Raw genomic sequence first — 72089 nt, 5'->3', positions numbered from 1 at the left:
ACATTGTAGACATCGCACCCTTCATAAGTACATATCGTTGTAACATTTGGGATTCAACAGTAAACGTCGTTCCACATCCCGCTCATTGTAAAAAATCGATATGCCGTGTGAGACATGGATTTCAGTTGACAATTTATGTGATTTACGCAATGACGTATATGTCGGCCATAATGATTTGCCTTTGTATAAAAAATATTGGAATAGTATAACACAAATCGCGATTTGTAAGCTATTATGTTGAATTTTCGTATTGATTTATAATATATTATGCAACATGTATATCGATTTATAACATATTATGTGTTTGCTAGTGTCGATTTATAAGGTATTTGTATTATGATATTGAAATGTGTGTGTGCAGCATTTATATTATTGCGCGATTGCGGTGGCGATTTGCGTATTCAAATTGCTGTTTATTTAGCAATTAAAATTGAAATCGCTTTACAGCGTCGTAGCTGTTATTAAATCGTTGTCACGTGAGTCGCTATCGTCAACATACATATAGGATAAGTCATTTCTTTAATTGGCACGATAAATAACAACTTGATGCATAGTATAGTGAGTTGCAACTGACGATCATGATAGATAACATGAAGAATGATGTTCATGTAGATTTAATCTTGCATGGTCGGCAGGAAGAAATCCTTTGGCATCATAAGTGCACGTAGTTTTCATTCTCCTCTTCCTTCCTTTTCTTTTCTTTCTCTTTGTCATCCTTCTTCTTCATCCTTAGTTCTTTCTTATCTTTCTTCGTTTGCTTTTCATCTTCAATATCTGATAGATCAGGCTCCGCATAATAAATATCCAACAATTTGTTTTTGTCTTTTTCATGGTAAATGTTCATTATATTTTGGTACTTTACATAACCCTCATATATATCAGATTGGCGGATGATTTCTCCAAGAGTCATCCCCTTCAACGGCGAAGGCTTTCTTGTCTTACGAATTATAGTCATTGCTAATCTGCACAACACATAAATTTAACAGCAAATCGTTGTAGAAATCAAACCCTTCATAAGTACATATCGTTGTAAATCATAAATCACTATTGCATTAAATATATAAATCATGGTTGCTTTAAATGTATAAATCATGAATCATAAATCGGCTAAATCGCTATTGCTTGAAACATATAAATCGTTGTTGCATCGAACAAATCGCTATTGCATTAAATGTATAAATCATTGTTAAATTCAAACTTACAAATCATTGTAGAAATTTAGCCTTCATAAGTACATATCGTTGTAATGTTTGGCCTTCATAAGAACAAATTGTGCTAACTGTTTTCAATGCCCAGAAGGTGGATAGGTATAAATCGATTTGTTTCAGTATGAAAATAGGTGTTATTTAGCATGAATAGTATAACTAGTTGTAAGATTTAGCATTCAGATTTACATAACAAAAATCAATTTGTTTATATAACGAAACATTTCACAAGACTCACCGAAAGGACACAAGTTTTGCTAATCCGACAATGGAGGAGAAACACCTAGAAAGTAGATGCAGCCGATAATGGCAACAGTGTTCTGACTAAGCTCTGACGGCAGTAGACGACGAAAAGGGGTGCTCCGACGGCAGTAGATGACGAAAAGAGGTGCTCCAACGATAGCAGACGACGACAAAGGGTGATCCCGTGGCAACAAACGACGTCAAAGGTTGTGTCGTCAAAGGGAGCTTCTGTTACAGCAGATGGTGCATCGTCAAAGAGTGAGACAGAACGTTTAGGGTGACATATTGCGAGAAGCTCCTATTAAAGCATAATTGTTTACTCCTTAGGGCGAAAACAATGATGATTTTAACCCTTTCTCTCTTCTGGGGGGAGGATATTTTTGTCCTTTACTTGAAACGTTGTTTCATGGCACTAAATGGCGGAAAAGGGTACTTAAGTCTTTGCAAACAAACCGGACTTTGATGCTAAGTGATGCCGACACACGGAGAAATGAGTCCCACGTGCTTACATACATGGCGCTCATTCAAATCCGAGAATACGCACCTGCGTGTTCCGGGGGGGAACATATAACCTGCTTCGGGTGCATAGGCATGACTTTGGTGTGTCCTGCTTTCTGCAATGGCTCGTGCATTTATGATTGTGACAAAATGTGTAGGGCCCTTTGCATCTCCCATCACGGTACTAAACCTTTTCTTTTATCAGCCACAGGCTCAGCCTCCTTTTTATTTACTTCTCTTATATATCCTAATAGATTATATGTACAATCCAATTGCAATCTCATGATGCAAAGGGTTTTGACTCAATCTAACTCGGTAGATGTGTTCAACATACTCGATTTAGTGGAAAACGACCATTTGGATAGTGTTCTTTCGATAAAAAAGCCATGTTTTTCTAGGTCAGCAAATTTCAGTGCTTATACAACCTTTCATTTTTGCGTCACATGTAAAACCTGTGCACATGCTGGATTCTGGTGATCCAAAAGCCACGTGGTTTCCACTAAAAGCAGCATGTAGATGACATCCATGGGTTCATTTGGACAAAAAGAAAGTGAAGTTTGCTAAGTTGTTTGCATAGCAAATTATATATATATATATATATATATATATATATATATATATATATATATATATATATATATATATATATATATATATATATATATAAAGTCAAGGATTGAACTTTTGTTTTGTCCTCATAATCTTACGATTTTGGGAACGACATAGTATTATCAGTGAATATAATGAAAATGCTTAACATGATGATTTCTTGTTGAAACTTGCAGGGATGATGAACTAGCAGAAGACAGCTGAAGCAAGAATGCATCTATATACCCCAACAACGATCATGTTGTTGACCTAAACCATCTTAAATTTTTGGCCCAGTTTGAATTTTCAAGAAGGCTTTTGTGAAGGGTAGGTGTTGTTGAGCATGTTAGTGGTGTTTGGAGTGTTAATGTCAAGATTCATTTAGGGGACCAACCCTTGTTTTCACTTTCATTGTAGTGATTTGAGTAAAAAGATTCGTATGTCTCCTGGTTATGTCCAATTTAAAAAAAGAAGAGGCTCCTGTACTGTTGGACTGAAGCGATGATGGTACGCTTTTGTGACAACCTCTTAAGATTTTTAATTAAATAAAAGCGCAATGGCTTTCATTTTCCCAGGCCTTTGTTCTGGTCTAGACCTCTGATATTGGGCATCGTTTATTTACAAGGCCATTCAAGGAGGTACAATGGGCTACGTACTGGCTAACTAGCTAGTCAACCAATTAGAAAGCCCAAATAAGAAAGGGTAACCTGCTGCCCAAGGGGGGTTGGCATTAGTGGGTGGGGCCTTGGTTGCTAGACGGGCAGTCAAGGTTTGATTCTCATGGGCATGGCCTAGCATAGGACATCAGGAGCAGTCTTGTGAGAGCCGTACACCTCAGTACTTGAAGCGTATGCCTCACAGGCGAGGCGCACGCTCAAGGTACTAAGGGCCACAATCAGTACCTGAAGCGCTGCCTCCTCAACGGTGATTTTGAGATTTTCTTTTTTTAACAGTCCTGGTCAGGTAAAAAATGATGTAGATATCGAGCAATTTACAACATTATGCCTAACTTATCATCTATTTACAAAAGGTCGTTTGATTTCAGGGCTATTACATTAAACAACGTGTTTATTTATTTTTGTTAAGGTACTTTATCTGAATGCATTTTAATGGCAGCTTGAGGTATAAAATGGTGTTTTTTTTTTCCAGTTTTTGTAGGACTTCCAGGCTTACATGTATAAGTTTTAATTAAAAAAAAAAACTTCTGAGGGGCAGGGCGGGTCTGTCGGCGACCTCATGGATCTGCCGGTGGCCTTTTCTTATATATACATGGAAAAACCGCTCTCAAGATCAGATGTAGCCAGTGAGGGTCTATCGGCGGCCTCATGGTACAAACTACAGATCATCGTCCTCCAATGTATAATTTGGTACACTCTCCTCCTCTTCCTCTTTGAGTACCGCGGTGCGCGGTTTCTCATCGGCGAGCAGTTCTTGGAAAACGCTGCAAGCATCGTCTCATTCAAGGTCGATTCTGACGTCGCCTCCCTGTTCGACCCCGATCAGTTAATGACGGACGCAGAGATCAATGATGAATCTTTATTTTATTTTCTTATGATTTTGTACTAAAATAACTAAAAGCAAATTAGTAATTCTTATTTAAAATTTGTATTATTTTATTAATATTATATATTTTATTATTCTGATCATGAAGCTTACGCTTCAATGCCTCGAGGCTTACGTCTCGTTTCATAACATGCTCAACGCCTCGCTTCGCCTCATCGCATTTAACAACCTTATCAGGAGTGGATGTTCTAGCCTCAAAGTTTTATGTTGTCGGCATTATGATTGTAGGTATGGAAGGCTTGACCAGATTTTCATGCCGGCTGCGGTTTTTTCAGGTTATAAATAAAACAAGAAGGTAGCCTGAGGACCATGCTGATTCATGTGAAAATTAAAATGCATCTAAATCAGACCCTCACTAACAAAAAGTCTCCTCTCCCTTCCCACGTGTAGAACATTCAACATTATGAATTTGTTCAATTGAATTTCCCACTTAAACTAGGTTCTAGAATAGAGCTAAATCAAGGGCTTTCTCATTTTATTTGTGTTTTTACATTTTTTTTATCAACGCCTACTTCAAGACGAGCAATGATATGATGGCTTGGAGCAGAGAAAATCTTAAGGTGTGTTTTGATTGCCTCAGATCTCAAATCCAATATCTGAGATAGTAGGATCTCATACTCCTAGATCTCTGATCCCCACTTGCTCCCATCAGATCAGGAAACTTAAATTTGTGTGGTTTTAGGAATCTCAGATGCTCGTATCCAAGATCCCTCGTTTGCTGGAGGGTCCAGTCTACAGTTTTCCCTATGCAAAATCTAACTTGAAGCCACAAGATCCTCATGTCTGTGGGGGCAATCAAATGCACCCTTAGGAACTCTTCATGTTGCAATGGAAAGCTGCTGATGCTTATATGTCAAAAATGTTGTAATGTTTTTTCCATTTGTCACACCATATCCTTACTTACATAGGATACAAAGGATCTTATGTGAATCCTATCCGTCCAGCAGATGCATCTGGATGGCTAGGATCACCATAGGATTCAGCTGATGCGCCATCCTATCTAAAATGATGGGATCCGTACTCCATTCTTTTTCTCTAATTGATTACTTCAAACTCTGGTTCATTATGTTTAGGTTGCTACTAATGCACTTGTATTCAGTTAACACCACCGCCATGGTTACCAATGTGGTCAGCTGGCTCTTGTGTCAAGTAAAGGCCCAAAATTGAATTCCCCATGAGCACAGGAAGGCTGCCATTGCTTTATCACAGTTGGGGCACATTAGGCTGGGCGGTCATGTCCTTAACCTGGAGTTTTACCTCTCAGAGAGGCAAACCCATTAAGTGACCCAGTTCTCGGTGAGGGTTTTCCTTCGTCATTAAAAAAATTACTCTTTCATCCCATCAGCGCACTAATTAAAGCATGGAATTTAACCAATGTAATATGAGACTATATATATAGAGAATCACTGGCATGGGGTCGGATGAACCTTTACGTCAAATAACAACATGAGCAGTGTGATCATGTATATGGTGGATAAGCTCTACACGTGGGCCATTTTCTTTTTTTTGAGAGAGAGAGAGAAAGTGTTCGTTCAGTTTTCAGGAAAAACAGTGCGGAAGAGGTGACGAGCAGTCACCAAAGTTCCGAGTACAGTCATAAAAACAGTAGAAAACAACCACAAATTACAGTAAAAAACAGTAAAAGTTACAGCAGAAAAAGGAAAAAGTTACATCAAGAAGCCTCTTAATAGACTACTGCATCCCAAGAGATGCTCGAACCACCAAAAATGTAGCTGTTACGCTCTATCCACACCGTCCTCCATAGCAAAAGAACCCAACAACGCCAAACAAAGAGCCATTTGGAACCCATCCACCCAATCCCACCTGCCACGGTCAAGGATCTATGTGGGGTGCTGGGTGCCCATGGGATCCCCTTATCCTCCCAGGTACTATAACTTACAAGAACTGGACCCACTGACACCCCAAAAAAGGGGAGCGGTTTCTTCCTCACTAGCATGACATAGGGAGCAAGGGCTGGGGAAATGAAAACCCTGCTTCTTCAAATTGGCCTCGGTGAGAATCTTGTCCAGCAACACAAACCAAGCCATGAAAAAGGCTCTTGGAGGAAGTCCCTTTCCCCACAGCGCATTAGCCATTGAACCATGAACCATATAGGCTCTGCACATATTCATTTGTATGCTTCTTATACGTGTGGGCCATTGAAACTTGAAATATTTGGTGGATCGATTGAAAGTAACTCTAGACGAGAGCACTTATAGAAAGCAATGAGTTGATGGCCGAGGGAGAAGGTGCTGACACCTTTGTCCCATGTTGGACTCCCACCGAGTGTGCGTTGGGCCCTGTATGGTTTGGGTGTCGATGACCCCACCCGGAAATTACTTTCATCATTAAAAAAAGAAAGCAATGAGTTGGTGATTACACTATTTTTTTCATTTTAATGTCACAGTAAGCGATCGGTTGGACTGTCTCGTGTTGGACTCCAACCGGCTACTCAAGGGTCTTTGATTTCACTTGCTTCTCTTAAAAGCCAGATCGGTTGAGTTGTCTCTTCTTTTGCATTTCTGACGGCTTAAAGATGAAATTCGTTGGAAGTAAAGGTTGAGGGTGTTTTAGCTTAAAGCGGGTGACGAAAATACTCATTTTTTTCATTCTTTCATCTCGCATCATTATAGGAGGCATGCCATCCCATCCATCTCCATTGACGGGGTCACCTACTCATATAACCATGCCATTCCTAATGTTACTCGCTATTTCAAAGACCTTTACACTTTCAACTCATCCACTGGTAGCTCTATCGGTCGGTCCTTGGTTCGCTCAATGAGTACCGTTCTTTCCAACTCCATGCGGGCCACATTCGCAGATGCTGAAATCTTTTCTGCCGTTCGATATTTGTCTGGGTGGAAAGCTCCTGACTTTGACAATTTTTTCGGTCGACTTCTTTTGTATCTTTTGGTCCTGCGTTAAGAATGACATTCTTCAGGTCTTCGCTGAATTTCATCGCAATTGTCGGTTGCTGATATACACTCATCTGGTAATTATCTTTCTCATCCCTAAGAACGCGACAACTTTGGACATCTCGAGATTCTGCCCTATATCGGTATTGGGAAGGATTTACCGTATTATCGCTAAGGTTTTGGCTAATCGGCTTTGTACCGTCACCCCTCATATTTTCTCGGACTCCCAGTTTGCGTTCATCCCTTAAAGGCGGATTAATTATTCTTTCATTTTAACATCTGAAGTTCTGCATTCTCTGAATATCAGCGGCCAGCTATTTTTTTATCTTAAGCTAGACTTTCATAAAGTTTCGACTCAGTTCATTGGCATTTTCTTTTCCACATACTTGACAATCTTGGTTTTGGTCGTCACTTCTCTAGTTGGGTGTGCGAACTGGTTACTAATGCTCATTCTCAAATTAAGATCAATGGGGTCAGAGGCCAGCAGTTCGAGCTCGAGCACGGTATCCAGCAAGGTTGCCCTCTTTCTCCTCTGCTTTTTAACACCATCGTTGAAGGTCTTGTGGTCTTGTTGATGAGGGTCGTGGAGCATTGGCTTATTGATTTCCTCATAATGGAAGATTTCTCTTACCATATTCTTACTTACGCTGACGACATGATCCTTTTCGGTCGCGCTACCATTCAACAAATATTGTGATTCAAGCTAATCCTCCATTTTTTCCTTTCGTTGTTCGGGTTATCACTGAACAACGGTAAATGCTGCATGTCCATGTTTAATGTCCCTCCTTCTTTGCTTGCTATTAGGCAACATATTTTCGGTTGCGCCTCCTTGGAGCTTCCTATTTCCTACATGGGTCTCCCTCTTCAGCTATCAAGTATCTCTTCTGTCGCTTGGAATGCTACTCTCCAAAAAAGTCTAATCTAAAATCTACTCCTGACAGGCTTCCTACCTTTTCATCGCTGGACGCTTAACTCTCATTAGGCATGTTCTAACGTCTATCCCGAAATTCCTTATGTCCATGTTCGTTATGCCCATTGGAGCGCACAAAAAGCTCTCTCATTTACTGGCAAATTTTCTTTGGTTTGGGCGCAATCTCCAGAATAAGCGTCATCTGGTGGGTTGGAACTCTTTGTCGCTTCCTAGGAGTTGGGTGGGCTTGGGGATATTTGACTCCCGAATGGGAAGTATCATCCTTGTCGTGAAACAAAGCTGGCTCATGCACCAATCTGGCTCTCCGTGCGCCAACTTCCTCTTCGCTAAGTACGACTCCTTTGAGTCGCTCTACTTGGATCGTCACTCCCACAGCAGACGCTACGCTTCTCCGCTATGTCGGTCTTGGATCAAAGTATAGTCGGTTGTCATTTTCAAGGAGGGTGACCCTGATCCTCTAGCCCAGTTTCTTCGTCGGGCTATTGCGTCCAGCGGAGCTTTCCACACCAAATCTTGTTACCTTTCTCTCCTTTTTCCTGGTGCCGATTGGATCCCTGTGAGCCTTATCTGGGCCTGGGACCTTACTCCTCGTTTGCGGTTCCTCGCATGGCTAATTATGCATGATCGGGTTCAGACAGATTGTCTCCTAAAACGTATTGACTTTCATCTACCAAGTAGGTGTATTATGTGCAAGATGGCTGAAGAATCCGCTTATCATCTGTTCTGGGCCTGCCCCATCTTTGGGGATCTTTTCAAGCATACCTGAAACGAACTTGCTGTCAACGTGCGTCAGGAGTCTTTCGCTATTGATCTTTTGTTGGGCCCGCAACCTGTTCGCAAGTGCAATCGATGGCGGCTTATCTGGAGAACGTGACTTCTCTCTTCCTGCTGGGTTGTCTGGATGACCCGCAATAATGCTATCTTCAGGGAATGCCCAGTTGTTTTCAATAAACTGGCACATTGCATTTTAGCAGATGTGCGTACTATTTTGCGGTTCTTGTTTCCTAACCTTCAACATTTTCTGCCGCCTTGGACACCTCCTGACCCAAGCTGAATCTTTCATGCTTTTCGTTTACTTCTCCTGTATTTCTGGTTTTGTTTTTGCTCTTGGCCTTCAAACCTGTTTTCTCTTTTGGTCTTTGGGTTCAATGTTTGTTGACTATTCGTTCTCTCTTTAATGTTAATGCTTCATTTTGGCTCTCTCTCTCTCTCTCTCTCTCTCTCTCTCTCTCTCTCTCTCTCTATATATATATATATATATATATATATATATATATATATATATATATATATATATATATATATATATATATAACAAGCTTACGTTGACGTTCTCAGCAAACATGGGCCCCATAAAAGGAAAAAAGAAAAAAAGAGTAAGGAAATAGGGCAACAAAAGAAAAAAAGAGTAAGGAAATAGGGCAACATTCTAGAATGGCTGAGGCCACTAAGGCTATGTTGTCATCATGAGTTTGAAGGGCTACCCTATGTGCAGGTCTTAAGTCTAATTTCTGACTTGCTGCAGTTATTAGCTTTAACCTATGTCATGGGCGTGTCCTCAGTGACACAACCAGACATTGACACGTACTGATAATATTTTAGTGACTTTTTAATAATTAAAATATACTTTTATGTATTCAAATATAAAAAAAATGTATTGCTTAAAAATTAAAAAAAAATCCACGTCCTCATGTCCTTTATTCAAACAAATGTTGAAGTGTGAATCGTTCTCGCGTCACCTGTCAAGTCGTACCCGTATCTCTGTGACATAGGCTTTAACTATAACTGTTCACATTCTGAATTTCACAAATGTGTTGAAATCTACTAGCAAATATATAGTGAATTTCCTAATCAGGAGGGTCCAAGTTGTAGCTGGGTACAGGCCTGGTTTTTTGTGTAAATTTTACAGAATAAAGAAGGGAACTTTTACCTCAAAAAACCCAGGCATGGCCTCCAGGCCCTCCACCCATCAAGAACTGGACCTAAACCAGGCTCCAAAACGAATTTCCTTGGTTCTCAAGGCTTGGAAGGTTTTACCCTGGTCCTATATCTGAATTTTTGGTCCACTGTAGATTTGAATGTATATGTCCCATGCTTTTGACTTCATTAGACCACATTTCACATGTTGACAGACTTAAATAGAGTTTTAATGGATTCATACGCAAACATTTGAGTAATTTACAGGATACCATCCAAATTATCAGTTATTATAAAAAACTATCCCATTTTTTAACTATTGCATTCAGCTGCTGCTTTATTTGTATTCATTTCAAATTCCCGCCTGAAGTGTAAAACGACTTTTTGCTCCTTTTCTGTTAAAATAACTGAACTTTTGCTCTTTCATTAAAGAAATCAATGATGAGGTCACTAATCCGACCATTGGATGGCTTAAGATTTTGGACCAAACATTTCTTTGAAACATAAAAAAGCAGGCAGCTAACTGCAATGATCAGATTATTGGATGGCTTTCTGTAAATAGCTGATAAGTTAGCTGCTTTTGTACATAACTCCAAATATTTTATATGGAAGATCTTTTTTGGGGGGTAGATTTTCAAGCAAATATTTTACAAGGAGCTGCTTTATAGCCTTTGAAAAAGATCAGCTCAACTCAATAAACTATTCTTCCTCTAATTTGCAGGATATAGAATTGCAAACAACAAACATTTCTCAATTATATTCACAAGAACATGCTAGCTTACAAAAAAAAAACTCTAAGTTTACATATCAAGATTGAGTAGTACAGAGACCTGTAATTCATTCCCTACCATTCTAGTAACAAGGTATTCACTTCTACGGCTCTAGTAAGGAGATACTGCTAACACCAAATTATACATGTTACTTCACAACCTCAACCAGTCTATTGTTAAAAAGGTAACGTGATCACGTTACCCGATCGCCCCGTGGTCTCTCCATGTCGCGATAAGGGCTATCCTCATCAACTGAACGCAGGTCGTGATATGGGCTATCCTCAGCAACCGAACACGGTATATTCGGTTGCTGATATGTCGCCAACCTCACCAGCTCCTATACATCAGCTGGATATTGGGTTGTGGTTTACCGCCAACTACTCTACACGCCCTCCACCAGTCCGCCATCCTCTCCTTCAGTTTTGGTGTTTCCCATCGAATCCGCTACATTTGGGTTCACGCATCTACTAACTGCATTATCTTCATACAAGATGCTACAGCTGCCGCTTATTGCTCTTTATAATATCTGATGTAACCTGATAGAATGCGTTACACATGAATAAAAATAACGCAGTGCACTTCACCCCGTGGACGTAGGCTTAATGCCGAATAACGTTAATACTTGTCTCCACTTCTCCCTCTCTATCTTTGCTCATTTTATCATAGTATCAAAGCCGGCTTGAACGAGTTTGTAACCACTCCCGCACGCACCTCTATCTTTGATCGATGGCGGAAAGAGAGGATGACTCGAGTTGCATTGGTTCTCCAGCGCACGTCGCATCAAAGATGGTAATGCAAGAGCAAAACCCAACACTCAAGATCACCACCATGCCGTTGAACGGATCAAATTACCTAACATGGTCAAAAGCTGTCACGCTCTTCCTCAACGGAAAATCCAAGCTGGGCTTCGTCAATGGTAAGATCACACCTCCGAACCCTGAGGACCCGACCTATGATGAGTGAGAATTAGGGAATCACCTCGTTATGTCATGGTTGTTGAACTATATGGACCCTAACATGGTCGAAGGATTCCTATGTCTTGATACCGCTAAAGACATATAGGACTCCTTGAGAGATATCTACGATGAACAAAATAACCTCACCAGAGTCTACCAACTTCAGCAGGATATTGTCCATGTGACCAAGAGTGATAACACGTTTCATTCGTACCTCAGCTCTCTGCATGTCATGTGGGATGAAATGAACCTATATCGCCCAATCACTAATGATATAGACATCATTAAGAGGTGCATCGAGGAGGACAAAGTATTCAAGACCCTCATCGGACTCGGATAAGACTATGACAACTTGAGGAGTCAAATCATCATGTCCAGAGAATTGCCCCACTTTAATGAAGTTTGTTCCATCATCCAGAGTGAGGAGACACGTCGAAAAGTCATGAGATCAAAATCCAAGTCCAATGCCAAGATACACAAAAATGTCATTTTTTCAAGTAGCTCTAGGGAGAACTCAGTCAAACCTCCACCTGAACACGGAGGAAATGAGCAGCCACGGGACCGAGTGAGGCCTCGTTGCAACCATTGCAAAAAACTCTATCACATAAAAGACAAATGTTGGAACCTTCATGGACATCCTGGCCAATAGAAGCCACATGTGATCAGTAAGGACTCAAAAGCAGAAACCGCCATGGATGATCTTGTGCAACTCCTATAACAAATCAATAAATTCAACCTGGCGGCAATACTTGGAGAACAACAAAAGAAAGCTACAGGTAACATGTTTGTGCTTAGCTTCAAACTCATCAATTCCAGGTGGATCATCAACACTAGTGCCACTAACCACATAACGGGCAAGCTCGATCGATTGACAAACCTCTGATCGATCGATAAAGGCCCCGTTAGCAACACTAACAGATCTCATATTCTCGTCTAGAACATTGGTGATGTCTCTCTACATAACGGCTTAGGCCACTCAGAAGCCTTATACATTCCGTCTTTTTCCTTTAGTCTCATGTCCATTAGCAAAATAACTGAAAGTCATAACTGTGTTGCAATTTTTTTCTCTAAGCCCGTGGTTTTTCAGGACCTAAACACGAAGAAGGTGATTGACAGAGGACAAGTAAATGGGCTCTATCTTCTTGATGCGAAAAGTCATGCTCACATTGCTCACAAGAAGATCGACATGGACAGAAAGTGACACTTCAGACTCGAACATCCCTCTCATCAAGTTTTTAAAAGGATATTTCCTGACATTCCACTATGTCAAATATCGTGTGATGCATGTCAATATTCAAAACAAACTAGAAACTCTTTTTCTTTGTCTGAAACAAAAAGCGATAAAAAAAATTACCTTATTCACTCTGATGTATGGGAATCGGCCTCTATCGAATCATACTCTCGTTTTAGATATTTTATAACCTTCACTGATGATCACTCACACGCAACGTGAGAACTTTAGTTCAAATGGTCACTTCAATGGCCTTGTTCAGTGTTTTTAGTCCATGGGTGAGAACTTTAGTTCGAATGGTCGGTTTTAGACCTCAAGCAAACTTTATTGCCCCATCTTCTTCGATGGTGAATATTTGGGGACTACATTTTTAGGTTCTTGAACTTGGTGATATATTCAGCCAAGGGTTATCCTCCCTACTACAGCTCGAGGAATTCATGCATCTTATGACTCCTCTCATGCTTAGAGAAATATGTGGCATAGAATATCGTGACGAACTGATTCCATAACATAAGTCCATTATTAAACTTAATTTCTAACGTGGTTGCCCACCAACATTATGCATCATCACGCAAACGATATACGTCAAAATCTACTTTTCTATCTTCAGGGATGTTCAGTATGAAAAAAGCCTTCTCAATTTCTAGGATCCATGCTTCGGTGATCTCAGGATCTATCTTCCTCACAAAAGTTGGAAGACACAACTTTAAAAACTTTTCGTAACTATCTCGGGTTTTCGGCTTGCCACTGCAGGTGTAACTGGAGCTTGCCTGGCCTGTGTCTAGTCCCAATTACAGTGGCCAGATAATTGAGGGTCTCTCTGATTAGCCCTCCCTGATCATCTCTCTCGTTAAGTGGATCTAGATTTCTTCTTCTGTGATGAGTTATCCTTCACATTAGAATGACCTGGTCATAATAAGCAACAAATATTTACAAAATTACAACAAAATAGCATTCATAATATCCATAATAGATACAAAAACACCTGGTTAATTAAATAGAACCTCTATTTATTTAGAGTTCAACATGTTGACTCCAAAATAACCATTTTTATTTTTCCTCCTACTTGTGTATAGAGAGTCTCATATATTCTTTCTTATTTTTTGTGTGCCTTGAGATAAGAAATTAAAGGTATCTAGGTATTGCTAGAGTCTATTTTGAGAGGAAGGTTTTATGAAACTGAATTGTATTTAGGAGATGCTAATATGTATTTCTCATAGTTTTTGGTATTTTTTCCCACATCTAAAACCATAGATGTGATCTATAGGTTTTGTTTAGTAATAACTAACTTTTGGATCACCCAAATCTTATACAAGTTTTTTCAATGATCTAAAATCAATGGCTATGAAGGCACCCATTTTTTTGGGCTCATAAAATACATTTTTTCATCTAAAAACATGATCCAAGAGATGATTTTCATTAAATATAGCATGTTAAACACATCCAACAGTTCAAATATATTATAAAATACTTACCTAACTGGGCAGAACCAGAAAAGAGGGCCTAATATGTTCATTTCTCATACGCAGGTTATATGTTCCTCCTCAGAATAGGTAGGTGTGTGTTCTTGGGTCTGAATGAGCGACACATATGTAAGCACGTGGGGCTATTTTCCCTGTGTGTGTCGACATCACTTAGCCTCAGATTTTGGTGTGGTTGCAAAGACTTAATTACCCTTTCTCGTCATTAGCGCCATGAAACGATGTTTCGAGTAATGTACCAAAATGTCCTCTAGCTAGAAAATGGAGGATAACCTTTTGTTTTCGCCCTAAGCAGTAAACACCTTTGCTTGAAGAGTCTCAACCTCGAAATATGTCACTCTCTTCGTTCTGAATCACCCTTACACCACCTTAGGAGCACCCTTTGCCGTCGTCTACTACCGCTGGAGCACCCTTTGTCATCGTCTATTGTCGGAGCACCTTTTACCATCATCTACTGCTAAAGCACCTTTTATCATCATCTACTGCCGGACCACCCTTTGTCATGCAGTTGAGAATCCATCATAAATTAAATCAACAAGAGCAGATTCAAAAGTATACTCTGCAGGTGGTAGCTCCATGTTCTTCTACAGAAGTTCTAACAACAACTCTGTATCAAGGGTCAGATCCCACATATACTTTGCAAGCAAATGAGCTCAGTCGTAATGGCAGCCCACTGCATCATTCAAATGGATACAGTTTCTTATATGTTTGTTATGTTCAATATTGTTTCATTTGGTGGTTGTACAAACTCATCGAAGAGAAATAATTGAAGATCTTGTAATGTTGGTGATCGTGTAACGAATGTGATAATTTGTAATAATATATACTTGGGGATGCGATTGTAACATATAATGATGCAGTTAAATTTATGTGTTGTGTTGGAGGGGATGACTTTTTGAGAAATCATCCACCAATTCAATATATATGAGAGTTATGTAAAGTACCAAAATATAATGAACATTGAGAATGGAAAAGATAGGAATAAATTGTCGGATATTTATTATGCGGAGCCTGATCCATCAGATATTGAAGATGAAAAGCAAACAAAGAAGGATAAGGAAGAACTAAAGATGAAGAAGAAGAAGGATGATGAAGAGAAGGAAAATCAAAGGAAGAAGGAGGAGGAGAATAAAAACTATACACACTTATGAGGCAAAAGGATTTCTTCCTGCCGACCATGCAAAATTAAATATTTCTGCATCGAGATGTTATTTACCATGTCAATAAAAGAAACAACTTATCGTCTATGTGTGTTGATGATAGCGATTCACGTGACAGTGATTTAATGACAGCTACGATGCTGTGAAGCGATTTCAATTTTAATCACTAAATGAACATCGATTTGAATACGCAAATCGCCACCGCAAGCGTGCAACAATATAAATGTCGCACGCACACATTTCAATATCATAATACAAATATCTTAAAAACTGAAACTAACTAACACATAATATGTTACAAATCAATATACATATCGCATAATATATTACAAATCGATACAGAAATTCAGCATAATAGCTTACAAATCGATATTAACAAACAAAACAATATCTCTTAAATCCACTACAAGAAAAACTCTGATTAGCGACGGACATTTGCGACGAATTTTTTTCATCGCAAATTAGCGACGGAATTGGCGAGAAAATTATCCGTCATCAATCTTTGAAATATTTCTGAAATTAGCGACGGAGCAAATTCTGTCACAAATCCATCGCTAATTAGAGACAAAAAAAATTGTCGCAAAAACTGTAGCAGCTTAGCAACGGAATTAGCGAGGGAAATATTCCATCGCAAATCTGTCGCTAATTAGCGACAGATTTGCGACAGAATATTTTCCTCGCTAATTTCGTCACTAATTTTCAATTAATGCTAGCAAATTAGGGTGATAAATTCTCCCTCCCTCTCTCTCTCTCTCTCATTACGCTTAGGGTGCTTCGCCTCCCTCCTCCCCCAGGTTGACTCCGTCATCATCCGCATCATCTTCGACGACGGTGATGGCTACGACAACGACCCCTCCTCGCTCACGGAGGAGGAAGGCAAAGCCCTAATCAAGAAAAAAATCACTTGGCATAGTTCAGTTACTTGTTGGGCGCGTGCTATCATAATTCAGTTACTTGCTTCGGTAAATTAGAAGAAAAAGTTGTATTGTGCATGTTTTTGTTTGTAGATGATTGCATAGTTCAGTTCTGTTGGAATTTTCTTCTGGTATACATGTCATTATCGTTGTAGCCTATTTCTTATTCCCAACCTCTTTGAGAACCACTGCGAAAGCAAAAGAATTAAAGGAAAAGGACTAATTAAACATAATAAAAATGAAGGTCTTTTTGTTTGGTCCCGTCGTTGTGGTTCCCAGTCACGATCTTGCTTGCAAGTTCTTGCATTTGACTTTTTTTGTGTGTGTTTTTCGCTCTTTAGGTAGGCTGGTGGTGTTTTGCATGTTTATTTTGTTGTTTGTTGTTTGAGAATTTTTGCTTATGATTTGTTTTCCATATGCAGTATCTTCATGGATTGGCTGTTCGGGGAGTTCACTATTTGGATCGTCCCGGTTAAATACTTCAAGATGTTGGGTTTATGGTTCTTCCGGTATGTGCAATGTCCCTTCTTGTTAGATTGATCTTTAGTTAGTATATTTGGATGATGATTGAATTAATTTGGCATGTAATCAGGAGCTTGGGCCAGATAAGGGTTACATCAGCAAGGCTGTTTTTACCTTCATTTTCTTCTCCTTCCTCTTGGTAAGCTTCTACATGGCATCCTTGTTCAATACATGATTCTTGTTCTGATGGCCCATGTCAGTGTCAAAGTATAGATATTTCCTTTTGTCATGGGTAAGGCAGAAAATATTTCAGTTTCACAGCTCTGTTTTAGCTTTTTGTCTGATTAGAATTTTTCGTGTTGTTCATTGCGTCGTGTTTCAACTTTTTAAGGCCATCAAACCTGATCAGCCTGCTGATCACTGTATTGGGGTTATGAATGTTAATTTTTTCATGTAACGTGTTTGAAGTGTTGTGTGTATGACCTACTTAGTGGAGACAACTTTTTCGGGTTCTAAAATGAAATGCTTCCTTGAAAATAATTTGCTCATTGAAGATAACATTGCTCCTCCGGGTTCTCTTTGCACACTTTTCTGTTTGTAAAGGTATACCTGTGTATGCATAAGTTTTTTTTAATCTGTTTTTCTTTTTTCTCTTTGGTTAATGGTTATTCATGTATTGATTGTTGGGTAGGAAGAAATGCCTTTTTACCCTTCCTTTCTTTCGCAATCTGTTTTTTTTTAATCTGTTCTATTTTGTTGTGGTTGTCCACAATCGTATCTTTTTATTTTTATAGTTTATAACAAAATGATCTCCAACAATGAACTTACATTGTCTATTTTTGCCAACGCAAGAATGTGAATACTTAACAATTTTATTAGCTCCAACAATGAACTTAGACTTGTTTTGGATTTCCTTCTCACAGTTTTAAGTGGTGGCATCCTTTAACATGTTATGAGAAGTAGCTTATAGATTTGAGTAAGAACAAAGGCAAATCACATTGCCTTTTGTTGCTTCACCTGGGTCTTCTGGACGTAGGTGGCAATTGGAAAGGGCACTCCAAGGGATTGTCTATCTTGCCCGTTGCCATTGTTGCCAAAATTGATTTTTTCTTATTCCTTTTGTGTTCGTCTTTTTTGTCTTGTTTTGTATCATGTGCTGCCTACTTGACGTTCAGGCAACCCCCTCATAGTCAAATGCCATTTTAATGCTAATGGTTGTTATTCATTTGTAACAGGATTTACCTATATAACGTGCTTCAACCTGATAAGGGACCCTTAAAAAGTTTTTCAGGCCATCTGATAGAGTCCTTTTATGTAAAGGTAAGTTTTACCCAGCTGAATTCCATGACTAGGATTAACGGTTTCCTAAATTCTTCACTCTAAACCTTCTATCATACAACTGCAGTCTGCCATTAGCACTGATGGAGCTCACCTATTTTGCGGCTCAACAGATGGATCTGTCTACATATGGCAGGTTAGACTTTCGTTGCTTGTGGTGATATTCTGAAAATAGTGACCTCGACCAGAAGGTGTTTCCATTGAGTTGAACAGTTAGGTTTGACTAGGTACTTGAAGTGGTCACTAGTTCGTTAGAATTCTGTATGAATGACATTTTCACACGGGCGCGAAGATCTTAGGATATTTTACTTTTCACTCCAGCATGAAGATCTTAGGATATTTTTAGAATTTCTCTTTATGCAGGAGTAGATTTTGCTAATCTGTCATGAAGGAACTGGGATATCATCTTACATTTCTTTAAAATTTATTAAAAACTTTTGCATCATTTTCATATGAGGACTGAAGTGTTTCCATGATTAGTTTTACATACCTGCAATAGATTGCTTGACATTGTTCTGCGCAGGCTTTTCTGAAGGAAGCTACTGCTATTATTCGACTTGTTATATTTGATGATCCAATTGGTGCCTCGTTTATCTACTGTTCACCAATTTGAAAATTCATTTGTTTGGATCAGGAATCTGTTAGAGAGGTATGCCTTAAAAGCATTAGCTTGTATTTAGAGTAATGATACAAAAGAGGTTAATTTTCATGACAGGCAAAGGTTGTAATTTTCATGAACCGTTGGTGTTTGTCACATTAATTTTGTTTCACCTGTATATGTATTTTGTTTTTTATAAGCAGGTTATATGAATTGTATTACGAGACATTTTTCTCGAGTTTCATAATTCAAATAATTTTTCTTTTAATTTTTTTAAAATTAGCAACGGATTATTTTCATCGCCAAGCCGTCACCAATTTCATTCAGACGATGGTTTGCGATGGACTTTAATCCATCGCTAACGTGCCAACGAAAAGTTAGCAACAGAGTTTATCTGGATATAATTTGTCGACAGTCCATCACTATTTAGCGACAGATTAGCAACGGATTATTCTTGTCACTAATCCATCGCTAAATAGTGATGAACTGTCGACAGATAAATTCCATCGCAATTTAGCGACTAGGATTATGCGACGGATGCTATCCATTGCTAATTCATTGCTAAACACGTTAGCGACGGAATTTATGATGGATTAGCGATGGATAGCGTCCGTCGCTAATTGGCATTTTTCTTGTAGTGATCGATTGTATATTACTACAACCGCGATTTGCGTTATACTATTCTAATATTTTCTATACAAAGGCAAATCGTTGTGGCCGACATAGACGTCATTGCGTAAATCTCATAAATCATCAACCGGAATATAGGTCTCACAAGGCAAATCAATTTTTGACAACGAGTGGGATGTGAAACGATGTTTCTTTTATAAATGAATGACATATATTTTTGTAACAAAGCCAAATCGACATGATTTATGATTTATACATTTAAAGCAACAATGATTTATACATTTAATGTATAGTGATTTATGATATATAAAGTTATCAAGATTTGTACTCAAGTTTGCTAAATCGTACAACGATGTTTACTGTAAAAGCCCAAATGTTTCAACGATATGTACTTATAAAGGGTGTGATTTCTATATCCATTTATATGTTTGAAGCAACGATTTGTACGTTTAAAGCAGGAACGATTTATATGTTTTATGTAATAGTGATTTATAATTATTGATTATAGTGATTCACGTGACATCCATTTAATTACAGGTACGATGCTTTGAAGCAATTTTCATAGAAATCGCTAAATAAGCAATGATTTGAATACGCAAATGGCCACCTCAAGTCGCTACAATTGTTATTTCTCACGCACAGGTTTCAATTACATACTACAAATATCTAACCCTAAACCCTAACCCTAAATATCTTAGTAAACCCTAACGATAAACACTAAACCTTTAATATATTACTAAACCATAAACCTTAAACCCTAAACCCTAACCCTAAACCATAACTCGTAAATCCGAAACCATAAACCATAAACTCTAAACCCTAAATCCTAACCATAAACCCTAACCCTAAACCATAACCCCTAAACCCTAAATCATAAACCCTAAACCCCAATCCCTATAACATAAACCCTAAACACTAAACCCTAAACCATAAAGCTGAAACCCGAAACCCGAAACTTGAAACCTGAAACCCTAAATCATAAATCATAAACCCTAAACCCCAATCCCTGCAACCTAAACCCTAAAACCCTAAACCCTAAACACTAAACCCTAAACCCCTAAACCCTATAACCCTATAACCCTTAACCCTAAACCCTAAATCATAAAAACCTTAATCCCCAATCCCTATAACATAAAACCCAAAAACCTAAATCCCAAACCCTATACCATAAACCCCTAATAAACCCTAAACCCTAAACCCTACACCCCTAAACCCTAAACCCTAAATCCTAAAACCTAAAACCTAAACCCTAAACCTAAACCCTAAACCCTAAACCCTAAAACCTAAACCATAAACCCTGAACCCTAAACCCTAAATCCTAAACATCATGTAGATTTGTTCTTTAGTAAGTCTAAACATCATGTCGATGTGTTTATTGTTTTTCTTTTCTGTCTTTTATGAATCAGTCATTAAGTAAATCATTATACGACATATCGTTCATGTAGAAAATGCTCGTAAAAGCAAATCATAATAGTTATCAAGTTGTAAATCAATTTGTACTTTACTAAGTCTAAACGTTGTGTCGATTTGTTACTATACCTTAACCTAAACCCTAAACCCTTAATATCTTACTAAACCCTAACGCTAAACCTTAAACCCTTAATATATTACTAAACCCTTAACCTTAAACCCTAAAACCTAAACCATAACTCTAAACCCCGAAACCCTGAATCCTAAACCCTAAACATCGTGTCAATTTGTTCTTTAGTAAGTCTAAACATTGTGTCCATTTGTTTACAACTATTTAATTTTTGCCTTTTATGAATCAGTCATTGGGTAAATTGTGATATGATATATCATTCACGTAGAAAACGCTCGTAAAAGCAAATTGTGATAGGATATCGTTCACATAGACAAAGCTCATAAATGCAAATCGTGATAGGACAAATCGTTTCCGATTTAGGTCCGTTGTTGTACATATCTTGATAGAACACTTCTTCCATAAAATAGTGATAACGATTTACAACTTTAACTTAATGTTCGTTGTTGTACAGATCGTAATAGAATACTTCTTCTATATAACAGTGATAGTGATTTGTAGCTTTTTAATAGTTATCAAGTTGTAAATTGATTTGTACTAAATATCGTGTCGATTTGTGTACACGTGCGTAAAACCCTATTCTATGTAAAACCCTATCTGACCTGACCTGACCCGTTGTCCATGCTTAAAACCCTAATCTATTTAACCTCTCTTCTTCTTTTCTGCGGCACCACAGCTTCTTCTTTTTCTTCTTTCTCCTCTGACTTCTTCTTCTCCTTCTTCTCCTTCTTCTCCTTCTTCTTCTTCTTCTTCTCCTTCTTCTTCTTCTTCATTGTATTTTTTTTTCTTTTTTGTTCTTCTGTGCTCCTTCTACCTGTGCTTGATAGATGGGTTTTGATGTTGATAATGTAGTTGTTTCACGCCGTAAGGAAAGATCTGTATAATCTTCGATGATGATTATGGTTGTTATCTTCTGTGTATACATCGATATATTCATGACACATACGACTATGGTGTATTTATCGTGAAGTATATCGAAGCTTACGTAAAATATAACGACCATAATCATCTTCAATCGTTGCCTCCATACCGGAGCAAACATAAATATTCTGCATGATAGATAGGGGATGATGTTGATGTTCATCTATTTGATCTATTCCTAATGGCGGACCCTCCATTGTTCGCAAATCATACTTCGCAGCTGAAAAAATATTTACCTACCTTCGATATACTTCATGACAAATATGCACATAGAATTGGTTCCTTCTAGCAGTGAGTGCTTGAGTTGAAGTTTGTGAGGCATATTCTCAAGAGTGCGCTCATTTTTTGCTGCAAAGTGATTTTATGTGTTGATCGCATATATATATATATATATATATATATATATAGCTCTTTCTAACTGGAATATGAACTCTGTGTCAGGAGTGATAACATTAGAGGATCTCTGAAAACAAAGAATGTGCAGCACTCTGAAAGCAAAGAATGTTCAGCTGATGATATTTGCATGAGAAGCAAAGAATGTGCAACACTTATATATTTTGTAAATAAATGTGGTTGTAATGTATCGTTAAAGTTAACTCAATTTATAGTTTACTATGTCTAAACATCATGTCGATTTGTTTATTGTATTTTTCTTTTTGCCTTTCATGAATCAGGTATTGTATAAATCGCGGCAGGACATGTTGTTCACACATACAAAGCTCATAAAATTAATTCTTGAAAGGACAATCGGTATCAAGCAAATCGCTATATCAATTATTGTATAGTGATATCGATTTGCTACTAAGTTAGGATTTGTAGTTTACTAAGTATAAACATTGTGTCAATTTGTTTATTGTTTTTTTTTTCTTCTTTTACGAATTAGTCAGTGTGTAAATCATGATAGGACATATCATTACATAGACATTGCTCGTAAAAGCAAATCGGTATAGAAAAAATATTTTTATATTATTAAACTTAAAGAATTGTGGTTCTAAGTCGATTTGTATTTATTCACCTTTTATCAGTCAGTGTAAATCATTATACCAGATATTGTCTCAAAGCAATTTACACAAGGACGTATGTATCTTTGAAGTTAACTTGATTTGTTTTTTACTAAGTCTAAACATCGTATCAATTTGTTTAGTTTTCTTTCCGCCATTTATGAAACAATCATTTTGTAAATCATGATGGAACGTATCATTCGCTTAGACAAAGCTCGTAAAGGCAAATCACAATATGATATTCAAAGAGATTTAGTTTGATTATTTGATGAGTTTTGTGGCAAGACTATACAGATCGTGATGTAGCAAATCGCTATAGTTCATAGTCTTTATACGTACAGATCATTTATACATTTAAAGCAACAACGATTTATATATTTAATACTAAATCGTATAATTTATGATATATAAAGTTACCAATATTTGTACTCAAGTTTGCTAAATCATATAACGATACTTACTGTTGAAACCCAAACGTTAAAACGATATATACTTATGAAGGGTGTGATTTCTATATCGATTTGTACGTTTGAAACAGCGATTTGCATGTTGAAAGCAGGAATGATTTATATGTTTGATGCAATAACGATTTATACTTGTTGACGATAGCGATTCACGTGACAACTATTTAATTACAGGTATGATGCTTTGAAGCAATTTCCATAGAAAGCGTTAAATGGGCAACAATTTGAACATGCAAAACCTTTGGCGGGTCCCATAAGCATATGTTATTTTATTATAAAATTTTTGGCGGGTCCCATAAGCATTAAACTCTTCTGCTATAAAAGGAGCTCCTCACAATATTTCCCCCAAAATGTTCCATAAAAAATATTTGATGTCATCTGCTTTCCCTGGAGCACCATTTGCCATCTCGATGAGTTTCGTGTAACCATGTGTTTTTATGATCTATGAAGTTACCATGATTTATACTTAGGTTTGCTAAATCATACAATGTTGTTTAGGTTACCAATAAGTAAGAGAAGAAACACTTTGTTGTTAGAGGGGATGACTCTTGACGAAATCATCAAACAATATGCTTTGTTTGAGCAATTAGCAGTGCACTTCAAAATAATGAGGATTGAGAATGATAAAGAAAAGGAGCAAGCGCTGGTAAAGTATAGAGCGGAGCCTAATCCATTAGATGACGAAGAGAAGCAAAAGCAAAAGAAGGAAGAGGATAATAAAAAAAAATCAAAGGAAATCAAGGCAAAAGAAGGAGGAAGAGAAGAGAGACAAGAAAAAGAAGAATAAGGAGAAGGAAGGAGAGAAGCGAAGGCAATTGAAGAAGAAGAAGGAGGAGGAAGCGCAGTAAAGTCAGATGAAAAAGGAGAAGGAAGAGCAAGAGAAATTGAAGAAAAAGGAGGAGGAGGAAGAGAAACAAAGGCAAATGATGAAGCATGAACATTTCCAAAAGTGAAGAAAGATAAGGCAAATGAAGAAGGAGGAGAAGGAAAGACAAAAAAATAATAAGGAGGAGGAGGAGGAGATGAAAAGGTAAATGAAGGAGGAGGACGAGGAAGAAAATGAAAGACAAAGGAAGGAGAAGGAGGACGAGGAAGAGAAGGAAAGGCAAAGGAAGGAGAAGGAGGACGAGGAAGAGAAGGAGGACCTTAAAGAGAAGGAAAGACAAAGGAAGGAGAAGGAGGATGAGGAAGAGAAGAAAAGGCAAAGGACAGAGAAGGAGGACCTTGAAGAGAAGGAAAGACAAAGGAAGGAGGAGGAGGATGAGTGATTTCAAAAAACAATAATTGTACCTTCTATCATGTATAAGACAACTTGAGAAGAAATAAAAAGAAATGATTTCAACTATGTAAGAAAAAGACAAAACATAGAAATCGGCTAGACAAAGAAAGGAAAGACAAAGAAAGGAGAAGGAGGACGAGGAAGAGAATGAAAGACAATGGAAGCAGAAGGAGGACGAGAAGAAGGAAAGAGAAAAGAAGAAGTAGAAGGAGGAAGAGAAGGAAAGGGAAAGGAAAATGCAGACGATTGACGTGAATGAGCTAAGAAAGGAAAAAGTACACAAGCAGAGAAAGGGAGGGGATGGAGAGGAGAAAATTATGACCAAGGTACATACATCACTACCGTTTGTCATGATGTATTATTGCAGGTATTATTGTGTATAGTGATTACTATGAATAGCGATTACTCTATATAGTGATTACTGTGATAGTGATTACTATATATAGCGATTACTTTGTATAGCGATTATTGTAATAGTGATTACTATGTATAGTGATTACTATGTACAATGATTACTCTGTATACCGATTACTGCGATAGCGATTACTCTGTATAGTGATTACTGCGATAGCGATTACTTTGTATAGTTATTACTCTGTGTAACGATTACTGTGATAGCGATTACTATGATAGCAATTACTATAACAATAATTACTATGATAGCAATTACTATGTATGGTGATTATAATGAGACTAATTGTGATTTGATATTTTGTGTTATAGGTAGGTCAGAAGAGAAGCAGAGATATTGGTGAAAAGCTGAAAGGGCGGTGTCAGTGGCCTGTAGTTCTGTCTTGGTACAGAAAGCTGAGTGAATATCAGAAGAACCGATTACGAAAGATGTACTTTGGCGGCCTTCTGAACCAATATTATTTTGAAAATTGCTAGAACACCATGACCCACCTGGTCAATAAGTGAAACCATAATACGAATACATTCTAGTTTAGGAGTTTTGAGATCACTATGACCCTAGAAGATGTGGCACGGATTACAAGTCTTAAGTGTCATAAAAGTATTGTCCTAACACGGGATTCAAACTATAACCCAAGGGGCAAGTGCACGGCCTTTCTAGGAATGTCGATGGAGGAATGGCGTGAGTGTATTTCTGGTGGAGGCAATTCCACGTTGATGAAAGTTAGTTTTTTTCGTAATAAATGGGAAGGTCAGTCCGCTGCATGTGCATCTGAAGCAGCTGACCAAGAGTTATGAGGCTTCCTTCTTTATTTTTTTGGACTTACTTTATTTTCTGATTGTTCTGGTTCGAGAATAAGTTACTTGTTGTTGTAGTTCCTGAAAGACTTAGATGAAGTCGACAACTTGGCATGGGGTGTTGCTATGCTCACACACTTGTACAGTCAACTTTACCGTGCGAGTAATGGTACAAAAATCGTCTGGGGGTTTTGGCCATTTATTCAGGTATTTGTTTATTACATATTTATTACTTGTAGACTAAGCTCGTTGAAGGTTGTAGTCTTACTAAGAATAATATATTATTTATGTAGGCCTGGACATGGGAGCATATTGCCGCCTTGCATCTTCAGTGTGGCACTATGGTTTGTGGTTTTCCCAAGATCGGCAAGTGGGCTACAATAAATGTCAAGTTAGATAATGCTCAGTTCATTTTAGATGGTCTGCAATTGAATGAGGTAAATAGTTTAAAATCGTTGAAATATTTAGCATTCTTAAGTAATCATCGCTTTAGGATTTTGTCTTCCTTTGTACAAATCGTTATCTCCTTAGCATCTAACTTTCAGTAGCATAAATCATTGTAATGTTTAGCATTCTTAAGTAATCATCGCTTTATGATTTTGTCTTCCTTAGTATAAATCATTATCTCCTTAGCATCTAACTTTCATTAGCGTAAATCATTATAATATTTAGCATTATTAAGTGATCATCGCATTCAGCATTTTATCTTAGTACAAATTGTTATCGTATTAAGCATTTTGCATGAATAATTATGTCTATGTCTAAACCACAATTTTGATTGTACAGGTTGTGTGGAGACCATATGAAGATGGGGAGGACGAGGACAAAGAGGTTGTTATTGAGGCTGTGAGACGGTTTGTCTGCGATATTTGGCTCTTTGGCAAATGTGAAGTCGAATTGCAGCATGGTAGTCGAGTACTCCTACAAGCTGGATTGGGATAGTCGATACCAAAATTGTCTGTAGTATTGAGAAGGAAGATGAATAGCAGTGGGGCGAGGAAAGTGAATTGGCACCACCATTTCAGGAAATAATTGGATAGCTGGAACAAAGGAGGTGTTTGTGTCATACCATATGATTATAAATAAGGATAATATGACCCCAACTATTTCAAATAATATTGGCAACTCATGCATGGAAATTGACAGATTGAGGAGAAGCAACCTGAAAGTATGGTCACTCTTGTCATCGAGCATGGCGCATTCCAGCATAGACGTAACGTCCATCGTGTCCCTTTGGCGGATACTACGATGGACGCTATTGCAGTACACGATAAGGAGCAAACACATCTCACAAAGGAAAAGGTAGTGTCCGCCAAAAGGATCGCGATGCTAGAGAGTGAGAATAAGGAGTTACGGAAGCAAATGCAAAATTTGGTGAGACACATGCAGTCACAATATGATACACTGGTAGAGATGATTACCAGTGGGTTTAATGAGATGAAGGGAACGAAGAGGCCACCGAATAAAGAGACTCCACCAAGGCAAAGAAAGAAACGATTTGTATGTCCCTCTGAGTCGTCAAGTGTTACTGAATAAACATATTATGATTTTATTGTATCATTCTTTGTTGAAATTAAATAATTCTTTGTTGTAATTCTATCATTCTTTATTGTAATGATACACTGGTAGATATAACTTATGTGATTTTTGTATCCCGATAATTCTATGTTGTAATTCTATCATTCTTTGGTGTAATTATATAATTCTTTCATTAATAAGTATAACACAGAAGTGTCATTGGAAAATCGACAAGACTACAAAAACTTAAGTTTGAAAAATCGTATAAGTTTCCTTATGTATTCCAAACGTTACAACGATATGTACTATATAGGGTGCATCTTCAACGATTTTCGCAACAACAATTTATGAAGTTACCATGATTTGTACTTACGTATGCTAAATTATATAGCGATTACTGGCTTAGAGTTTATTATGTATCGTGATTACTGTGATAGTGATTACGCTTTATAGCGATTAATATGTATAGCAATTATGAAGTTACCATGATTTATACTTACGTTTGCTAAATCGTATAGTGATTCCTGTAATAGCGATTACTAGGTATAACAATTATGAAGTTATCACAGTTTATACTTACATTTGCTAAATCGTATACTGATTACTAGTTTAGGGTTTATTATGTATAGCGATTACTAGGTATAGCGATTAGAAAGTTACAACGATTTATACATAGGTTTGCTCAATTGTTAAGTGATTATTGGTTTAGGGTTTATTATTTATAGTGTTTCATGTAATAGCGATTACTCAGTATAGCGATTACTGGGTATAGCGATTAAGAAGTTACCACGATTAGGAAGTTACCATGATTTGTGGGTTTATTATTTAAAGTGTTTCCTTTAAGAGCAAGTAACGCCGCATAACATTAGTTTAGGGTTTAGGGAAACATCATCTGACACACTATTGTTGTTATGCGACATGTCATTCATTTACGCGTACTAACGTCATCTAACATTTTCCTAAACTCTAGGCCCTAAACCCTAAACTAATGTTATGAGACGTTACTTGCCCTAAAAAAGAAACACTTTAAATAATAAAACCACAAACAAGTAATCGCTTAACGATTGAGCAAAACTAAGTACAAATCGTGGTAACTTCCTAATCGTCATACCTAGTAATCGCTATACTGAGTAATCGCTATTACAGAAAATGCTATCAATAATAAACCCAAAACTAGTAATCGCTATACGATTGAACAAACCTAAGTACAAATCATGCTAACTTCCTAATCGCCATACCTAGTAATCGCTATACTGAGTAATCGCTATTATAGGAAACACTATCAATAATAAACCCAAAACTAGTAATCGCTATACGATTGAGCAAACCTAAGTACAAATCATGGTAACTTCCTAATTGCTATACTGAGTAATCGTTATTACAGGAAACACTATAAATAATAAACCCTAAACCAGTAATCGCTTAACAATTGAGCAAACCTAAGTACAAATTGTGGTAACTTCCTAATCGTTATACCTAGTAATCGCTATACTTAGTAATCACTATTACAGGAATTGCTATACATAATGAACCTTAAACTAGTAATCGTTATACGACTTAGCAAACATAAGTACAAATCATGGTAACTTAATAATCGCTATACATAGTAATTGCTATACAGAGTAATCGCTATCACATGAATCACAATACATAATAAACCATAAGCCAGTAATCGTTATACGATTTAGCAAACGTAAGTACAAATTATGGTAACTTCATAAATCATTGTTGCGAAAATCGTTGAAGATACACCCTACATAGTACATATCGTTGTAACATTTGGAATACATAAGGAAACTTGTACGGTTTTTCAAACTTAAGTTTATGTAGTCTTGTCAATTTTCAAGTGGCACTTCTGTGTTATACTTATTAATGAAAGAATTATATAATTACAACAAAAATGATAGAATTACAACATAGAATTATCAGGATACAAAAATCACAAAAATCATATCTGCCAGTGTATCATTACAATAAAGAATGATAGAATTACAATAAAGAATTATAGAATTACAACAAAGAATTATTTAATTTCAACAAAGAATTATAGAATGATAAACATTATAATGATTTACACTAATGAAAGGTACATGCTACAACTATTTTGTGGCACTTCTCATTAACACCAGATGGACTGGCATTATTTGTATCCAGCAGTTCAATCTTTGCTTGTCTCGTTCATCTTTGCATTAAATATGACTCAGGTATTTCTTGTATATTCTCTTGATTAAGTGCCTTTAATGCATGATGACATAAAATACCTTTGAATTCAAATATTTTGCACGTATATTCAACTATTCTGTTGTCAACATTGTACGTAACATGTGCTTCTTGCTTTTTTGGATGCTCTTCGCCCTCCTATACAACATGGTATTTGTGCATGTTCTCAGTTTGCATACGTCCTACTATGTTGTAATTCATGACCTATATAACCTTCTTCTTAGTCCATTTAAATACAGTTAGTGTATACAAATTTGCAAGTCGCGTCAATATTTTCATATTAACAAACAAAACAATATCTCATAAATTGACACTAAAAAACATGTAATATCACACAAATCGATATACGACATTTCAGCATAATATATTACAAATTGATATTAACAACCAAAACAATATCTCACAAATCGACACTATAAAACACAATATCTTACAAATCGATATACGACAATTCCGCCTAATATATTACAAATCGATATTAACAAACAAAAGAATATCTCACAAATCGACACTAGAAATTACATAATATCTTACAAATCGATATACATGTTACTACAACCGCGATTTGCATTACATTGCATGTATTAAGTGAATGTATGATACCGGATGGGGTAGAGGCCCTTGATCGCATCTGTAACCAAGCATTCTTATCAACAAGTCCCTCCGCCTTACAAATATCATAAAGTTTTCAATTGTCGAAACGATAAGGTGTACCTGAAATAACAAAACAACGCCTTAATGACAATCACGACGACATACGTTCTTTAATAATAGCATGATGACATAGAAAGGTACTCACGACGCTTTAATGACACTTGTTGGAATGTTTGTGCGTCATTGCTTTTTTTCTTACTGCCTAACGAATCGTCTACTGGAATATTCAAGTCAAGAGTGTATCTAATGCTTGCATCATGCTTATCGTGTGCATCATTAGTGCACATATTCGCGTCTTCAGGTGCGTTGATAGTATGAAAGTTTGTTGTTCCATGACATTCCAATGATTGATGTACATCATCTTCACTACAACTAGTTGATAAGCTCACCACTGTCATGAGCAAAATATCAATTTGTGTTAGCCAACGCATATGTTTACTACGATTTATTCAAGATGCATATAACAATGGCTACCGATTAATTAAGCAAGTCAAAGAAATGATTGAATGAATTACAGTATCAAAGCAACAACATAATAGCCTACAAATCGATAATAACAAATGAAACAATATCTTACAAATCGATATATATATATATATATATATATATATATATATATTATAACCGTGATTTGCGTTATATTGCATATACTGAGTGAATGAACGATACTGAATGGGGTAAAGGCTTTTGCTCGCATCTGTAACCAAGCATTCTTATCAACAGGTCCCACCGCCTTACAAATATCTTCAAGTTTCCAATCGTCGAAACGATAAGGTGTACCTGCAATAACAAAACGCCTTAATGCCACTCGCGATGATGTACGTTCTTCAATAATAACATGATGACATAGAAAGGTACTCACGATGCTTTAATGATATTTGTTGAAATGTTTGTGCGTCATTGCTTTTTTTCATACTGCTAATGAAAACGAAGAAAAAAAGAAGACTGTCAAAAAAGATATCCGATAAATCCTCCTATGACGCTCACGAAGAATCGAATCAGTCGATTGATTCATAGTTATCTCCATGAGGTAGGATAAAAACAAAGGCAAAACATGCAAATCTATTTATGAGGAGCTAGAGGACATTTTTGTCTAATTTATATTTATCTTTCGAAAGAACATTTTTGTCAAAAAATATATCCATCTTTTTTATATGTTGTTTTATTAGAGTTACCGTGAACAACATTGACATATCACACGAGTCCCAAGATATTCCTTCGTACACGCCGAGTGCCTGTTCGGGGGGAAACATGCAACACCCTCTCTAGTTTACATGTTTTGTAATCCTATTTTCTTACGGATACCAGCGTCTAAACCGTTTCCGTCCCGCTAGTTACAAGCTTTCCATCCCACTCCAGAATTGGAAACTCAAAGATAGAATCATAGAACCCTAAACCAGTTTCTTGTGTGAGAGAGAGAGATATGGGCAAACTGAGCGGCCTGATACCAAAGCAGAACCGCCGACCTCTCTCCCTCATGCGAAGTGCTTCAAAACCATCGTCCTCTTCTTCCACCAAGAAGCCAAAACCAGACGCCTCCTCCTCCCTCATCCCCCACAACCAAGATGACGATGGCGACGACCATCATCATCCCTCTGCAACCCCACCTGCAGAGGACAAGAAGAAGCAGAAGCACACCCGCATCTTCACATCCCACAAGCTCTCCCACGCCCAGAGGATCTACGACTCCATGCTCCCCAGGTGCCGAAACCCCCGCGATCCGTCCTTCCACAACTCCCTCCTCGCCGACTTCACCCGCCTCTCCACCTTCCCCACATCCCTCCAGCTCCTCGACCACATGAAGCTCAAGTCCGGCTTTATCCCCGACCGCACTACCTTCCACATCCTCCTCGCCCAATCTGCTCGAACAGGCGAATTGCCGCGAGTCCGGGAGGCACTGGATTTGATGACCACCCATGGAGTTCCCCCGGATAACGCCTCCTGCGACGTCGCCGTTCGCGGGCTCTGCTCCGTCGATAACGCCGAAGACGCCATTGAGCTTTTCAAGCAGCAGTTCTTTGCCTGCAAATCTCCCTCCTCTTCCTCCTCCCCTGATGCCTTTACCTATAATTTCTTAGTTAGGCATTTGTGTAAAGCAAGGGCCGTCTCTAGCGCTTATAGATTCATCGACGAGATGCGCGAATTGAATTGCAAGCCCGACCTCGTTACATATACCATACTGATCGATACCGTCTGCGAGAGCAAAAATCTCCGGGAGACCACGAGATTACTTGATGTTCTTGGGGAGTCTGGATTCAAGCCGGATTGTTATCTTTACAATACCATCATGAAGGCATACTGCATTGTCGATAGAGGGAATGAAGCACTTGGTGTTTACAAGAAAATGATGGAGCAGGGTATCGAACCCGACCTTGTCACGTACAATACTCTCATTTTCGGGTTGTCAAAGTCCGGGAGGGTTGATCAGGCCAGGAAGTATCTGGAGATCATGATGGATGAAGGGCATTCACCGGATACGGTTACTTATACCACGTTGATGAATGGTATGTGTAGAAAGGGGGATCCCATGGGCGCACTCGGGCTCTTGGAGGAGATGAAGAAGGAAGGTTGCAGCCCGAATTCATGCACGTATAACACTCTGCTGCACGGTCTGTCCAAGGGGAGACATTTGGATACCGGGTTCAAGCTGTTTGAGTTCATGAAGTCGGATTCGGTGAAGCTCGAAGGTGCCGCTTACGCTACATTGGTCAGGTCGCTTTGTCGGGCTGAGAGAGTTGCGGAGGCGTATGATGTGTTTGATTACGCATTGAGCAGCAAAAGCTTGACAGAGGTTGCTGCATATACGACATTGGAGAGTTCACTTAAAGTGCTGAAGAAGACGAAGCGTTAAGGTGAGTTTTTCTAAGAGTTACCAGAAGCTTCATAGATAGGTGTGAAGCACGCATCCCCGAAACTCGTTTTCCCCGAAACTCGTTTTGGAAGAGCGAAACTTGCTTCTGACAGGAATCTAGATTCTCCTGCTCATCTCCTGTGCTTTCCACATGTTTTTTTCCTGCTTTCCTATATGATTCTTGTTCGTTTCTCTCACTCTTTTATGTTTTCCATGTGCTTCCTTTCACACTTTCCGCTCACTTCTCATGTACTTTCTTTCAATTGGCAACCATCATATTTAGATTTTGAGAAGAATTTAATTCGTACACTACTAAATCATAAAATTTAAAAATAAATTTTATGTTAGTTTTTATTTATTTTTCCTTTGATTTGTATTTTGCTTCCCATTTGATCCCATGTCACTTCATCTTTTATTTCTATTTTGCTTTTAAATTGATTCCTTGCTCCACGCTTCTTATAAATTTTAAAATATCTCGCTTCTGGCTTCTACTTCTCTTTTTGTTTTCCGCTTCAGCTTTCTAGTCTGGTAACCTTGGTTTTTCTTTTCTCTTTCTTCTGTTTCTACTTGGTGCTTCTTTCTAGTTCCTGTTTTTCTTTATGATGGGTTTTGCTTGGTGAATATGGTTTTCTTGTGCTTAATTTTGTAACGTGTTATGGGTAACTTATGCTGATTCATCCGATCATTTCATTAAAACAGGACAACTTTATGAACATTATTACGTAAAACTTTTAAAAAGGACAGCAAACAAAAGTTTGACTTTTATTTATTTGAAGCACAACTCAGAGTAATGAGATTAAGATTCCTTTATGAAGTCTTGCTGCACCATCATCAGCAATCACACTTCCCATGAATGAGAAGCTAAATTTTCTGCGTTAATGTAGTGTATTTGGTGATTAGTTGAGACTCCGGATACTGGAGAAGTGGCAGGAACCTTATATTTTATTAGGTAAAAGGTAGTTTCCTATATTCTCCCATAATTGAGAATGAAGTTTCCCACAAGTGTGAAGCTAACTTTCCTGCGTTAATGTAGTGTATTGGGTGATTATGGTTGAGACTCTGGATATTGAAGAAGTGGCAAGAACATTCTATTTTATTATGTAAAAGGTAGTTTCCTACATTCTCCCAGAATTGAGAATGAGGTTCTATTATTATATTTTCCACTTTTGTTGATTTTTCCTTTGGATAGGAAAGTGAGCAATGCCATCCATGTATAACTCAGTCTCCTAATGAAAATTGACGACCCCATGTAGATTATGTGTTTCTCTGGTTAAAGAAATATAGACGTTGCACTTCTAGCTTGTAAAATCGCAATCAAGCCAACCAGTTTGAAACCATTGCGCAAAGATACTTCTTCCCCCCTATATACTACAATTGATGGAAACTTACATAAAAACCGCATGGCCTGTATATTTTTAGCCATGTTGAGAACATTGTAAAAACTTCAGTTTGGGCCATATTCAGTCAAATCTAAATAGATCCTTGTCTAAGTTGTTATGTCAGACATGAAGCAATCAAAGTGCCTTTAGCCAACCTTGTACATAAAGCCTCATCAGTATTGCAGCGGTAGGGGGCATTCTTCCTTAGAGTGAAGCAGCATTAGCCATTTCTCAGAAGTGTGACCTAGCATGTGCAAGAGCTAATAATAATAATTTAGACAACTTTAGCCAGTGTTTGACTGTATGGAGAACATGATCATGATGGCTTGTATATTTAACACTTCAACAACTTTTAGGCACATATCTACGTTAAAAGTCCATGCTCATTACATTTTATGGATATAAAATTCATTGGTTTTTAACAGAATTTGAATCCAAGATATAGTTTGAAAGTCATGCACACATTGTTATGTGTTAATCAAAATACTTAAGCAGCTTAAAAGCCAGTCATTTTCAATTAGATCTTAACATTAAGATGATGTTAGAGAGCTGGAGATGGCAAATTATTCTTCTCAATCTTAATTTGGACCTCTATAGTAATAGCTGTATCAAAAAAAATAAAGGTGTGTGGGAAAGCAGGTTCCTTAAGATGAATTGTTTTTTATTCATCTCTGCTGGTTACGTAAAGTAATAGCTATATAAAAATAAATAAAGGTGTGTGGGAAAGCAGGTTCCTTAACATGAACTGTTTTTTATTCATCTTAGCTGGTTACTTAAAGCCTTAGATACAGCATAATGTGAACACTTTGCTGGTTCTCGTTAACAAGGTCATGTTGTGGACCTTTTCATGATTTAGACTATAGGGTTGAATTTCTGAACCATTACCCACATGACCGTCGTTCAACTGTCCAACAATCATTATATGTTCTCTTTTCTCTAGTTCCTTCATCAATTAGAATCTCTCTCTCTCTTAGGTTTTTCTGCTCTCATTTCAGCAGCTTGCCTGCTAAGATTAACGAGCAAGGCTTGTTGATTCTTAGGTGTAGTGCTTCTTCTCCTATGCCACCTATTGGTATTAGTACGTATTGCTCAATACTAGAATCAACAACTAAAGCATCTGAGGTTGCATCGATCAAGGAAACACATGAGAAGGGATTGCTCTCTCCAAACTTCACCTTCACCAAGTGTAGGTTTTTACCTGTCACATAGACATGACTATTGAGCAACTGTACCTGTGTTGACACGGCCCGACATGTTTACCGGTACCAGACACAGCACGAGTACGTTCTGGTTCGGATCGGGTCGGGTCCAACTCTGACCCAAACCAATTTTTTTTTACGGAAGAAGAAAATGAAAGAGGAAGAAGAGGAGAAGGAATAAGAAGACGAAAGAGGAGTAGAAGGAAGAAGACGAGAGAGAGAGAGAGAGAGAGAGAGAGAGAGAGAGAGAGAGAGAGAGAGAGAGAGAGAGAGAGAGAGAGAGAGAGAGAGAGAGAGTACCCTCTTCAACCTCCTTCTTCCAATCTGCCCGAGAAAGAGAGAGGGAGGGAGGTAGCGTACCTCCTCCTCTTCTTCTTATTCTTCCTGCAACAATGAGAGAGAAAGAGAGAGAGCAAAAAGGGCATATATATATATATATATATATATATATATATATATATATATATATATATATATATATATATATATATATATATATATATATAGTTGTGTCCTAGTACCCGCATTTTTTGAAATTTCTGTGTTGTGCCCTTCGTACCCGTACCCGTACCCGTACCCGTACCCATGTTACCACGTACCCATGTTACATAGGTTTTTACCAATCCTTTTCTTTTCATACCGAATCGTGTTTGTTTTTTGTAAAAATAAATGGTGTTAAGTAAGAAAAAAGGAATCAAATCACACCATCTCTCTAATAAGTAAATGCCTCTTTTTCTCCCAAAGTTGTCGGAATTATTTGTAATAAGATATTGGCCACAATTAAAGAGGTTTTATCAATAAAATTCCCATTTATCCAAGATCTAGGCATAGTTTGCAATCCATTTTCTAATTCTTCTCATTACCCCTTATGGGTAAATGATCCCACAACAAAGGAATCGTACAATACGAAATGACATAAAAAAGACTAATAACTAATTATCAAATAAAAAAATGTGGATATTTTACTCAATCCTTTTGGGAATGGATCAATAAGGAACTACTTGAATATGGTTGGATTTTCAGTTCCAATTTAATAGTTAACCAATGAACGAGATTGTTAGCTATTTAATCCAAATGCAAGAATCAAGGAATTTTTTCTACGGATTCTAATACTAATATCAATAAACAATAACCCATCCCATAATAACCCAAAACTTTTTATTTCATTATGATAATAAAAAAAAGATCAAATAATCGTTCCACCATGATAAAAATGGGGGTAAGGATAACTATCCAATTAATGAAAAAACAATTGGAAAGCAATAGTCATGGTTGTAATCCTTCAAGCTACCGAGAGATGAATGAACTATACCATTTGATCTTTCTCTCGAATGAAATTGTAAGGCATAAGAAAATACATCATTGAGGGATTTGGCCGTGAATCTCTCCAACCCAACCTGTGGTGGATCCCGGGGGACAAAGTCAAAGCGCTTGATCCTTTGCCCCAACCTTTGATGAATGATCCTTAGGGCTCATTACTTATTTGGATCGTACATGAGGTTGAGGGTCCAATTTTATTTACTTCAGAAATGATGAGCATGATGGATCATGCACTATCTATATATACATAACAAATACCGATATAGATATATAGATCCAAATATAGAATATGTACATATTGCATCTGAGACCTTTCGATAGGGAGTTGTGGTATCAACTTGTATGGCCATGTCCTATTCGGGGGAATAAAATTGGGATTGTCTCTAGCAGAAATGGCTGAGTGGTTGATAGCTCCGATCTTGAAAACTAGTATAGTTACGAACAAATAACTATTGAAGGTTTAGATCCCTCTTTCTTCTTTTGCTTGTTGAATATATTTGTTTAGTTATTGTTTGTTTTGGTTTTCCCTAGCTAGCTCAGTCTTTGTCATAAGGGAATGACTTGACTTATTTATCGTCTCAGACCAAAAGAGAGTTGAAGCGAGACACTCTTGATGTCGAGTAGAAGCGATCTAGAGTTAGTTGAGAGAGCGATAGCGACCGATAGAGTGAGGGAGCCGATACAAATTAAATTCCTTAATTGAGGGAGCAATAGCGACCGATAGAGTGATAGAGCAAAGGGATCAAGCGTTACAGATTAAACTTGTATGAAAGCAAGGATTCCCCTTCTACAAAGAATAGATTGCATGGAGTTGGCCGAAGGCACATTCCATGGTTTTATTATGGAGTTGCGGAGTTAACTAATAAGGAAAGCATTCCTCGAGCTTGTTAGGGCGAGAGATTCAGGATAGAGGTACGGTAGAGGTGTTACAATAGGGGTTTGAAAGAAGTTGATTTATTTATTAGTAAAGCCGAAGTCAATGGAGGTGTTATCATCAAAAGGTTACAACTGCGAACTTGAGAACATAGTTACCCAATAAAAAGACTCACTTGTCATATAACTATTGTATTGAGCGTAAGACCTAACTTCACTTTGAAGAATATTTTATTTTCAAAACATTACTTTTAGTTTAGAAAGATAATATTGGTAGGTAGATATGGGACAAAAAAATCCACTTGGTTTCAGACTTGGTTCAACCCAAAATCATCGTTCCTTTTGGTTCGCACAACCAAAAAATTATTCCAATGGTCTCTAGGAAGATGAAAAAATACGGGATTGTATCAAGAATTATGTACAAAAACATGAGAATTGTGGAAACTCTAAACATTCATTAGGGTTAGAGTTTCTCAAATGGAGCACAAAGGAGAAGAGGAAAGGAAGCTCGACTTTCTTCTCATCTTTAAAAGAACAAGAGTACCTTTTCTTTTAAGGCTCTACTCTCACTATGTTACAAGGCAAAAACAAAACAATAAAATATACACAACTAAACTATGGCTAACAATGAAATAATATACAAAGGAATACATAAGAAGGGGGGTAGCACAAGGCTAGTAATACACTGTTTTACATAAGTCTCAACAAGAATATCCTCAGTTTTTTAGAGAATTGCAAGTATGGATATTAAAAAAAGAATCAATTTGATCCAAGTCATAGTTCATATTGGATTCACCAATATCTTAATAGAGGGTAGAGCCCAAGGAATCAAAGAATTGCAGACTAATGTACAAAAAAGCTTTCATTCTATGAACCACAGATTCAACATTGTTATCGCAAAAGTTGCAAGACCTTACGGGCAAGTTGGCAACCTAATATTCTGCTCAACCTTTTTTCACCTTCATTCCAGTTCCCATAGTCATTGGGTCCATTCGCCAGCTCAGGTTTGGGCCATTTATCTTATTGTTGTCTTAAAAGGTAGAAGAAAGGGGTTCAAGTGTTGTATGGTGGAACCTCTCATAGGTGATCGTTCTAAACCCATTGATCTCTGGTTCTTTCCTGTTTTCATGCTCAAATATTATTAATTTATATCTTGTTCCATTGAAGAAAACGTAGATACTTTTTCTGTCTGACATGGTGACTCCATCTTGCTTTATTTTGGATAGTATAGATGCAAAGTTATTTTTTTCTTATTTCTTGCTATTTTCCCTTCATACTGAACATATTGACAAATCTCATTCTCATGAAAATGGTGGTGAGGGAAAATCTTGTGATATTTTGAAAAGCGTGTTTTTCTTGAGAGAATCTCAGGAAAATATCGATCTATAAAAAATATATACAATATATATAAATAAAAGTATAAATGTAAATGATATAGAAAAACCATGCAAAAAATGTTTTTATCATGTTAATTATTAGGTTAAAAACATTTCAAAACAGGTGATATTTTGAAAATATCATGTTTTTCTCGGTATGATATTACCCTAAAAAACATCATGATTTTGTCGCAATGTTTTCAAAATGTTGGCGATATTTGTGACTATGATAAAGAATATCATATAAATTGAGCTTGATGCAGTCAATACCTTGTCTTGTCCTTATAAGGTCTAGCATCTTGTCCCTCGTTTTTCTTCTTACAGAACCAACAACAAACGAAACTTCTTGAACAGTGTGGATCCAGAAGTAGTATATCGGTGTTTGCTCACTGGAGAAAATATGATAAATTGGAGATTTGAGAACCTTGAAGCCTATGAAAAAGGAACAGAAATCAAGAACTTGATGTGGTATAAAATATCTTGGAATCTTTGAATGAAAATCATTCATAGTCTTGCAAAACCATTAGTCTTTATCTGAAGCTACAAACTGACAAACTGAGCTAGAAAAGAAGGCTGTCGAAGTTTGATTGTTTGTTTCCTTTAGTTCTAAATTCTAATCATTTTGACTTGATAATCTGCACATTCAACAATCAATCACTCTCTAGTCTCTACTAAACCTGGACAACTTTGGAAACTCATAAGCTGGGCCTGGGGCAATTTAGACTTCTATTTAGGTGCAATATTATTCACAAATAAATCTACTCCAGCCTGGTCTCGATAATTTGCTCTTTTGTCAAGGATTACATTTTTTTCTATGGATTCATGTGGACCTTTTAAGCTGTACAACTGGGGATTAATGAGGCTGAGCACTGCTAGATACATGGCTTCTCAATTAGAATGCAATTCTTGGGCATCGTTCCCTCATAAGGCATTCATGTCCCTGTTGTGGTTTAATACCTCAGGTGATAACCTCAAAATAGGAAACTGTGTCTAGCTTGGGACTGCTGAAACTAAGGGTAAGCAAGTGGGATTAGGATCTCTATGCACTGGGATGACTGGACAACTGCAGATTCGGACCAGGCCAGAGTATCCATAACTCTAGATACAAATGGCACTAAACCTGGGCATCATGGTATCTATAATCAGCAGGATGGGCATGTTGCCCAAAGGAATGTAGATATACCTTGAGAGAATAGGAACTATACTTGTTGAATGTGCAGAATTGTGAGGTGGCAGCTGTTCTAGTGTTCAACTCGGACCAGGCCAGAGATGATTCCTGTACTAACTGGGTTGAAGATGGGGTTTATATAGGTCATTTTCGGATATTGTGTAGCTAGTAGATGTTAGTCATGGTGACAAGCAGAGGCACAAGAGGGAGAGAGTGAGTAAGAGAGACACACAAGAATTTCAGAATGGGGAAGAGAATGCAATATAGTGAAATCTTATACTAAGCAACCAATGAAAAGCTTGCAAAAGGCGAACATGCATAAAGAAAAAGACGTCAACCAGAAAGTGGAAGCACCTTGTACATGTAAAGCAATATCTTACAGTAATTTGCAGGTTCAAAAGGTGAGAGGAAGCCCCTCAAAAGTAGTGAAGACTAGGTCGTTGCATTTGTTGGCAGCTACACCTATGAATCTATATGATGGACGGAATGGAGGGCTACTAGGAACAACAGCTGGGACATTGCTGTGGTCCACTACACGCAGAAAAGGGGTGTGGCCAGAGTTTTTTATATTATGCAATTTGCTTCCTAAACAAATTCAATGGTTTACCATAACTTTATTTTGCCAGCGGCCTGGTCACACTCATCAATGAAAAGAAGCACAAAATATTTGTACATGTTTAGTGAAATGTTGTCACACACACACATGCACAAGACAAAAAAGGAAAGGGAAAAAGGAAAAAAGGAAAAAAATTTCTTTATTGTGAAATGTGTAATCACCATGAAAGAAACACAAGCCCAATCTGCATAAACCCAAATGGTGTATAGGCATACGCCTTCACTTCTCAAGTTCCTTAAACAAATGAAAGAGCTTTTTAGGCTTTGACTACAATGATGGTAAGTACCTTCTGATTTTTCTCAAACAGCTTGACCACCTTGTGGTAAATGTTGCCCTGAAGCCCTATTTTTGCAAAAGTATTGAATTGAAGATAATGCTTAATTATTTTATTCTCCCTCTGCAATATCCTTTTGAAGCAGTTCCTATTTTAATGCAACATTTTCTTGAAAACAAGTCATTGTCCATCTGCTTTTTCAAAGAAAGAGATGGTTGTGAGGACCTTCAATTGTGTACAATGTCTGCAGTAGTTCTGGATCTTCTGGAAGCCATGGAATGCCCCAGACACAATATTATATCATTGTAATAAAAGAGTCTCCTATACTACTGGATACAGATAATTGCAAGCTGAGTCATACATTTGATCAAAATATACTGTTTGACGATACAAAAGGGGAGGGGCAAAGTGATCTTATGAAAACATACAACTAAATAATCATTTGAAGAATAATCCATAATTTCAACGTTAAATTTTATCTTCGACTTTTTCCAATGCCACTCAGAGCTCATGATAGAACTCATTATTCTAAAATGCCTTTTATTAAGTTGTCTCTTTTTCCTTTTAATAATCAATGCCTAAGTCACAGGGACTCGGCAAAGCAGGTGCCGCACCCACGTCGACGCGACGCGAGTGCGGCACTTGGTGTGGTCAACATGAGCCTGGGTGCGGTTAACACACCCAGGGTCATTTTCGTCCAATTTTTGAACGTAAAAAAAATTTGTTGCTCGATAAAAAGGGGTTGCGAAAGAGGATTAGGGCGCATTTATTTGCCCTAATCCTCTCCTCTTCGCTCTCTCGCTCGCCTCCTCTCCTCCCGACGTCTCGCAGGGGAGGCCGACGCCACCTCCTCCTCTCCCTTGTAGCAGGTACCCTCTCGCTCTCTTGTTAGGTCGGTAGGGGAGGGGTCGAGCCCCTCCGACTCCCTCTCGCTCTCTTGTTGGGTCGTCAGGGGAGTGGTCGAGCCCCCCTCCTTGCTCCCTCTGATTTCAGGGGAGGGGCCTGTTTTCGGCAGGGGATGGGCCAAGCCCCCCACCCTGCTCCCTCTGATTTCAGGGGAGGGGTTGAGCCCATCCCTGTTTTCGGCAGGGGAGGGGTCGAGCCCCCCTCCCTGCTCCCTCTGATTTCAGGGAAGGGGTCGAGCCCATCCCTGTTTTCGGCAGGGGAGCCAGGAGCTGGAGTCGATATTATAAATCTTGATTGTCTGCATAATTGATTTTAATATAATTTTTTTGTGTTTTCAGGATAAAAATGACGGATAAAGGGAAACGACTTGCATCATCCTCATCCCCACATATGAGTTTTGTTGTTAGTTTTGCTGATAGTTGTAGTGGGAGTGATGATGTGGGGCCACTATGGGTACATGTAGATAAACTTGCAAAAACTAGAGGAGGTGGTGGAAACAAAAGATTTCGATGCAAGCTCTGTGAAAGAGATTTTGTTGGGTCTTACACAAGAGTGAAGGCTCATTTGTTGAAGATATCAGGACATGACATTTCAGGATGCAAGAAAGTTGATGAGGCAATGCGAAGACAATACAAGAAAATACAAGAATATGAGAAGAAAAAGACAATGAATGATTATTGTGCAATTAGTGTGCCATTTGGAAGCCACCAAGAAGATGCTGAAAAAAAAGAAAAGTCAATGTAGGAGATAGAGAAACGATATAAGCAGCATTCAATACTTATGAAAGGGAGGATATGGATAGAAAAGTAAGAAGGTATTTTTATTCTAGTTCACTCCCATTTAATGTGGCTAGAAATCCTTATTGGAAGGATTTAGTAGCATCTTTGGCAAATTATAATTTGAGTGGCTATGTGCCTCCAAGCTCAAAAAAACTACGAACCACACTTCTTGCAGAAAAGAGGGCAAATGTGGAAAGGTTGCTGGAGATTAAAAAATATTCATGAGAGCAAAATGGAGTTTCTATTGTTTCTGATGGATGGACAGATATTTAAAGGCGTCCACTGATCAATTTCATTGCTTGTTTGCTTAGTGACCCAATATTCTTGAAAACAGTTGATGCATCTGGAGAATATAAAAATGCGGAGTATTTGAAGGGGTTGTTTATAGAAGTCATAAAAGAAGTGGGTGATCAGAAAGTGGTACAAATCATTATAGACAACGCTACAGTTTGTAAAAGTGCAACGTTGAGTTTTGAGAGTGAGTATCCTCATATTTTTTGGACTCCCTGTGTAGCACACTGCTTAAATCTAGTCCTAAAGAGCATCCGCAACCCCCAAAAAAGAAGAAAATTCACAAGCATATGCTTTATGTTCATGGATTGAAGATTTAGAAAGAAATGTCAAAAGCATTAGGAGTTTTGTTGCTAACCACCATCGTGCTAATGCTATATTTAATAGGCATTCTGGCCTGAAATGGTTGAAGGTCGCTGAAACACGTTTTGCGTCCATCATTGTGATGGTGAAGAGGATTAAAAAAGTGAAGAATGCTTTGGTTAGCATGGTGACTGATGAAAATTGGACATTTTATCGTGTTGATAATGATATCAAGGCTCAAGAAATTAAGAAATTCATTGTTGATGCTACTTCCTTCAATTTACGCAACCTATTTGCGAAATGTTAAGAGAAGTTGATAAGGATGAGCCCATGTTTCACAGAGTTTATGAAATGTGAGATAATATGATTAAAAAAATATAAGGTGTAGTTTTCAAGCATAAAGAAAAAAATCCTGCATTGGATGATTCAGAATTTTTTAACCATATTCATTTAATTTTAGTCAGAAGATGGGATAAGAGCAATACTCCTTTGCATTGCATGTCACATTCTCTTAATAAAAAATATTATGCAAATAAGTGGCGGGCAGGTGGTATTGGTCGTGTGCCTCCAAATTTAGACCCAGAGCTATCACAACATAGAAATATGTGTATAATAAGACTTTTTCCAGAAGCATATCTTCTAAATCAAGTCATACAAGAGTTTGAAAAAATTTCATCTTCGAGATTATATGGACCGGCATTATTTGCGACAGAAGAGGATAATATAGATCCTATCACATGGTGGTTAACATTTGGATCAGAAACACCTCTTCTCCAACGTCTTGCATTAAGATTGCTATCGCAGCCTGCTAGTTCATCTTGTTGCGAAAAAAATTGGAGCACATATTCTCAAATCCACAATATGAAGAGAAACAAACTCACTGGCAAGCGTGCAGATGATTTAATATATGTTCATTCAAATCTTCGACTACTTTCGCGAACCAATGATGAATACATATACTAATTTGCTCTCTTAGTTATTTGATTATTTCTTAATTTTTTATTTAAATATACTTGTATTGTATTTAACATTTTCAAATTGGGTTTGTAATGCAGACAAGGAACATCCACATTTTGGGATGTAAACCCAGAAGAGTGTGACTTCGAGGGAGAGCATGATTTCAACATGACAAACATGGATTTATCTGAGCCCAGTATTCCTTCTAATGATGCATTTGATGATGAAGAAGAAAATTATTAAGATCCATTACTTCATTGTCATATACATTTTAGGATATACTTTTGGTATGTAATTTAGTTTTTTTTGCTTTACTTATTTGATTGATATTTATGTTGATATATTGCATTCATGATGAATGATATTATGACAATGTTAATTGTTAAAACTTAATATATATATATATATATATATATTATATAATTGTTGACATTTTTGCCCTGCTGCCTATGTCACACGGACTCGGCTAAGGAGGTGCCGCACCCGAGTCGACACGCCCCGACACGGGTGAGGACTCGGGTGCGGCTTCGGACTCGGCCCGGACTCGGTCAACGCCGAGTCGGACTCGGTCAACGCCGAGTCGGACTCGGTCAACGAGTCCAGGCCGAGTCCGTCCACATTTTGGACTCGGTCAACTTTGACCGAGTCCAAAAATGTCCCTAAAAAACTAATTTTTTATATTTTTTATTTAAAAAATATATATATAAAAAAGGCACTGTGACTGTGCACAGTGCTGTGCCTGTGCACAGTGCTATGCCTGTGCACAGTGCTGTGCCTGTGCACAGTCACAGTCTGTGACTGTGCACAGACACCTGTGGCATTTTAAAAATAAAATAAAATAAAATTATATATATATATATATATATATATTTTTGCCGAGTCCCCGTGTCCAAAAATTTTAAAATTGTGCCGCACCCGTGTCGCACCCGCACCCGCACCCGCACCCGCACCCATGTGACATAGCCTGCTGCACTCCTGCACCCAAGGTTTTTTAAAGTGCTGCATCCCCACACCCATGTGACATAGATCAGCGCCAACCATCAAAATATTTTTTGATGGTGTGATGATGTATATGGAGTAGCCATTCCTATAGTCAATTCCTATATATTTATATCTATTGGTTGCTACCAGTGTTATTAAAAACGCGCCTCAAGGAGCAAAAAGCGTGCCTCGCCTCAAGGCAAGGGGCTTTGTGCCTTGAGGCGTGTGCCTCATAGGCCTTGAGGCGCACACCTTGAGGCAAGGCGCTCCTCGGACTGAGGCGTACATACCTCGATTTATTTGGTCAAATGAGGGTCAAAACCCTCATTTGACCAAAAAAATAGGGCTTAAACAAAGCCCTACCGACCCTTTTTATGTGTTTTTATTTTTTTATCACCTCCTATCTCCCTCTGCCTCTCATCTCCCTCTTGTTTTCGTGCACGACAGCAAGACCACCGTCGGCGGCGACCTCCTTCTCGCAACAACAGCCCCAAACGCCGGTTAAGGTAGGATCTCTGCATAGTCTTCTTCCTCGTGTTCACACATAATGCATTTTCTGGCCACATGAATGTCTCTCTTTTTAAGGTTAAACTGGGTTGTCAAGAGAGACCAACCATGAAAACATGCGAGCTCTAGGGAAAGTCTCAGCACTTAATACGGTATGTTTGGAAACCACCCAATGTCAGATCTTGTCTTCAGTGCATCACACCATCCCCCAGTCTGCCAGCAGGGCTCTGTTCAAGACATCTAACCTGGTGATGCCTAGTCCACCTCTGTCTATTGGGGAGGTGACCAGTGCTCATTCAACTATCTGCCTTTCCTGGCTTCAGTAACACCATACCAAATGAAGGCCTGCATCAATTCAGAATTACAAATTCCAGTGACATGGGTATTATTGTATTTCTGAGCAATGTATATAGAAAGAGATCCCCAGCCACACCCAATATCCAAAATTGTCTGCCCATCTTTTACATTTGCTCTTGCACAATATGTCGCCAGCATTGCTCTCTCAGCTTCCTCTAATGTGTCAGACTTATTTCTGAAGTAACAGCAGCTGCAAAATATAGTTCATAATATTTCAATTTGTTTAAACCAGGTCAGAAAGACCTGGTATAAGAAAGAACCAAGAGTAGCACACTTCAACAAATAGTTCTCGTGCATTCTTATTTTTGGCATTCTTGGGTCCCAACAAACAAAGTGTTCTATGTTGATCACATAGGATTTCATTTTTCAACTTAGATTTATTTGATTGATTGCATGTTTTCGGTTTTGATGAATTTTTGTATTAAGGATATTGACAAAAATTTATTTATGTTAAGTTCCATGACAGGATATAGATGTATTAAGCCTAATGACAGTTTTGAATTTCTGTATTAAGCACATTGACAGAAAGTGATCTATGTGTTAAGTTCCAGGGCAGTTTTGATTCTTTTTAGAAAAGAATAATTCGTTTGTTTTTTGTCCACAAGGATGCTTATTGATATTCTATGCTGCAGTTCATGCGCAGACATACGATGTTTATCTTTTTGTTAAATTTTTCTATTTTTTTTTTAATTCAAGAAAGCATGCAGCTGTAGAAAGTGAAACAATTTTTAATTTAATGAATGCCCATGTTTTATTTTTTAGATACTTACATAGATTAAGTTGTTGCATTAATGTTACTTTTACATGTTAATCTCATATTTTTTTCAGTATTTATTTGAGATTTTTTATTTTCTGTTGGATGTTGCTTCATCAATAAAGATTTTTTTATTTATTTATAATTTTAGATATTTTTTATAGTTTTTTTAAAGTTTTTAAAAAAAAAAAACTTTGAGGCTTACGCCTTACGCCTCGCCTCAGATTTTGGTGGAGCGCCTCGCTACGCCTCAACGCTTTTCACAACACTGGTTGCTACTGTAGCCTTAAATATATGTTCGATTCATTGTATTTGTGTTTGTATGTCATTTCTGTTTTTTTTTTATTTGTTTGAACTTTGAATTGATACTACATATGTAACAAAGGTTATGTGTATCAGCATCTTGTCTATATTTTAACATAAATTTTCTGTTAGAAATAAAAATAATTTAAGATGGAGGTGATGTGAACCTTTTCATGTCCCTTGAGGCCATTTTGGTTGAATATTTGCAGCCTTGATCAATTAAAATCCTCCATTTTGTTCAGCATTTACAATTTTCTGATTGTTCAGACGTGTAAGAAACTTTAAACATTTGAAAGTTCTGATATATTTGAACTTTCTTTCACGGCTAACATGTTTACTTCTTCTGGATTGGGGTGTGATTTGGACCATAGTTTCTATCTAGGGATTCATGAAGGTGTTTGAGAAGTCAAAGTGGGAAGCAAAGGTTAATGGAAGAGTTGAAAAGTTACAACTTTTAGCTAGCTTATGGCAGAAGCATGTTAGGATGATGACACAAAGTGTGTAAATGTTAGAGCGGATTTTGGGGATCATACAGAATTATATTCTGGAAGTGAGCTTTTGAGGGACTAGAGTAAGCTTTTGGGAACTGTGCAAGTGTTTGGACTTCTGTTTAAGTTATCAAAAGGTTAAGCTTGGGATATGCCACAAAGAGTGAACTTTTTGAGATATCCTGGTTGTAGCAAGATGGCTGTCTTGGTAGTCACTCAGCAAGTTAGTGTGGTGTTTGGAGTGGTGAGCTTTTGAGGGACTAGAGTATGCTTTTGGGAACTGTGCGAGTGTTTGGAGTTCTGTTTAAGTTATCAAAAGGTTAAGCTTAGGTTATGCCACAAAGAGTGAACTTTTTGAGATATCCTGGTTGTAGCAAGATGGCTGTCTTGGTAGTGTCATTCAGCAAGTGAGTGTGGTGTCAGCATAGTTTGTAAAGCCTTCAAAATTTGTTATGCTTCTCTTTTACCATTTGTCATGTGCTTGGTATTTAAACACCAACCACTTTATGGGTGTGAACTTGTTCATTTGTCTGCTTTCTTTCTTTGGCCTTATTATGATTTGACCTTGACATCATGCAGATCAACTGAAAATAAAGCATTCAGGACAATGTGCCAGTTTACAATCAAGATGACCTCTTTGGGGATCTTTAGTGCCTGATCTTTTTGTGTGTTGCTTTGCATATGCTTTTCTTCCCCGTCATGATCTTCTTAACCAGTCCAGAGATCATGCACAATGGTCACATTGAAGTTTGCCCTTGAAGAGGAGTGGATATGATGGTGGACTGTTGTACTGCTGATGAAGGGGTTATTCCCATCACCCTGTTTCTAAAGGGGTTGATATTGTTTGTAAGTCCATCTATTCCTCAAAAATAATGTTAGTGATGGTGGAAATTCTAGTATTCTGTTATCTTCTATTTTGGATGAGCTGTCTTTGATCTGGTGCACTAATCAGTCAGTGCTACATTTCTTGATATGTACAGATGTACCTGCTTTATAGAACATTTTGTATGCCCTCGGATGTATGGTACGGGATCTATTTTTTAGTGACCCTTGTTCCTAGGCAGGTTCCTTGTCATTAAAACAAAAGGATCTATTTTAATGGTTGAGCACTAATGCTCTATGAGAACTTGAAATAAGCTTGCTATCTATGTTGTTATTTTGGTTTCCTTTAAATTGAAGTTCACATACATTTTCATTCCAAATACAGGATAGTGAACCGGATCTTACCTTGTCATTCGGGTATGGATATGTTGGTTTTCGGAGGCTCATCTTTTCTATGATGTTTAATGGATATCGAGGGCTAGTGAAATAACAGTGGCTTATCTGCCGAAATGGAGGTTGAAGAGAAACAACTATTACAATTGTGAATTAGGATAATGGTAATGTAATATGAACATCACTAGAATTCTTAGTCTGTATGTCAGAATTTGTTGCATTTTAGGGCCCATTTTGTGTTGATTGGTTATGGATGTACTGGATTACTGACATTCCAGTGGCTCATTCGTGGAGATTGAGGCTGAAGATGAACAGATAATCAAAATGATGACCATCTTAGGAAAATGATGTATTATGGGAATGCCACGGGAACTGTTTGGCAATATCATTGTTGGTGGTGTTGCTGAGTTTGGTACACGACCTTGTCCGGGTTGTGTGGTTCTCAATACCAGAGTTCATGGTTGCTGCTTCTTGCTGTCACACCTGGTGCGTCTTCAGGGCCTTAATTCACATGCTATTTGGTATGACATGAGGTGCTGTCTCACGTATGATTGGTCCAAGTTAATTGGAAGAAGCTGCTGCAACATTTCCCTTTTGACACTTGATAAGCCTTTGATCAATCAGATAGGAGATGGATGAGAGCAAGCAAATGAATTTTATCCCTTGGTGGATTTTGTTGTTGTGGGGTTGGGCCTCATTGTGGTAACAGTAGTTGGAATTTTGAGGACTCGCTAGTTTTAAGTCGCTATGAGAGAGAGTATTTACCTTTTCCTTCTTTTGAACAAGGCTAGAATCCTTTGTATAAATCTTTAGGTAATTTTTCAATCTTTCTAAAATAATGGAATTCGAAGTTTGGGAAAGGTAAGGATCGGTGCCTTTATCTAACGTGCATACTTCCCTAAAAGGGTTGGGAGGAGAATCTTCAATAGTTCTCACTTGTTTTACGCCCTCTATACTTACAAGGAAAATGGTGATACATTCTGCCCCACTTGAATAGTTTGTTGTTGATATTGACAACATTCACTAGGAGTTCACCAATGGGGGCTCTGCTTGTCAGGTATTGTGTTGGGACGTTGCAGGTTCAAAACCCAATGGTATAGTTGTATAACTGGTAGGGGTCTGCCTAACCCCAGCTTACCTTTCAAAATAAATAAATAAATAAAATCACTAGGAGTCCATTACGAGCCAATTCCATCCAAAAGGGCACTTTGTTCTTGCACCTTGGACGTTACCTTCATCATGGTAACTGTGGAACATGTGACAGTTCTTGACTTAAAACCTAATGCTGCCATAGAATATCTGGCTTAGTGGTTCTCCTCTCATATGATATATAGGGAACATGAAGCATTATTGATGTTATATGTTGGTTTTGGAACTATTCCTTTTAGAAAGTCTCACATGAAATTAGACCATTATAGCAGAGGATCAGATTCAGGGCAGCAGAGCCTCTTTGCTGTGAAGCCCTACGCCCATGCCCAAATTTAATTAATGGACAGTAACCGCATGCCTCATTTTCTACATGATGGGCTCTCTTCTCCAGAACGTACATTAATTAGCACATAAGTAGCAGTAGCACTGAAACAGAAAAGAGGAAATGAAGGGACAAGCGTTTACCAAGGCTTGTACTCATATTCCTTACAGATGGAACAAAGGGTTGATGATGATGATGGGCATCTTGGACCGCCAGAGAAAGCCCTTCCATACGAAAAGGCAAGCCGCAGGGAATTGTGAGGCTCACGTGGGCCCCACTTTCCTGCAGGCCGCATCCTTGTAGATAGTGTGTCTGAATCTTCACCTCCCCCTTCCAAAATGTCTGGGTGCTCAAACTAAGTGAACTCTCCAAGCAATAAATCGTCATTGAGAGAACAGTTGTTTTAGGCAAAACCATTAATCGCAGAGAGAGAGAGAGAGAGAGAGAGAGTTACTCAATTGTTAGAAACTAAATAACATCTGAATATCTGAATACCTGAATACACTAATTCGCTATACAACCAAAAACAAACATCTCCCTCCTGTGTTAGTCAATAAAAAGCCGGACAGAGTGAACGCCAAAAAAGAAAAGAAAAAAAAAATCTAAAAATATACCTAGCATTCATCGTCTCCATCCTGATCTTCACATCAAACATAAAACCCTTATTTTTTTATCCCGTCATTGTCTATCACCATTTACCAGGATGAAGTTGCCCATGTCTATTCTTTTTGAAATCATCATCCATATCAGCATGTCTCAATCATCAGTTTTCTTTCAATCTTCTCACCCTAATCCGTTTATCGTTTTTCCTCCCATCACATGACAAACCAATAACGATCTTCTGGCCACCAATTAAAAGAATTTTCCAAGGAAAATTTGTTCCAAGGAATCCAACTCCTGATTCTATCAATCCCCATTTTCATAAACCCGCATTGTTGCAATCTGTAACTGCCTTCGCTGGTCAATCTCCCCATTTCTTCTCCAGAAAGCCCTCCGCCACCACACTTCAAATGCTCTCTGAATGTTTGGACATTCATCACCAGAATTCAAGAATCGATTGAACCAATTGATCAGAATTGCCTGTTGCTGAGACAGCGGTAATGTAAGGATTGTCTGACTGAGCCCCTCTTCAACCACATTCCGATCCATTGATTTGCAACCCCTCTTCATCCATCCGAAATCGACATAGAGGGGCTCAAGCCATGTCTGCAACAATAAGCTCCTCACTTCCTTGGGTGCCAAAATCTGACCCTTCCCAATCCCTACACACAGCCTAGCAGTCAGCCTACTCACCTCATATCTATACATTGTTGGGACCATGGCGTGCAACTTTGCAAGTTTAACTTGACTTGCCCACATCCTAGCGAAATCCTCAGCAATTTGTCGATCAATCAGAATTTCCAGCACCCAATTGAGATTATCAGATTGCCGAGAAATCTCACTCACTACTGCACTTCTTTCTTCGTGGTTGCTCTTATCCATTAAACCCAACTGGGTAGCCCTTGTGAAGTTATGAAAGAGAAGGTCTAGGCAAGAGTTACAGGCAGCATAGAGTGATTCCTTGCTGATGTCAAGGAGATTGGTGTTGTTGGTAATGTTATGAGAAGAGTTCTCCCTTAGCATCTTAGACACCAATCCTTTCATCTCCTTTCTGGCCTTCTCATCTTTGCCTTGAAGAACCACGTCTAAGAGTCTCACCACTATTTCTTCTTCAGAAGATGCCGGAGTTTCCATGGACACCCTCTTTAAGACTTCCCCTGCTGCATTTGTGCTATCGAGCTGTAACTGAGACAGCAGGGTTGCCACCTTCTCTTCTTCGTCTTCGGCCCATGGTGCTGCTTCCAAGTACTCTAGACATGCTAAAATACCCGCATCAAACACAATTGCTGCAGATACCTAAACAGAGAAGAAAAGAGTGCCCTTTTGATCATTTACATAGCAATCAAAGTGAAAAATCAGAAGCAGGGATGCGCAATTTCATGGCCTGAATTACAAAGTCTGGTTTTCATCAAACAGTAAAACAGGTAAACGCCACAAGGGTATAAAAAGGTAGAGCAAAAAGCACCACTTTGACTGAGACAATCATCAGACAGAGAAATGGTAGTTGAACCTTCCATGTATTCAAACTACAGCTTGTCAACATTTGTTTGAAATGGGTTAGGAAAAGAAAGACTATAATTACCAAGAAAAGAACAGCGCTGAAAAGTGCTGAAATAGTATGTCAAGAAATAGGAATACGCACTAGTAACATATTTTTTGTTCTTTTCTTTTTCCACAGTATAGAGAACAGTTTTTTCCTAAAAGCAGTAGTGCAGTGAAAAACGCATCACTAAACAAGAAGGCGGTTATACACGTGAAATCTCTCAACATAACGCGCTACTGGATCAACAATGGCCTCTGAAACACTAGAATCATGCATAACAAAAATAGAAATTCCAAGACTAGCATTGAATCACAATAGTGGTCACACACACACACAGGCCCTGTACCTTCAATATCTCCAAGACTTTGGAGACATCCTCCATCATCAACCTCCTCTTGAGGTCATCACAGTACATGAGGCGCAGAGTCTCCAGATAGACCTCCACATCGTCGCAGTCCGAGATCTCCACGAGGTGGGGGAGCGACCTCTGCTGCTTCGACCACCGATCCGAGAGCTTCGACGCGAAGAACCGGCTGTGCGCTACGAGTATGTGGCGGTGGACGCTCAAGGAAACGCTGAACCCGTCCTTGGAGCTCAGCGTGAGCTTGACGTCGCTCGATCCGGCGTCGTTGAACCGGTTTCCGGGGCTCGAGCTGCCCAGGATCTCGTTCACCCTCTCCTGCATCAGTAGGTGCTTCTCCTGAACGCTCATCACGTGGGGAGGGGGTTTTCCGCCGGTGGTGGATGTGCTAGCAGAAGGGGGTTGGTTTCTGGGGCGGGAATCCGGCTCGCTGGTCATCATCTCGAAGAGGGTCGGGCTCGATCGAGTCTTGTCGATGGAGGGAGGAGGAGACATGGGGTTGAGGAGGCCGGCATTGAGTGCAGAGTTGAATTTGCTGTAGCTGGAAGGGTAGGAGGAAGAAGAGTCCATGAGGGGAGAGATTCGGCCCGGAGAGGCTCTAACTCGAAATGGGGAGGAAGAGGGTCGGTCTAAAATGAAGCTCTGCGTAGTGGGGGAGGAGATTTCGTTGGTTTCTGATGTGGGTTTGGTGGTTTCTGGTTGTTGGTATCTCAGGTCTTGTGATGGATTAGTAGGAGTAGGAGTACTATTGGTGGTGGTGGTGGGGCGGCGATGAGGAGGAGCGCAGCACCAGGCGGCGGACGGAGAGACGGACGGTGGCTCCTTCTTAGCAGAGAAGGATGGGTCTGGGGAGGGGAAGGAGGAGGCTGAGGCAGCGATGGTGGAGATGGTGGTGGTCTCCCTTCTCCTCCCTCTTCTGGGTCTAGTGGTTTGGGGAGAGTGGGTTTGGTTTTTGAGATGGGCTGCCATTGAGGGATTGGTCAGGGAAGTGGGTTTTATCTTGAGACCAAAAGAAAGGGCGATGCAATCGAAGGATAGGGGCAGTTTGGGTGCCTGCCACTATGCTCACCGTGCCCCATTCCATTCAAAATGTGTCCTTTGACCAAGGCCAGTAAGGCCACCCCCCTTTCTATTATTAGGGTCATCAACCTTTTGTGTCTTAATGCGTGCATGGTTGGATGAGAATCTGTTTTCCAGGATTGGGATGGATAGTGTCTGCACGTTATCAATCTTTGTTCTTCTGAACTGCCTTCAATTGATTCTTCTTGGTGGCATTTGTATGTGGAGTATGTACTTTGTGGGGTGTCTTAACAGACAAGGGTATCACGTTCTTGTTGGAAGTAGTTTGTGTCAGGTATACATGATGATTTAATTATTCCATCTTTTAGAGACTGCAAGTTTGTTGGTTTATGGGCTTTACTTTTATTTGCTTAGTTGGGGGTTAGTATCACAGTGCCATAAGTTTGTAGTACCAACTTTATTTTGTTGGATACACAAGAGTAAAAATAAGGCTCTGTTGGGGGAGCCGGTGTCGGAATGGATATGAGACAGGTGAGGGGAAAGATGATGGGATGAGACTTATCTCAATTACATCTTTGTTTTTTTGAAAAGCAAGCTGGGGCTAGGCAGACCCCTACCAGTTATACAACTATACCATTGGGTTTTGAACCTGCAACCTTCCACCACAAGGTGACGTGCACTAGCTGCTCCTATCAGACAAGCGAGTCCCTGTTGGTTATCAATTACATCTTTACGAGGATGTAATTGAAATTGAGAGGTGAGAGGCCAAATTTCATCCCATCTATGTACTCATCTCTCAAACCTAGGACCCCAAACAATGGTAGATTTAGAGTTCATGGTGAACCCTCATCTCCCCTTCCATCTCCTTCTCAAATTTGGATCCAAATCGAGTTTTAGGGGTGTGTTTGATTACCTCGGATCTCTGAGAAAAACAGAGATTTCATGAATTGAGGCATGGGGTCCACGCCTTGATCCAATCTCCATGCAAATGAAAGATTTCAAAACCAAGGTTTCAGGTTTTGAGATCTTCATTTTACTCCAACACCCTCCCCCCTCCCAAAAAAAAAAATGGGGAGATCCTGGAATCTCTAGTTCAAATAGCTCGGATCTTAGATTTGAAGCAATCAAACTCACTCTTAGAGAAAAGGTGTGGGGGTGGGAGCCTAACTCTACACGAACCTGGTATACGCGCATATTGGCACATTTAAATGCTCATTTATGGTGCTTAAAGTACTTTTAAAGTTAAAATAGGGATTTTTTTTTAAATGTTTAGGTTGCAAAAGACATTTTCTATTGTAAACTGGCAGTCGGTTGGAAATTATGCATTTGAAAAAATGGCAGCTGCCAAATCCTGGATTTGGAGGCTACCACCTAGCAATTCCATTCTTTACTGTAAATACAAATGAAAAAAACCTCACTTTCCATCCCAAATCCGTAAACACCTATCCCACCTACCAGTCTTCCAAACGTCCACTGCCAACGTAGTTTGACCAAGTTTTTACCAATTACACTAACTCCTATCACAACTACTAGTTTCCAAACAGGGTTCTAATTACACCCTAAAAGAGAGAAATTGAAAAGAAGAGCGGATAGTTGACTAGGGAGGAGCTTCATTTAACTATAGAAGTCATGTGATTCCCACTACTAGCATGAGCCAATAAATTTTCTTCTTGTATATTATTCATGAATAAAGAGGAAAAGCAAGGGTAGATACCCTCTTGATTAGGGAATTCAAATATTCACATGCAATGTCAGAAGGGAGAGACATCTTAACGAAATGAAAATAATGGCTCCTCTTTGAGTTGGAAATGTGAAGAGAATTTTGTTTTTTAGGTGTTTTGGAGGGTGAGTAGCATCAAAGGCATTAATGGTTGAAAAATGTATGCCGATAATAAATCCCTAGATTGATGAGCGGTCCCTACATCAATTCTTTCTCTCTCTATATATAGGGTAACGTAAATATGTTTACTCTCGTGAACCAAGATTTTTATAGGTTTTTTTTGTTTTTTTTCAAAAATTTCACCGTGATCTAGGAGAGGGTGGTGTGTGTTCTCCTCTGAAGACGACCGTTAGCTACATCTCGTGTTTGGGGGTCCCAATGAGCGCCACGTATAAGAGCTCGTGGAGCTCGTATCCCTATGTGTGTCGGCAGCACTTAGCATCAGAATCTGGTGCGGTTGCAAAGACTTAAGTACCCTTTCCTGCTATGCTCATCATGAAACGACGGTTCGAGAAAATTACAAAAATATCTTTCATTCAAAAGAAAAGAAACAACGGTTCGAGAAAAGGACAAAAAAATTCTCCATCCAGAAAGTATGATGTTAACTCTTCAAAGTCCAAACATTCCGTTTTCACCCTAAGCAGTAAACTTTTGCGCCATATGTTGTAACAGGAGCTCCCTTTGACAATGCAAACTTTGTCGTCGTCTCGAGTCGAGGTTTCTGCCTTATTTTTTAGTCTGTTTTACAACACATTATTGCCTTCTCATTCCTGCCTTGTGTTACAAAACATTCTCATGTTCGCGATCGACTGATTCGATCATTGGTGTAAAACCCATGAATTTTAAAGAATTTTCAATGAAATAAAAATGTGTGTTTACGTGAGATAATATGGTTTATGAGATATTCAATGTGATTTTGAGGCTTGCGGGCCAGTCGAGCGAACCCAAAAACGAATACTGGAAAGGGTACTTGGATCCGGACTTTGACGAGATCCGATGATCCGACCCGGTTCACGAGTCCAAGTAAGGAAACCCGATGGTTTCGGGATGATAGCGTGAGATCCAAAGCACATTTAAAGTAACCGAGTGCAAGTTTAAAACCAATGGGTGAAAAATCCACTTGAAAATAGAAGAAATCCATCAACAAAGAAAAACGCCCCAGTATGACATAAAAAGAATATTTTTGCAAAAGTAAACACCAAGTGATGGTGTGGTGTTGTGGTAAGACACATGGTGTGTGATACGACAACCCAAGTTCAAAACCCCCTATGAACAAATTATTTTTTCACAAGAAAGTGATGATTTCTACCTTGGTGAAAAGGGTAAAAACGTGGGCTCAAATTAAACCCTACCTTTTTGGTCTCTCTCCACAAAAAACGTGAGCAACTCCTCTCACCTTACCAAAGATAGAGGAGAATCCCATGCATCAAGGGATGAGGGGTACCACAATAAGGAAAAAGAGAGTGAAAGTTGAAAAAAATGACACATGGAGTAAAAGGCAAAATCGAAATAGATGCTATCCCAACAAAAAACGTAAGATTTGGGTGAAGATTAAATGCTTTAAAAATTTGGTAACTTCCCCCTAAATAGAGGAGTTAAATGAGAGATTTTTTGTAAGGAGTTACATTAGACGTATATCTCTCTCTCTCCCTCTCTCTCTCACGGTGGTGGTCGACCTCCATTGTTGGACTGTGTGGACCTCCCTTGCTGAACGCGTGAACATCCATTATCGACGTGGGGTGCCGCTCTAACGAAGAGAAGGGGTTGCAGCCTTGCCGTCGTGAGACTCCAAAGAGGTAAGGAGCATTGTTATTTGTATGTAAGTGGTTGATGCCTTGATGCACATTTATGTTGCAATATCATGGAGTTTACGCACAAACACCACCTATATGTGGGTGCGTTTAAGGCCTCGAAACCCAGGTGGCATGAGCTGAAACACCTACTCGCCAATAGGTCAATATGTAGTGGTTCAGCCAATGGTTCTTACCCTTGGCCAACATTGGGGCACTGTGGTGTTCTTTGTAAGGGCATTATGTTCCTATGTGTATGCCTGGTGATATGTAGTACTCATATCAAAACCTACAGTTCGAACCTAAGTAGGAAAATGCATATATTTTTGGTGTGGGTGTTAGCCATGACGGATTCAAGATCGAAACAAAAATAAAGTAGGCAAATGGCATGGAACCTTAAGTATCTCGGATTATTATTCATGAAATTATTGTTTGGTTGTATTTTCGTGTTCAATACACCTTTCATACCTTGTAGATTGAATGGTTTTAATCAAGTCTGAAGTTATGTATACGTGATTGCTATTTCACATCTTGGTAAAATAAAGATATATCATTCCTATTGAGTAATTCGATTGGATTTGATGTTTTTGAGTGTGGAATGCACTCATATCTATAGTTGAAAGACTCCATACATTGAGGATGAAAGGGGTGGCAAAACAGTTCATTTAGAATGATCAAAATGTTTGAAAAATAAAAAGATACACCCTTTTAAAAGTTACAGAAAAACAACGAAATTAGTCGACTGGAACAATAGTTAGTCGACTGATAATATGTTCAGTCGACTGATAAATCCTTCAGTCGACTGCTGCTAAAATTTCCAGGAAACAGACATTCTGTTCAGTCGACTGATAAAACCTTCAGTCGACTGATGCTAAATTTTTTTCCAGAAAACAGATATTTTGATCAGTCGACTGATAAAACCTTTAGTCGACTGATGCTAAAATTTCCAGAAAATTGATATTCTGTTCAGTCGACTGATAAAACCTTCAGTCGACTGCTGCTAAAATTTCCAGAAGATTTGACATTTTGTTCAGTCGACTGATAAAACCCTCAGTCGACTGATGCTAAATTTTTTTCAGAAAACAGACATTCTGATCAGTCGACTGATAAATCCTTCAGTCGATTGCTGCTAAATTTTTCCAGAAAACGGACATTCTGTCTGGTCGACTGATAAAACTTTCGGTCGACTAATTTTATGATCAGTCGACTGATAAACCCTTCAGTCGACTGCTGCTAATTTTTTTTCCAGAAAACGGATATTCTGTCCGGTCGACTGATAAAACTTTCGGTCGACTAATTTTATGATCAGTCGACTGATAAACCCTTCAGTCGACTGCTGCTAAATTTTCCAGAAAATAGACATTCTGTCCGGTCGACTAATAAAACTTTCGGTCGACTAATTTTATAAAAAAAAAATATAACGTTTCTGCTTAGAAGATTTGAAGCAAAAAGGTTGGTCGACCGGTAAGTCTATTGGTTGACTAATAAACATAAAAAAATTAAGTAAAGAGTTTTCTAAAATGATTTTCATGAAGGGTTCTTTTAGAAAAGTCCTCCTAAAGACTTTTTAGGTGAAATGCAATTGAAATATCTATGAAGGAAATAGTTGATGGTAAACTAAATACGTGATTCACATATGGACTTTAGGATTATGTCCAATACATGGAACACACATGGTACATATATTTGCACAATGAAGATCATTTCTTGTTCAGTATAATATAAGAGTTCAAGAATGAACATGTGGTTTCGTTAAATGTTGGGAGTGTCAAACAAGCACTTAAGAAATGATAAAGTTAGATAATGTCATGTTGCGGTGTAACCAGTGGGGGTATGAAACGTACACTCGAGCTCATCAACAAATCTTAAAATATTGAATGTATATGTACTCGACACAAAGTTGAACCAGAATTCTGAGAAATTATGGTTGCCACCTATTGGGCTTCTAGTGGGTAATGAGCATACACTAAGATCACCCCGAATGTGGGTTGGGATTTTGGAAAAAACCCTTGTGGTGCAATGACTTGCACATAAGAATAAATAAAATTAAAAATATGCATACATAACCTAAATATGGGATTCTGGGTATACCTGAAAGATGGTGTATGTTACTGGTTTCCTAGGGTTCTGGGTACATCTGAAAGACGATGTATGTTACTAGACCCAAACAAACAAGAATGAAAATTATGCACATATTTAATAATTATGGGATTCTGGGTATACCTGAAAGACGGTATATGTTACTGGTTTCCCAGGGTTCTGGGTACATCTGAAAGACGATGTATGTTACCAGACCCCTTGTAGTGCGATAGCTCGCACTTGGTTATAAAGAAAATGTAAAACAAAATATAAAACCTTCGAGACTCTGGGTATACCTGAAAGACGGTATATGTTATCGGATTCTTCAAGACTCTGGGTATACCTGAAAGACGGTATATGTTACCAGATTCTTCGGGCTCTGGGTACACCTGAAAGATGGTGTATGTTACTGGACCCATGGTCTACCTTTGAGAGGATAGGTGTTACGAACTTCGTGGACGTTCGTGTTTTCTTGAGAACTAGGTGTCTCACCGTATGGTCTTGGTCCGCTACGAGGTCTATGCCTGTGCGTACCCACAGGGTAAGAGTAAGTTAAGCATTTGATAATTTAAGTTGATTGATAACTTATCTCTGAAGAATTATATACTGTTGATTTGGCTTTAGTGAAACTTGTGGAATCTACAACTTGTACTAATGTAGATAAATATACCTTTAGTTCAGTCATCTTTTGCACTATATCATAAATTAGAAATCATAATTATCTTCTTGGAATGATATAAACTTCCATGCTAGTTATATCTGCAGTTGTTGCACATATTTGTATACAGGACACTGAGCACCACATATAAATACATTGCTTCTTACGCAGACAGGGGAGTCTGACCCTTCTGCTTTAAATGTTTTTCAGGCAATGCATAAATGGAGCATCGTGGCGTCGCATTTGGAAGTAGTTAAGAGATCTCAGTTTTTCAGTGTTTTCTGTTTGAACTCTGATTAGTAGATTTACATTTTTGTAATGGGGTGTAATTAATGTCATTAATATTTCAATTAATGAATGGTATGTTTTTGGTACTTCTCTGTTTTTACCCTGTAATGCACCCGACTTGTATTTTTTCGCACTTCCGCTATTTCAAAAAAAAAAATTACTCCAAAATTTTCACTATAAAAAGTTGGGGCGTTACAATTGGTGGGCGTCATAGGCGAAATTTTCGGCCATCTCTTTTTATAGTCTTCTCTTATTTTTCGTTGTCGTTAGGCATTATGGAAGAAAGCAAAGACGCACAAACATTCCAACCAGTGCCATTAAGGCGTCGTGAGTACCTTTTCATGTCATCGTGTTATCGTTGAAGAACGTATGTCGTCTTGAGTGTCATTAAAGCATTGTTTTGTTATTGCAGGTGGATCTTGTCCTTTGATGGTTGAAAACTTATTGATATTTGTAAGACGTTGGGACATGTTGGCAAGAATGCTTGTTTATAAATGTGAGGAAGGGCATCTACCCCATCCGGTATCCTTCATTCACTCAGTATATGCATTGTATCTCAAATCGCAGTTTTAGTAATATACTACCGATTTGTGAGATATTAGTTTATTTTTTAATATCGATTTGTTTGCTATTATGCTGAATTTATGTATCAATTTGTAATATATTTTGCGTTATATTTATCAATTTGTAAGATATTATGTGTTTTGTAGTGTCAATTTGTAAGGTATTATGTTGAATTGTCGTATCGATTTATAATATATTATGTGATTTGTATATCGATTTATAAGATATTATGTGTTTTGTATGAACAATACACATCTCTAATCGCTTATAGGATGTTCATTTACGAAAGGCGAACATTACAAGCCTTTGTTCACCGCATACATTACTAATCTCTTTTGCGATTTTTACTCACGGAGGGTGAAAATTATAATGATTTCTGAACAATACACATCTCTAATCGCTTATAGAATGTTCATTTATGAAGGGTGAACATTACAAGCATTTGTTCACTGCATACATCGCTAATCCCTTTTGCGATTTTCATTCATGGAGGGTGAGCATTACAATGATTTCTGAAGAGTACACATCTCTAATCTTTTATAAGATGTTTATTTACGAAGGGCGAACATTACAAGCCTTTGTTCACCGCAGACATCGCTAATCCCTTTTGCGATTTTCATTCACGGAGGGTGAAAATTATAATGATTTCTGAATAGTACACATCTCTAATCTTTTATAGGATATTCATTTACGAAGGGCAAACATTACAAGCATTTGTTCATCGCTAATCCCTTTTGCGATTTTCATTCACAGAGGGTAAAAATTACAAGAAATTTTGAACAGTACACATCTCTAATCGCTTATAGGATGTTCATTTACGAAGGGTGAACGTTTATGAGGGAGAGCATTATAACGATTTGTTCACATAGACAAACTTCTCAAACATTACAACGATTACAATGAACATTCTCAAATTATAAGTAGAGATACATATACAAAGAGTAGTCGTCTATAAAGGTGACAAATAATAGTCCAACTTATTCGCGTGTTTAGTAAAATTGAATTTTTATTTCAACCCAGAGAGATTTACATAATTTATGTACAGTCTTACAAAATTTGTATACAAAATTTGGTATACATAGTCTATAAAATATGTTAGTAATCTTTGTACATCATATTAATTCTGGGGGGATCGCGTCGTTCGTTGCCTTGTAAGTACTCTTGCTGGCTGATTCTTTTTCTCTTCTGCATTTAGAAACTCAGTCAAATTTTGGCATAGTTTGGTGCGAAATCCTGGTATATCATTCTGCAACAAAAATATAATATGAAGTCAATATATAAATTGAGTCTCTATCAACAGAGGATAATAAAGAGCATACAACGTCGAAACCAGGTTCTCGTTTATTGTATATTTCTTCAATATACTTCATTATGAATACGCCATAATCGATGCCATTACTTTGTAAAGGAGCATGGTCAGCACAGAGCAAGCTCCAACCACCAATGTTGACACCCAAAATGACTTTTAGGAATCCCTCCAGTGGTTAATACAGAATATAGTAAAATCTGGGCCACCGTAAAAATATACGATACACTTATAGACAAAAACTTACCAAATGCATAATGTCACGTTGTACACCAGTGTGAAAGTCCAATGAGTTGTAGCACCATAGTTGTTTTTCCTGTAAATCCATCACATATAAGACCCAATGCTCAACAGTTTGCCAGAGTGTAGGAATCAATATTTGTGAATCGATACAATATATTAGAAATCGATAGACAAATTATATTAGGAATGTTAGGCCTAAACCTTGGACAAGAGATTTGTTCACTTACCTTTTCACTTGACCAAAAGTCTCTGCAGTGATCATCGTTACCCCAGAATGGTAGTGCATCTTGAAATTCAATGGTGTATGGCTTTCGGTGGTCGTACGTTTGTTGAACGAAAGAGTGATAATAGTTAGGTTAAAACATGAAGCAACAATAGTAAATCATAAAATAAAATATACAAATAAGAGTACTGATATACCATGAAATAAGGCATGACAATGCGTCTAGTATTGTTTGTTGCATTGCTTTTAATATATATGACAAAATCGGATATAGTCTATTTACAACAAATATGAACTTGTTAACATACATACCCATGGTATACATAAATATGTAACTGCTAGTGGTTTCATACGTATAAAATTACTGATAGTGTTCCCTTCTGCAAATTCATCTTCCATCTGATTGATGTTCTCTTGGAGCTCTTTGCAGCCTTTTTGCACACCTTTTGTTGTAGATGTTTCACTGACATGAGCATAATGTTCAGTATTCGTTATTGAAATTGCTTTCTATAGTACACAACACAAATCAAATATACTCCATATAAGAGGCAAATATTGCAGAAACTAGTCACGAGGTTTAGAAAATATACGCCTGAATCGCCATCGCTAGTCGTGTAGTTGTGGTCATCTCCTTCGTCGCCATCACTGGCCGTCCAGCTATCATCGTCTTCTTCGTTGACATCACTGGCCTTGTAACTGTCGTCGTCTCCTTCCTCAATATCGATACCCCCTTCACAATGAAGCAGGTTATATGTTTGTTTATGAACACGTCGTTCTAAAGGAATCGTTGGTTCGTCTGTTCCTTAATCACAAAGCAAAGCGAATCGAAACCCTCCTGAACTTGTGCGATGTGTCATTCATATATAAAGGAAACGTCATTTCACCTACCGCCTGTTTTCAAAAAACTGTGCATAAATTAATTGCATTGTGCATTAATTAAATAAAAAAATGTCGTTTCAGTTGCCTTTTACAAAGCTAGTCAACGCGATATGATATATCAGTCTAAACATCATGTTGATATGTTTATTGTTTTCTTTTCTGCCATTTATGAATCAGTCATTGTGTAAATCGCGATAGGACATATCGTTTATATTGACAAAGCTCATAACAATAAATCGCGATAGGACAAATATTGTTAAATTATGAAACTTAAAGTATTATGGTTATAAGTTGATTTGTATTTATTAAGTTACCTAGATTTATAGCTTGAACAATGTCTTGATTTGTGTGATGGGTTTAGGTGAGAGAGTGACCCGACCCGACTCGTTGTCCAAGTCTAAAACCCTGATCAATTTAACCTCTCTTCATCTTTCTTTTATGCGGCAGAGCAACTTCTTCTTCTTTTTTCTCTTTAGACTTCGTCTTCTTCTTCTTCTTCTTCTTCTTCTTCTTCTTCTTCTTCTTCTTCTTCTTCTTCTTCTTTTCCTTCTTCTTTTCCTTCTTCTTTCTTCTTTGTTCTTCTGTGTTCCTTCTACCTTTGCTTGATGGATGATGTTTGATGCTGATAACCTAGTTGTTTCACGACATAAGAAAAGATCTGTATAATCTTTGATGATGATTATAGTGGTTATATTCTATGGATACATCGATATATTCATGACATATATGATTGTGTCGTATTTGTCATGAAGTATATCAAAGCCTATGCAGTATATAATGACCATAATCATCCTCAATCTTTGCTTTCATACCGAAGCAAGCACAAATATTCTGCATGATTAACAGGTGAGTGTTGATGACCATCTATTTGATCTATTCCTACTGTCGGACTCTCAATCGTTCGCAAACCATACTTTTAGTTGGAAAAATATTTTCCTAATCTTTAATATACTTTATGACAAATATGCTAGTCGTGCGGGCTGCATCTTCTATAACTGTTGGGATCCATACCTTTATCTGTTGCCAATATACATCATGAAAAAAAACTTGCAAACAGATAAGGACCTTCATTGGTAGATAGATTTGCTTTCATTCGTTCTTAGTGACTAGCAAAGGCCACTGAGTAAACTGAAAGTGTTGATGTTGTTGATTATGTCTGTTTCAAAGCACGTCACTATTTGGACGTGGGTTGATGCTGATGATGATGTTTGTTTTCTTCGATGATGATGGTCATGTATTGTATCTAAGCCAAACCATTGGTCATGATGTATTGTAACTAAATATTCATGTAAATGAATGTGGTTGTAATGTATCGTTCAAATTATTTATAATAGCGAGTGTTAAACATCTTACGATTGTTACTAAGAATGCTAACGATTATAACGACTTACACTAATGAAAGTTAAATGCTAAAGCGATAACGATATGTACTAAGGAATACAAAATCCTGCAATGATCATTACTTATGAATGCAAATGATTACAATGATTTACAGTACTGAAAGTTAAATGCTAAAGGCATAACAATATGTACTAAGAAATACAAAAATTTGCAAAGAACATTACTTAAGAATGAAAATGATTATTACAATTTACAGTACTGAAAGTTAAATGATTAAGCGACAACGATTTGTACTAAGGAATACAAAATCCTGCAACGATCATTACTTATGAATGCAAACGATTACAATGATTTATAGTACTGAAAGTTAAATGCTAAAGGCATAATGATATGTACTAAGGAATACAAAATCCTGCAAAGATCATTACTTAAGAATGCAAACGACTACTACGTTTTACAGTACTGAAAGTTATATGCATAAGAGATAACGATTTATACTAAGGAATATAAAATGCTGCAATGATCATTACTTAAGAATGAAAACGATTACAATGATTTATAGTACTAAAAGATAAATGCTAAAGCGATAATGATTTGTACGAACGAAGACAAAATCCTACAGCGATGATTACTTAAGAATGCTAGATATTTCAACGATTTATACTACTGTATGATAAATGTTGAAACGATTATAAACAATTTTAAACCATTTACCTCATTTAATTGTAGACCATCTAAAATGACCTTAGCATTATCTTGCTTTACATTAATTCTAGACCACCAACCGATCTTTGGAAAACCATAAATCGTAGGGCCACACTTATGCCACAATGCCATAATATGCTCTCATGCCCAGGTCTACAAAATCAATATATTAGTAAGACTATAACCTTCAATATTTTTTTCTTTACTATGCTCCCACACCCAGAGCGATATACACAATGACGTCTGTATCGGTCAAGTTAACTTGATTTATTCTTTACTAAGTCTAAAAATCATGTCGATTTGTTTATTTTTTCTTTTCTGCCATTTTTTAATGTCATTGTGTAAATCGCGATGGAAGGTACTGTTTCCTAGGACAAAGCTCGTGAAGAAAAATGGCAATAGGATATTCAAACAGATTTGGATTGATCATTTGATGGGTTTAGGTGGGATGGTTGTACAGATTGTGATAGAATACCTTCTATAAAAAACAAATTGCCATCTCTTATATACAACTGATTGCAAGTCAATCATGGTCTCTTGTAAAAAACAAATGTGATCACTTTTATTTATGAAGGTCGAACATTACAACGATTTGTTCAGTAGCACTTGCGTGTTACAATTATTACAAAAGGAATTAAACAATTAAAGAATGCCACGTTATAAAAAATAATCATAGAATTACAATAAAGAATTATCGGGATAAAAAGAATCGCTATCGTTTATTCAGTGGCACTTGACGACTCATATGGACTATAACATACAAATCGTGTCTTTTTTTTCTTGGTGGACTCTCTATCCTTGGTGGCCTCTTGGTTCCCTCAATCTTAGTATAAACACTGGTCATCATCTCTACCAGTGACTGCATTTGTCTCCCCAAATAGCTCACCTCCTTCCGTAAGTCCTTATTCTTCCTCTCCAACATCTGGAACCTTGTGTCGGAGACTATGTTCTCTTTTGTGAGCTCTGTTCGCTCATCATCATATATTGTTACTGAGGTAATTGTTGTTGTAGCCGAAGGGAGATGATAGACGAGTTTTCTATGCTGGGATGCGACATGATGAGGGACATGAGGGGCATGGGTTCCCAATATTCTCAATCTTGAGATTTTGATGCATGGGTTTCCAATATTTTTGAAAATAGTCGAGATCATATTGTCATTTTTTATAATCATACGCTATGGCACATACACCTCTTTTGTTCCAGCTATCTAATTGTTCCATGTAGCGTTTGTGCCAATTCACGTTCATGACTCACCACTATTCATCTTCCTTCTCACTTCCACAGGCTTCTTTGGGATAGATTGTCCCAAGCCAGATTGTAAGAGAACTCGACTACCATGCTGCAACTTGGCTTCATAATTGCTAAACAACCAAATATCGCGGTGAGACAGTCTCACACCCTCAGCAACAAGCTCTTGGTCCTCGTCCTCCCCATCTCCATAAGGTCTCCACACAACCTGTACATTGGAGATTATGGTTTAGGTACAGACAATTATTCATGCTAATGAATGCTAAATATTAAAATTATTTATAATAACGAGTGCTAAATATATTACAACGACTGTTACTAAGAATGCAAATGATTACTACGATTTATAGTACTAAAAGATAAATGCTAAAGCGATAACGATTTATACTAACAAAGACAAAATCCTGCAGCGATGATTACTTAAGAATGCTAAACATTTCAATGATTTATACTACTGAATGATAAATGCTAAACCGATTGTAAATGATTTTAAATCATTTACCTTATTTAGTTGCAGCCCATCTAAAATGAACTTAGCATTATCCTCCTTAACATTTAGTCTGGCCCACTGACCGATCTTTGGAAAACCACAAATTGTAGGGCCACACTGAGGACGCAATGTGACAATATGCTCCCATGCCCAAGCTAAAAAAAAATAATATATTAGTAACACTACAACTTTCAACAAGCTTAGGCTACAAATACTAAATATATAATAAACAAATACCTGAATAAATAGCCAAAAACCTTGAAAGTTTTTGTACCCTTACTCGTATGGTAAAGTTGATTGTACAAGTGTGTGAGCATAGCAACACCCCATGCATAGTTGTCGACTTTGTCTAAGTCTTCCAGGTACTGCAGCCACAAGTAACTTATTCTCAAACCAGAACAATCGAAAAATAAAGTAAGACCAAAAAAATAAATAAGGAAGTCGTGCAACTCTTGGTCAGCTCTTTCAGATGCACATGTAGCGGACCGACCTTCCTATTTATTATGTAAAGAAGAAACTTTCATCGATGTGGAATTGCTTCGACTAGAAATACATTGACTCCAGTCATCCATCGACATTCCTAGAAGGGCCATGCACTTTTTCCTTGTATTATAGTTTGAATCCCGTAATAGGACAACACTGTCATGGCACTTAAGGCTAGTAATCCGTACCACATCTTTTAGGGTCATGGTGATCTTAAAAGAATCAAATTGAAATGTGTTTGTCTGATGATTCCAGTTATTTACCAGGTGGGTTATGGTGTTTCAGCATGTTTCAAAATAATGCTAGTTCAGAAGGCCACCGAAGTGCATATTTCATAATTGATCCTTTTGATATGCACTCAGCTGATCATACTACGACAGAACTACAAGCCACTGACACCGCCCTCCGGGCTTTTCACCTGGTGCTCTACTTCTCTTCTGACCACCCTGTAACACAAAATAATATATTATTCGTATCAATTGTAAATTAGTCCCATTTATACTTATACACCTAGCTGTAGACAATAATCGCAATAAATAATAATCGTTGCACACACACTATCACAGTAATCGCTAACAAAGTAATCGCTATACATAGTAATCGATATCATAGTAATCGTTATATATAGTAATACCTATCACAGTAAATCATTCACAGTAATCGCTATCACAATAATCACTATACATGAATCGCTATCACAATAATCGCTATCACAATAACACCTATCACAGTAAATCGTGATAAACAAGATCGATTTACGTACCTTGGTCATAATTTTCTCTTTTTCATCCCCTCCCTCCATCTTTGCCTTTCTTGTTGCTCCGCCACATCCTACTGTTTTTCTACTTCTTTCGTCCTTCGCTTCATCACCTCCCTTCTCTGCTTTTTAATTTCTTTCTTATTTTTCCTTTCCTTCTCTTTCTTCTCCTGCTTTTTCTTTTCCCTTACCTTCTCTTCCTCCTCCTGCTTTTTCCTTTCTCTTTTCTTATCTTTCTCGTCCTCATTCTCCTTCTTTTGCCCTTCCTTCTCTTCCTCGTCCTCCTTCTCCTTCTTTACTTCTTCCTTTCCCTTTCCTTCTCTTCCTCTCCCTGCTTTTTCCTTTTCCTTTCCTTCTCTTCCTCCTCCTGCTTCTTTCTTTCCATTTCCTTCTCTTTCTCATCCTCTTTTTCCTTTGTATTTCATTTTCTTCCCCGTCCTCCTTCTCCTTCCTTTGCCTTTCCTTCTCTTTCTCATCCTCCATCTTCTTCCTTTGCATTTCCTTCTTTTCCTCATCCTGATGCTTCTTTTTTTGCTTTTCATCTTCTATCTTCATCATTTGTCTTTCATTCTCTTCTTCTTCCTTCTTCTTCAATTGTCTTTCCCTCTCCTTCTCCTCATTATTATTTTTTTGCCTTTCCCTCTCCTCTGCCTCCTTATTCATTTGTCTTATCCTCCTTTGCTTTTCGAAATATTTCTGCTTCGTCAGTTGCCTTTTCTTCCTCCTCCTTCTTCTTCAATTGACTTTCCCTCTCCTCTTTCTCATTCTTTTTTTGCCTTTGTCTTTCCTTCTTATTCTTTTTTGGCCTTTCATTCTCCTCCTCCTTTTTTCTTTACCTTTCCCTCTCCTCTGCCTTCTTCCTTTACCTTTGCTTTTTGTTCTCCTCCTCCTTATTCTTTTGTTTTTCTTTCTCTTCGTCATCCTTCTTTTTCTTCATCTTTAGTTCTTTCTCAATCTTCCTTTGGTCTTCAGCCTCAATATCTGATGGATAGTCCTCCGCATAATACAATTCCAATGCTTTCTCCCTATCTTTATCATTCTTAATCTTCATTATATTTTGGTACCTTTCATAACGCTCATATAGATAGGACTAGTGAATAACTTCTCTAATATTCATCCCATAGAACGAAAGGTTATTTCTTGTTTGACGAGCTGTAGACATTGCTAACCTGCACAACACATAAATTTAACTATATCATTATATGTTACAACTGCATCCCCAAGTATATAATAATACAAATTATCCCATTCATTAAACAATCACAAACATTATAAATCATCGCAATATTTGGCTTCATAAGTAAACATCGTTGTAAGATTTAGCAAACTTAAGTACAAATCGAGGTAACTTCATAAATACACATTGCTAGTGCTTTAAATGTATAAATAGTTGCAGCTTCAAACTTACAAATCGTTGTATAAATCGCAACCTTCATACATATTGTTATAACGTTTGGCTTCATACATATACATTGTTGTACGATTTATCAAAATTAAGTACAAATTGTGGTAGTTTCATCAAATTGTTACTGCTTTAAATGTATAAATCGTTCATGCTTCAAACGTACAAATTATTGTAGAAATTAGCCTTTATAAGTACATATCGTTGAAATATTTGGCCTTTATAAGAATAAATCGTGCTAACTATTTTTCAACGCCCAGAAAGTGGATAGGTACAAATCAATTTGTTTCAGTATGAAAATACGTGTTATTTAGAATGAAGACGGTCACCCAGTTGTAAGATTTAGCATTCAGATTTACAAATTGATTTGTTTGCATAACGAAACCTTACACAAAACTCACCGAAACGATTAGAGTTTTTGTAATCCGATAGTGGAGGAGAAACACCCAGAAGGAAGACGCAATCGATGGTGGCAACGATGCTGCCACTGCGCAGACGATGGCAAAAGATGCTCCGACGACAACAGACAATGTCAAAGAGTGCTCCGGTGGCAGCAGACGAAGGCAAATGTTGCTTCGACGGCAGAAAACGACGACAAAGGGTGCTTCGGTGGAAGCAGATGACGACAAAGGAAGGTCCAGTGGCAACAGACGACAGCAAAGGAGGGTCCGGTGGCAGCAGATGACGACAAAGGGTGTGTCGTCAAAGAGAGCTCCTGTTACAACAGAAGTTACAAAAGTTTACTATTTCGGGTGAAAATGGAACATTTGGACTATTTTAAGAGTTAAGATCATCCTTCCTTTCCTAGATTAAGGACAATTTGGTCCTTTTCTCGAACCGGCGTTTCACTTTTCTATATGAAGGGCATTTTTGTCTTTTTCTCGAACTGTCGTTTCATGGCGAGCATAGCAGAAAAGGGTACTTAAGTCTTTGCAACCGCACCAGATTTTGATGCTAAGTGATGCCGACACACATGGGGATACGAGCCCCACGTGCTTATATATGTGGCACTCATTCGGATCCCCAAACATGAGATGTAGCTAACGACCGTCTTGGGGGGGGGGGGGGGATATAACCTGTTTCGGTGATCTAGACGCTTGGTTTTATAAAACAGACTCTTGGATCATCCAATTATGATGTATAATAAGAATATTTTAAGGAATTGAAAATCAATGGTTTAAATTTTTTATAAATATTCAAGAATAAAAAATCACATTTCTTGATCCGATTACAATGATCCAACTGTCGATTCCTAGCAAATGGAGCACACCGAATGAATATGCAGGATTAGATTTGCAAAAAAAACTATGAAAATCTCGATTCATACCAGCAAATATATTTGGTTGGTAAACATATTTCAGTTTCCCTATATGTACACCCATGGGTTGTCGGTATTGGCCCGTGGGGGGGGCTGGACTGGGCTGGCCCGTGGCCCCTCTGGGCCATTGTTCATCTCTAACCATGATGGATCTTTGAGGAGATCCATGGACACAGGAACCCACTAACAAATGGGGGATCTCAGTAGGGCTGGTAATCGAGCTGAATGAGTTGAGCTGGGCTACTCAGGCTTGGATCGTTAAGGGCGCACCCATGTTTGGGACTTGTAAACTTGTCATGAGCTGAGCTGAGCTTTTCAAGCTGATCATGAGCTGATTAGTTTTCAAAAAAAAATATTTTGAAGTATTTTTTTAGCTTGATGATATATAAAATATATATGTATATTATATAGAACTATACAATATGTAAAACGAGTCTATACAAGCCGAACTAAGATGAGCTTGCCCTGTTTGTCATCAGCTCATTTATCTAATCAAC

At 38.0% G+C, this 72089-nt stretch overlaps 2 protein-coding genes across 2 annotated transcripts; one reads left to right on the top strand and one right to left on the bottom strand.

The window, feature by feature from the left end:
- The first annotated feature begins 31525 nt into the window (after positions 1-31525).
- Positions 31526-49061, top strand: LOC149832941 (uncharacterized). The gene is made up of 2 exons (XM_090012657.1): positions 31526-33058; positions 48468-49061. Exon 1 carries the CDS (start codon positions 31630-31632, stop codon positions 33055-33057), a length of 1428 nt encoding a protein of 475 aa, XP_089868783.1. The 5' UTR covers positions 31526-31629; the 3' UTR covers position 33058; positions 48468-49061.
- A 955-nt stretch (positions 49062-50016) lies between these two features.
- LOC149832940 (BTB/POZ domain-containing protein At1g63850-like) lies at positions 50017-53748 on the bottom strand. Its single transcript, XM_090012656.1, has 2 exons — positions 53064-53748; positions 50017-52470 (listed from the first exon to the last, which is right to left on the bottom strand). The coding sequence occupies exons 1-2, from the start codon at positions 53646-53648 to the stop codon at positions 51481-51483; spliced, it is 1575 nt and encodes a 524-aa protein (XP_089868782.1). The 5' UTR covers positions 53649-53748; the 3' UTR covers positions 50017-51480.
- Positions 53749-72089: the final 18341 nt, after the last annotated feature.

This window comes from Nuphar pumila, chromosome 7 (genome assembly GCF_984573655.1).
Source record: "Nuphar pumila chromosome 7, dmNupPumi1.hap1.1, whole genome shotgun sequence".
NCBI lineage: Eukaryota > Viridiplantae > Streptophyta > Magnoliopsida > Nymphaeales > Nymphaeaceae > Nuphar > Nuphar pumila.
Note: the sequence above shows the minus strand (reverse complement) of the source record. Positions and strands in the feature narration are given on the sequence as shown.

Excerpts from the sequence above, each read along its gene's own strand:
- LOC149832940 (XM_090012656.1), bottom strand. The coding sequence starts at position 53,648 with ATGGACTCTTCTTCCTCCTACCCTTCCAGCTACAGCAAATTCAACTCT. Across the intron at positions 52,471-53,063 it reads AAGTCTTGGAGATATTGAAG|GTATCTGCAGCAATTGTGTT; the intron begins GTACAGGGCCTG and ends TTCTCTGTTTAG.
- LOC149832941 (XM_090012657.1), top strand. The coding sequence starts at position 31,630 with ATGGGCAAACTGAGCGGCCTGATACCAAAGCAGAACCGCCGACCTCTC.